We start from the raw sequence: 56,806 nt of genomic DNA, 5'->3' as shown, positions 1-56,806 counted from the left end.
GACATGACTTATCCAAAAAAATTATATTCATGTTTATTCCCAATGTATTTATATGAGATATAAATAAGATGAAATGGTGAGTCTCATGCCATATAACAAACATGATAGGCACTTATACATGATAAGTAGGTTGAACAAGTAACATTTATGACAAGCACGTGGAGTTTACTCTTGTCAATGCATTGTAATAAATCATATCAGTGCATATAATCTTTAGACCTAAGATAGCACAGTTATCTTGTATATATGTAGTTTGAGTTTGATATTGCTTTCATACTTGTACTGTGTATGGGCATATAGGTATGTATTGGCTCCTACTAGTTATATATAGAGGTAGGTGTTGATTAAGATGGAATTTGTTACCCTAAGTAAATAGAGATAAAATCCTATGTTCATTTAATTGTTCTTGATGTTTCAAGTTCCTGGCCAGGACAGATAGATTTAATCAAAAAATAATTTCTGATGAGAAAAATCTTTTTAATCAAGAACTGAAATTAAAAGAGAACATAATATTCATAGCAAATAGAGTTTGACATAAACCATGACTCCAGCTCGATTTGGGATTTTGTAACAGAGAGATTCTAGTGCATGGTAACATATGATTATAAGTTCATTTAAGGTAAACTTTATTACTAGTTGGGTGGCTATGGCATGCTATGCTAGGTGTTAACTATAGTCTATGAGGTGCCTAAAATGATTTAGAGAAATCATTTATGGTAAGAAAGAGTTCTGATGATATTAAGAGTTGATATCATATTTCATTGCCAATTAGTGATAAGCCTAGTGAGTCACACACATACACAAGTAATCACCAAGTTAAATATGATTTAATTAATTAGTTAAAGAGTTTAATTGATTAATTAAATAGGTTTGATTTGTAATTAGATTACAAAGTCCCTAGCATGGCTTGAAACCAAATCTAAGTTATTGGATGTATAGTATAAGTTAAATTTATATTTAAAGTGTTTAAATATGAATTAAATTATGAGAAATTAATTAATATAAATTAATTAATTAATTTATATTTGATATAAATTGATTAGAAGAAGAGAAATAATTATTTTGGGTTAATAACTCAAAATTAAGACACAAGGATAATTTGGTCATTTTCACAGGGTGACATGTGGCATCATGAGATAGTAACACATATCACTACACATAAACTTGTCATTTGTCTTTTAATCATGTAAAATGATCAAGGTTAAGATTAAATCTAGATTGACACTTGGTACAATGTAATTGGATCAATTAAACTAAGAGCCAATCAGAATATGACATCTGGCAAGGGTTTTAAGTGATGACTTAGCTATATAAAAGAAATAATGAAAGAATAAGAGAATAATATGCTATTCTTTCATATGTGCCCCCACCCAAAGAAGCTCTTCCCTCTCTTCTTCTTCATCTCTCATTAATTCAAAGAGAATTTCCAATATTCTCTTGAATTAAAATTGGTAGAAATCGTTTCTAGTGTATTGTATACATCTATAACATCTCTAAAGGCAAAATCTTAATTTCTAATTGATTGGAAAGGCTTGAGAAGCTGTTAAGGGGCTGTCATTGGTGATCTTGGTGTGGACAAGCTAGAGGGACAACATCTGGTGTCATAGGTGCATCCTAATGGTACCAAACACAACAACAGTGCATCAAAAGGTTAGTGCACTTGTTATTGATTTAATATAGGGTTCTAATGAATTAATCTGTTAATTCTGAAATCTTAAATGGTAAATATAGATCTAAAAACATATTAAAAGTGTTTTAATATACTGCTTAACATTGAAATCAAATAGATAAATAATGAATCTTGCATGATGCATGAGACTCTAGAAGAAAAATTTTGAATTCAATGATCTAAACTTATATTTTTCATGCTTCCGTTCCTTCATAATTTATATTTTAAAATTTTAATAATTTCATAAAATATTTTAATTTTATTTTATATAAAGTAAAATGCATAAAAATTTATAAATAATGTTTTAATATATATATATATATATAATTAAATATTTAGAAAAACGGGTTTGCGTAACGGATACTCAATATGTAAAATTCAAATTTGATTGGATATTAAATTTCAAATTTGAGCCCTTTTTAAATCTGATTATATATTATTTAAATCAATTCTATTATAATTTGATCAAATCGAATACCTATAAAAATTCAACCGTTTGCATCCCTACTTGGTATTTTAAAAAGGAATTTTCTTTTGTAAATTTTTATTTTATATTTTAAAAAATAAATTATTTATTAAATTATTTTAATAATAATTAAATTAAATTAAATTAAATCATAATTAAAATATAAAAAAAAATAAATTAAAATTGTACAAATCGCACGACCGAAGACAAGCAAGTAAACATAAGTAGTATAATATGGCAAGTAGAGGGTTTTGAAAAATGGGAAGGCATGTGAGAGTTATAGCAGGGCAGAGGCAGAAATTTATTTTTGAGTGAACTAATATTATTAATTTAATATAATATTTAATTATATTTTTTGTATATATTCTTTATTTATTGAATATTTTAAAAGATTGATATTATATATTTAAAAATATTATAATAAAGTATAATTAAGTTATAATTTTTTAATAATATTAATATTTAAAAAAAAAATTTAAATGTATAATAAAAAATAAATAATTTTAATACTTTATATTATTTTCATTTTAATAAAATAATATAATTATTTTTTTAAAAGATTAATAATTAAAAAAATAATTTTATTTAAAATAAATTAATTTTTTCTATATATACGTACAAGAAAAATTAAAGAGGATTGGGGCCAAGGCTTCCCTTAGTCTTTCCTCCCTCCGCCCCTTGGTTACAGCTAATGAAATAAAGAAACTATACTGAAACTACGAGACGTGTGGATGTTAAGGAAGAATGAGAAAGATACGTGTCCAGCATCAACGACTTGGGAAAGCTATGGCATTTAGTGCTATGGACCCCACTTATTTTTCTCCGTCTTGAATCTTGTGGGTCCCCCATGGACCACTTAACTCACTCTTAAACTTTTCACGTTCCCTTTACCAACCGTGTTCAGGAAGTCAGGACTCTGACGGTGACTCACCATTTTTGTTTTGGAAATAATTGCTTGGATTGTACTTATTCATGAATCACAACTAACAGAGTAGTCGCGAAAAATAAATTGCCTAAATTCTAAATCAATTAATATTTATTTTATTTAAATATATTTTAAATTTAATTAAAATTTATTATTAATTATTTAAATTTAATTATTATTATTTAAATAATATTTTAATTTATTTAATTTTATATATTTTAATTAATAATATATATATATATTTAAAAATTAATAACTTTATGAAGTATTTAATTTTATTAGTTTAAAATATATATGACAAAAATATTTAATTTATATTTAATTAATTATTTATATAAATTAATTAAAATAATAGTATTCAATATATAAAATTTGAATTTAATTCGAATCAGTCATGTACGTAACTTCTTAAATTCGAACTCATTTTATTAGAATTGATCGAATACCCATAAATATTTAACCTGTTGTCATCTCCATATTTCCTTGCAAAAAAAAAATCTTTATATTTCCTCCTTTTTATTTGAAATGTTTTTCAAAGATTTTCATAAAAATTAAAAAAAATAATTGAATAATCTTATTTTTATAAAAGAAACTAATAATTGACTAAGTTATAGAAAAGTGATAAGAAAAAATAAATATATTAAACATAATAATAAATGATAGTAAAATTGAAAAAAAAATGCTTACAAATAAAATGGGACAAAAAAATTTTCCTAAAACAAAACTTACAATATGAGAGAGGTAGTTATATTTATATATTTACTAAATGAGTTTCATTATATATTTACATGTTAAATTTATACTGAATCAAGACAATTCAAATAAAATTATATAAATTTTTGAGAAAAATTATTATTTAGTAATTATATTTTGATAAAATTAACTATTTTATCTCTATATTTTAAAAAATATATTATTTAGTATTTATTTTTATTTTCATTAAATTATTTAGTCTGTTCATTAAATTTTTTATTAGTAAATACTAGTTAAACTATTATTTAATCATTTATTTTAATGAAACTAATTAGCTAATTTTAATATTTTAAAAAATACTACTATTTAATTTTTATATTTTAGTAAAACTAATTAGTTGGTCCCATATTTTAAAAAAATATATTCTTATATAAAATTAAAATTTTATTGTGGAAATAATAAATTTGAATTTACATTTTAAAAAAATTATTCAAGTATAATTCATTTAAAATTGTTCAAGTATAATTCATTTAACTTTCTGAGCCTATTTTTTGTATTTTTCTACTGCGAATCAATTTTTTTGTATTATCATCTTGGTTAATTGGAGATTTAAATTTATAAAGGATTGTTTTCTAATAGAGAAAATATGAAAATGATATATAGGGAATTAAATGAAAATATTTTAATAATTTTTAAAAAATAAATTCAGATTTAAAATTCATATAATAAAATTTCTATTTTTATATAGAAATACGTTATTCAAAATATAAAAACTAACTAATTAGTTTCACTAAAATAACTAAATAGTTACTTTTTTCAAAATACAAAGATGAGTTAATGAGTTTCACTAAAATAAAGATACTAAATAATAGTTTAATTGAATTAAAAGTTGTTGACTAATGAAAAGATTTAACAGTTTAATAGACTAAAAATAAGAGACTAAATAATATTTTTTTTAAAATAAATGAACTAAATAATTAATTTTCTTAAAAAGTATAAACTAAATAATAATTTTTTTAAAATTTTCCGGATAAATTTTCCTAATAACCGCTTAACTTTATTAATTATTTTATTTCAATCATTATACTTTAATTTTTTTTCATAAAATCATATTTTTTTTCACTAATTGTTACTCATATTAAAATCTAATAGAATTTTCGGTGAAATTCCTATACAGCGTGTCTTATGTAATTTTAAATCATAAAAAATTTATCTATTTGTCAATTCAAATTAAAAAAACTAAAGAAAGAAATAAATTTTAACTCATGCTATTTATCACATTTATTAATTTTAAATTTTAAAAAAAAAATCTAATTTGATAAATATATATATAATTTAAAGTCATATAAAATACGTCATATAAGAGATTTATTAAAAAATTATATTAAATTTTAGTCTAAGTAACCGTTAGTGAAAAAAAAAAGTAATTTTACTAAAATAAATTAAAATATGATAAATTAGTATTAAAAAATTAGTAAAGTTGGATGGGTGAAGCTAAAATTTATCCTAAATTTTCCTTAAAAGGAAAGGGAAAAAAAATCACAAAACACGTGTGTTGGGTGCGCGTGGGAACATTGTGCGGGTACCGAAACCATGAGAAAAAGGGAAGGAACAGGGGAGGGGCAACTGGGTCGGCTAAAATTGGAGCATTGATGCGGACACCTTAGCTACTGTCCCCTCACCCGCCCGCCCCGATCTTTCCTCCTCCCTCTACTGTCTTGGACTTTTTTTAATCTCTTGCACAATCCATTAAATAGTAATTGCCTTTCTTGCAACATATCTACAGATCAAATACCTCAATCTTTCAAACACCCATTTCTTGATCTTCTTCTTTTTGTTTATTTTATTGGGTAATTTCTTTGTTTTCTTCTTGTTGGATGATTTTTCGCTTTGCATCATGGAGCTTCAACTGGGTCTCGCTCTTCCAACCCATACTATCAAGGGGTTGGACCTAAATAACTATGGTTTCGAGCCTAATAAGGATGAGGGTGGCTCGAGCCAAGTGATGATGAATCGTCAGGCTAGGCTTCAATTGGGTGGTCCATTGCTCTCTACAGGAACAAGTTCTGATGATGATGGTTTTAGCAGCAATCAGCAGCAAAAACGTAGTTTTTATGATGCTTTCGAGGAGATTAGCAACGTGCCTCGAACGTTGCCTCTTTTGCTTTGGAATTACCAGCCTAACAAGGAAGATGATGATGATGAACATAAAGATCATGAGAAGAGCTTCACCTTAGCCTCGAACAAGTACTTTCTTTTTTTCTCTCTCTGTGTGCTTGTCTTCTTCTTTGTGTAGTGTGCCTCGCTGAAAGATCTATAGAAACTTTACTAGTACTTCGCTTAGCGCACTGAGGTGCAACTAAGAATTTTGCAGCCCTCGATCTCCCTCAACTGTTATATTGCATTCTTTTCTTTCTTTTTTTTTTTATTCCCCAATGGAATCAATTAGTTTCTTTGGTGCAATCTTGAAGATTGAGAGGTTGATATCAGATATTTTTATTTTGGTTGAGCAGCAGCGTTGATGGTGATAGTGACGGAATTGTAGGGTGGCCACCGATTAAGTTCAGGAGGAGGAAGATTAGCCACCGGAATAAACAAAATCGAGTGGAGAACAATCAGACGGTGGACAATGGGTGTCCAGATTGTCATGGCAGGCCATCAAATTCCATGTACGTTAAGGTGAAGTTAGAGGGAGTCGCCATAGGAAGGAAAATCGACCTAAGCCTTTATGATTCTTTCCAAGCTCTTAAACACACCTTGCTTGGCATGTTTGGGATATGTAAGTGTATATATGATATCTATAACTATAATTAATTAATTCCTTAATTAACTAAAAGGGTTTTAATTTCTTGAATTTAACCTTCAACATTATTAACTTTGTTCCTGTTTCAATTTTTGCCCTGTTCTTGGACAGGTCAAGAAAATTCCACCAGCTATAAACTTGCATTTCAGGATAGAGATGGTGACTGGCTACTTGCTGATGATGTATCATGGAGGTTAGTGTGTGAAATTTTTCAAATTTTCATAGGTTTTTAATTTCTGGGTTTGAGAGAATTCATAATTTTATAACGTTCTGATTTTGTAGAAGTTTCGTTTGGTCTGTCCAACGCCTCAAATTGATGAGGAGCAGCAGCATGTGACCTAACATCATGAACTGGGGATTTTCAAATTTTGTGTACTGTTAGCTACTTTAATATGACCCAGATCGTAAGGGTCCCTCGCACAAGCTTGATAGTTTGAATTTTGATTAATGACTGTATGTAATATGTGTTGGTAATGGAGAATAAGCTAGTTAACTATATAACAATTGGATAGTCTTAATCACTACTGAACACTGTTTGCTTGAAAAATAATCTGCTGGCTAGCAGCTTGATAATGTGGGCATCTCAAATCAAGTAAATGTGGAAACCGCTTACAGTGAAGGGAACTTGACTTTTAATGCAATGTAAATGTGTATAGGAATTAAAATTAAAAAGAAATATGTATTAAAATTGAATTGATTATTGAAAATAAACATAAGACTTTATAAAAATAAAAGACTGATGAAAAACTAAAATAGCTAGAAATTGAAATTGAAAGTAAAACAAAGGATAATTAACCGCTGAAATCTTGCATTGGTTGATTGCTTGTTTGAAACGGTGATGTTATTTGAACTTTTTTTTTTTTTTTATCAGAAAAATATTTTTTATTGATATTTTTTAAATATTAAAAAATATTTTATTTTCTATAAAATAAAGCAACCGAATTTTTATACTGAACATTAATAATTTTTTTAAATAAATTTCATCAAAAAAATAATAAAATCATAAATGAGAGGTAACATATGATGAGCTTTGATTTTTTGAGTACTTCATAGGATGATAAGCTAAATTAAAGCGCAACGCACGTCTAATTTCCCAGAAAAAAAAATCTGACTCCAAAATAATTTTCCTATAATCTTGATTTCAAGCATTAATGTTATTTTTATTACTATTCAAAAGGATTAGTTAAATTAATTTAGGGTTAAATTAAAAGAATAAAACAGCAATTTCAAAAAAAAAATCAGAATTTAAAATTTAAATTAACTCATTTTTAAACTTATTAAGTATAGGTAAATAAAGTAAAATAACTAACTTCTTAAAAAATTAACTCTATAATACAAGCTAAATAAAAGAATTATTTACATTTAAAAAAAAATTATATTTCTTTACATTAATTACTCCAACTAAACAAGCCCTAAAATAAAATTTACTTCATCCATATTACCACAACACATTGGACAAAGTGCATTTCTCTTTACCGCAGGCAGTGCATTTCTCTTTACTGCAGGCTTCCTAATAAGAAATTAGGACTTGATTAAGTGTCTAAAAATCTGTGCACAAAAATATAAAAATGAGAGTGATTTAGTAAATTTCGAGTACTTTTTAGATATACAATATCTATTTAACCTTTAATAAAATTTTCATATTTGAATTTCAAATTTTACAACTTCTTTCTATTTCATTATTGGCTATCCAATCAAATACCATCAACTCTCTAACCTATCATCTTCTACCAATCATTCAACCAATTAAAAACCATCAAACCATCCATTTAACCTATCAAAATACACTATTAATTTAACTAATAATGACTTATCTTCACCTTAACTCTATAACCTTCTCAAGTAGGAGATTCCACAATCCATCTTAAGCAATTTTTGGTTTAATTTTCTTCAAGTATCCATTTTCTGTTTTTTTTTGTTATTTTCGAATTAAATTTATATTTTTTTATCTCATACACCATTCAATCTCAAGTGACTCAATTTTTACTTAAGGAAAGAAAAAAGGAATTGTGCATAGGCTGTTTTTGGAAAGGTTAAACATGATTGATTGAGAGATTGGTGGGAGTTATTGGTTGATTGAAGGTTTGGTGAGATGTGATTGATTGAAAGATTGGTGAGAGCTGATTGATCAAATGAGAGGAGGGCTATGATTAATTGGTTGGTTCAAAAATAAAAATTAAATTGAATCAACTTTCTATAAAAATCGAATTGAATTTTTGAAATAATTTGATTTGATTGGTTATTTCAGTTTGAACTAAATAATGCTCAACTCTATTTTATTGATTAACTAATAAAATTAATTATGATGCAATTGATCATATATAGTTACTTAGATTTATGATATAATTGACTATAATATGCTTTATTAATTGATTAAAATACTTGATTGTAGATGATTATGATATAATTGATAATACTTAGTTGATTTATAACCTAATTGATTAAGATCTACTAGATTAATTAAAAAAAAACACTCCGATTATACTTGAATGTGATGTAATTGATTATAGTTACCTATTTTATGATCTAATTAATTATGATCTATTTGATTAATTGAAAAAAAAAAAACTTGATTGTAGTTGATTATGATCCAATTGATCATAATTAGATGATTTATAATCTAATTAATTAAGATCTACTAGATTAATTGAAAAAAAAAATCTGATTATATTTGATTGTAATGTACTTGATTATAGTTATTTAATTTATGATATAATTAATTATGATTTACTTGACTAATTAAAAAAAATACTCAATTATAGTTGCTTATGATCCAATTAATCATAATTAGTTAATTTATAATCTAATTGATTAAGATTTACTAGATTAATTGAAAAAATACCTGATTGTACCTGATTATATTATAATTGATTATATTTACTTGATTTATTGTCTAATTGCTTATGATCTACTTGATTAATTGATAAAATACCCTATTGTACTTGAATATGATCTAATTGATCATATTTACTTGATTTACGATCTAATTAATTATGATCTACTTGATTAATTGATAAAATACCAAATTATACTTGATTATGATGTAATTGATCATAGTTACTTGATTTATGATCTAATTGATTATGTTCTACTTGATTAATTGATAAAATACACGATTGTAGTTGATTATGATCTAATTAATTATAGTAAGTTGATTTATAACCCAATTGATTAATATCTATTAGACTAATGAAAAAAAAAATACTTGATTGTAATTAATTGTGATATAATTAATCATAGTTACTTAATTTATAATCTAATTGATTATGATCTACTTGATCAATTGATAAAATACCCTATCGTACTTGATTATAATCCAAGTGATTATAGTTACTTAATTTATAATTTAATTGATTATAATTTACTTCATTAATTTATAGATTACCCTATTATGCTTGATTATGATCTAGTTGATCATAGTTACTTGATTTATAATCTAATTGATTATGATCTATTTGATTAATTAAAAAAAACACCTGATTATACTTGATTTTAATGTAATTGATCATAATTAGTTGATTTATGATCTAATTAATTGTGATCTACTTGATTAATTTATAAAATACCCTATTATACTTGATCATGATCTAGTTTATCATAATTACTTGATTTATGATCTAATTAATTATGATCTACTTGATTAATTAATAAAATACCCATTGTACTTTATTATGATTTAATTAACCATAATTACTTGATTTATAACCTAATTGATTATGATCTACTTGTTTAATTGATAAAATACCTGATATACTTAATTATGATTCAATTGATAATAGTTACTAGGTTTATTTCTAATTGATTATGATCTACATGATTAATTGATAAAATACACTTGATTATTATTTAATTAATCATAGTTACTTGGTTTATTATCCAATTGATTATGATCTACTTGATTAATTGATAAATTATAAAATAGTACTTAATTGATATATAATTGATCATAGTTACCTAATTAGTTGATCTAATTAATTATGATCTAATTGATTATAATTACTTGATTAATTGATATAATTGATCAGTTACTTAATTTATGATCTAATTGGTTTACCTGTTACCTAGTCGGTTTAGATGGGTCAACTCTAGTTTGTTAAATGAAGGGTTTGAAGCTTGAACCAAACCAGTTAAAAAGAACAAATCGTTGGTCCCACTATAGCTTAAATCGAATTGACTAGCTGATACAGTTTGATTCTAACAACACTATATGAAATTAATTGTGATTGGTTGAATTTTTTATGTGGTTAGAAATGATTGGTTGAATTTTTAATTGGCTATGATTGATTGAGAGATTGATAGAAACTATTGATTAATTGAAATTTTGGTGAGTGATTGGTTAAAAAAAAGGATGGCTATGATTGGTTAAGAGAATGGTGAGAACTAATTGGTCAAATAAGTGGAGAGTTATGGTTGATTGAGAGACTGGTGAGAGCTGATTGGGCACAAAAGAGGATTATGATTGGTTATATTTTGGAGGGAAATGGTTTTAAAGGGAAAGCAAACTAATTTGGAGCCAAAATAGTTTAAGGGTAAAGTAGAAATCTCGCGTCATTTGTACATTTTTTGTAAACTCTTTTTTTGTGCACTAAGGGTTTTCCAAGAAGTTATTCAATATTTGATACTCTAGAAAATAGTACCTCATTTCTAAAATTTGATGTATAATATGCTGTTGAGCAGCTCATCAAATTGGATTGGGAAGCAAAGTTAAAATTTGTTCACAGGAAGCTAACCAAGCTGCGGACTGTTTAGCTTGAATTGCCGAGGATTTTCTTGCCTCCCCTGAAGCTCTTCCCTTGGCTAGTTTAATATATTATATAAATATATTTTCTGAAAAAAAAAAACACTCTCTTCGTCCTACAAAATAGGCACACATTATTTGGTACGGTAAAAATGAAAAAAAAAGGGTCTTTTTTACCCCACATTAATATGAATTCTTAATATTAATATGTTTCAATTTTCTAAATAGTGGACTGTTATACCAACAATGCATTAATTGTGATGTTTGATTGAATTTCTCTTTATAATAGAGAACATACCTACAGCATTATCCAACGAAATCACCATTACACTCAATATTTTTTTGTTTATTTCTTCTTTTTAGAGTTTGAGTGCAAATGAAGAAGGAAAAAAATTATTTCACCAAAGGATGATGAAAACAACATTTCTGCAAGTCAAGAATGGAAGATTTCAGATCCTTATGATTCAAAATTGAAGTACCCTTTGGATTTAAATAATCATGGACACATTTCTCCAAGTCAAGCAAAGCAACATATTGTTTCCAAAATGTTAAAAATTTATCTTCCTAAGTTCTTTTGAATTTCTTATTTGTACTCCATCAGTATATTTAATACAATTTCTGATTGAAGTTTATTCAATATATTTAAACAACTACATGTGAAGAAGTAGACGTGTAACTTTATAAGCCAAGGTTGGCCTTCGTTTGTCTCACCACTTCAAGGTCAACTTCAACGCAAATAGGGAGATTTCCATAATTCTATAATTTGTGTTTATTCATATGTGAAATCTTGTAGTTATTCCCACCAGAATTTTTCATGATCTCCACCATACATGATTGCATTGTCAAAAAAACATTGTTTAATTCTTAAGGTGGAAATAAATCGAATGCTTTTTTGATGGTATCAACAAAACTATCAATTGTATTCGAAGCCTCTTGGTGTTAAAGTGAATCAATGGCTTGAAAGAAATCGAGGTCCAATACATTATTGGGAGGTTGACAACACAGATGAGTGTCAAATCCATCTGTCCCTGTAGCCTACATGAACTCATGATCATAAACATCCAAATGAGGCTTGGCGTTATCTTGCTGAACATAAAGAGTCTTAAAACTGAAGAGTAGCCATTTTTCTTTAATTTATGGCAACAAATTGTTAATTTAACATGAACAAACAACATTTTCGTAATAGACAAAATTGGCTTGGTCTTTACAGTCCTTGCGAACAATTTTTACTGTTCCGCTTGGCTTTATCCTTAAATACAAATGACCAAATTCTAATTTTTCTATCAAATTCTGTATTGCCGGTGCCAAATTGTGGGCAAGCAACAGCAGCCAAGAACATAATCTTTGATATAAATCTGTTACTTTTGCAGGTTTGATAGGCTCCTCTTCATTAGGGTGGAGATAAAATTTTTGAGAAGTTTTAGAAATGTAAAACCACTAGTCATCAATGTGAATTCTATCATACATGTTAATGAAGAAGGGTTTAGAAACAAGTGTACCTTCATCAATCATTGAGTAACAAAACTCCAACCTGGCTCTCTTGTTTTCATCCTTCAAAAGTGGCTTAATAACATTTGAATAAGGTTAAATACTTCCATCTTTGATTCTTCAATGAATGGTTGATTTTGCCAAACCCAATGCATTTGCTAATGATCTTATATTTGTCTGATGACAAAAAGGAATTTCTTTAATTTTTTATAAATCAATGTCAATTATCTTGGGATCCTTTTTCCCTTGCTCGATAGATGGAATTCCTATCTCACCATTTGTACCAGAAAAATATTTTGCTTCATGCCAAATTTGATAAACTGATCATTTGGGTGTAGAAAAACGATTGCTGACCTTCAAAATTGTTCCATTTGGTAAATTCCCTATTGCATATGATGGGGAAGCATTCCTATGATAGCATTTTTTAGCTCCAAACTCATGTTCTTCTTGTTTGGGCAATGCAAATCATCAAGTCTAGTATCATTATTACAGTTGAAATTAACACAATTGCTGACCTTATTTAGTGGAGTCCAATTCAAATCTGGAAGGTAATTCATTTCTTCATTTGGATATGTGTCAAAAGGTGGATTGCAATTCAAATCAATGGAAACATGTGGTGAGCTATTCAAACCAAATGAAATTTCTAAAGGTGGATGCATGGTTGCAGTAGGTGGATTCTAATTAAGTAAATTTTCTAATGTTGAGATACTCATCTTTGTTTGTTTAATGTGAGTGAAATAGAAAAGATTCTAATTTATGTATATAGCATCAAATTTAGATTTTAGCTCCATAAGGGACTTAAAATTGACTCTAAAAGATTAATTAATTGATTAAATTGTGCCTTAAATTGCGGGACGGAGGGTGTAAATTTTTATGGGAATATGCTGCGTTGCTCTTTTCTAGTTTGATTACCGAACGTTGTGGCCGTTAGTTACAATTAGTAACCCACAATAGCATATTGCTGCGAACGGCCACGTCATTGTTCGTATCGGATTCAGCCGCTTTAGAGTTCATGGTCATTTTGTTTTCTTTAATCTTCAATCGCCACATCATCATTTAATTTCATCGCCTCGCCAGCTTTGCTCCTCTACATCCAAAGCCCAAAGATCTAATGTGGGAACAGGTAATGTTTCTCCTCGTAAACTTTCGCAGTCTAAAAGCTTTGTCTATTTGCAGTCTTGACTGTAGAGGATACTCTTCCACACGCTCTTCTCGGTCCTCCCTCCGTCATTGTCATCCCATGGCATGTGTCTCTTGTTTCACTTCCTTCCTTCTCTCGCCACAAAAGCGTTCTCAACTTCTCACTTCCTTCTCAAGCTCTAAGAATTAGAAATGGCGGAAGGGATTAAATTGTAATTTTAGATGAACTGGAGGGAAATCGGGAATTGTTTAAGAGGGGCTTTAGTAGTTCATTAAGGTATTGTATTTATATTTCATTATTATTTTTCCTTTTTTAATAAAAAAATCATTTTGTTCTTCTCGTTCTCTCTCTCTCTCTCTTTTTTTTTTTTTAAATTTCCCTTGCCCGCTATTTGAATTGAGTTTTTCGATTTCTCTTCCGCTTGATGGAATTCTCTTCCGTGTTTGGTTGGTTTCCTTGTTTGGCCTCTTGCCGTCTTATTCGTTTTCTTCTGTCGTTTTAATTGCTTTGAAATCAATTTGTGTTCTAGAAGTAACCCTTTTTTGCCGTAATTATGGGTGTTTTGAATTTTTGAGCTTAATTTCTTCTTTTTAAGGCAAGTAATCGGGGTTTGATCTTACATACGGAATTTCAGCTATGGAAGAAGAAAAGAAAGAAAATGGAATTCAAAAAATTTTTTCTTGTAAATGATTTGGAGTGATAAAGTTTTGTTCTTTTGCCTTTTCTTGGAAAGTAAAAAAAATAATACGGGTTGCTGTTTGTTTTAGTATTTAAATATTGACATTTATTTTCCACTTATTTTGAATTTTTAATGATATTGCTTCTTATGTATACTCTCAGTTGTAACTAATAGATTTCAATTAAATAGATTCCAACATTCTTTGTTAGCATTGTGAAGCTCCAATTAATGCATTTTTTATTTATTTATTTGAACTGCCAATTAATGTATCAGCTTCATAGTCAACTCCGTATTATTCTATCACACATGTTTCTTACCTATTCAAAGAAATTTTATATTACTATAGACACTAGGATCCATTATGAAATGGGCTTTTTTATTTGGCAAAATGTTCATTTATTTAAACATAGTTTCCTTATTCAACAAAATATTGTTGTCAATAGATTATTTCCTTCCCTTTGTTGACACCCATTTCAAGCATGTGCAAAGTTTTTCTTTCTTCTACTTATGAATTATTATCATTGTGATTGGTCTACCGAGATTCTTTTTCTTTTCAGGAATTATATTCTATTCGTTGGATCATTCCCTAGATTGTGAGAAGAGAATTTGGTTTACTTAGTGGTCATGAATCAAACTACATTCAGGTTGTTTGAACTTGATAGCCGTTAATACTTTATGTATAGGAACTGCTGGGATAACAGGAACCATGGGTCTATCAGCCAATGGTGACATAATTGGTTGTCCTCTAAGATTCCTGTATGTAGATTATCTATCACGAGGATAACCTTCTTTTGCTATCAGCTCTGAGCTGTTTTTTCATGACCAGGTTTATTTCAGTAACAAATTCTTCTCTGTTCCTGCTTGATGCATTTGTGCTTATTACATGTTTTTTATAGGACAATTCACATAGGTTGCTTAAGGATGCATGTTGACTACTGATTGATTGTAGCATTAATGACATTATGACAATGCATATATCATGCATAGCTTTTATACTTAGCAGCTTCTTGGTTGCTTAGCCTAAAACTTGAAAAACCAAGAGAGTTGGCCCCTTGCATAGCCGATTTTATTTTTTCACCAAATGGTGCTATGGATATTCAAATATAGTATTGAATATGTACATACCCAGGTCAAATGCAGTATTTCACATTCCCATTTTCTGTATGATTTATAAGTAACTGTTATATATTTATTATCTTAATCAATGTGTTTTTCTTTGGTGGAAGTAACATTATTCTTGAGATGTGTATGCTAGTTTCTGCTTCTGCACCAAATTATTTGAGGAAATGCACTTGCATGAATTGTGAAGTGTTTATCATTTGAATTGACTTAGTGATCATCTCCTTCTCACTATCATAAAGAGATATGATTGATTTCCTCAGAATTTTCATGTCTTTCTTCCACTTTACAGTTATTTGCTCACATATTAGTCCTTGCATCAGCCATTTGTTTCTTCCATTTTTTTTAATTAATTTTACAGGCCAATTTCCTTGACTTTCTATAGCATGCCCTGTAAAAATCCAAAGAAATTTCAAAGCTGTGGTGATTGTGTTTTCTTAGTGCCATACATTTGAGATCTTTTCTATGATGTCTAAGGCTAGATTATTTTCTGTGGAGCTTTTTAACTGGGATTTTGATGTTAGTTATGACCCTTCACGTTTAAGAAGGATCCTCGTGTGTGTTTGTTTATCAAATATTTCTAATTTCTATACATCTTGGCAATTCACTTGGAGTTCTTATGTTGTGCTGCTGAGCTTGCCTTTTTAGTTTGTAATTTTGTTTAGTTGTAGGCAGTTATGTACCATTCCTTGCTTGTCATTTAACTTTTTCTCTTTCCTCCTTGGGAATTATAGAAGTAGAATTTTTTTTTTCTCAACTTTTGATCCATTTGAACCTAAATATCGTTTAATTCCTCAGTAGGATATACTTAGCGACACATCTTGAAGCCCTTATATTCAATTTTTATGTTTTTCATAAAAAGACAACAGTTTTTGTAATTATTCTTGTCTTTGTTAACTACTGAATGTTTTGCAGGTGATTAGTACAAGTAGAGCCATGATTCTCGGGGTAATCATATTGGGACTAATATGTCAGTAACTCTACCTCAGGTTCCATCTACTTCAAAGCATGGCCCCTCGACCTCTCCGCTTAACCTCCAAAAGAGCACCTTGGAGGCTTCTTTTTATTATACTCCTGGTACTTTTTCCAATTTGTGTTATTGGAATCTTCACATATGCCCAGAAAATCTCCTATTTTTTGCGCCCACTTTGGGACAATCCCCCTCCTCCCTTCAAGCGCCTGCCTCACTATTATGCAGAGAATGTTTCAATGGAGCATCTTTGCAACCTTCATGGCTGGTCCCTCCGCACCGAACCTCGTCGTGTCTTCGATGGCATCATCTGCAGCAATGAGCTAGACATTCTTGAGATCAGATGGCGTAAGCTTCATCCCTACATCACTAAATTTGTAATCCTCGAGTCCAACGCCACTTTCACAGGCATTCCCAAACCCCTCTTCTTTGCCTCAAACCAGGGGCAGTTTGCCTTTGCTGAGGACAAGGTTATCCATGGTGTATTTCCAGGTCGTACTGCTATCCATCGGCCACATGAAGATCCCTTTGTACTTTAGTCAGAGCAGCGGACAGCAGTGAATAGTTTGCTTCTCCGTGCAGGGATCTCAAATGGTGACTTGCTTATTATGTCAGACACTGATAAGATTCCAAGCCCTCACACTGTGAAACTACTACAATGGTGTGATGGAATACCACCAGTCTTGCATCTAGAGCTAAGGCACTACATATACTCATTTGAATTGCCAGTAGATTGCAGCAGCTGGCATGCCACAGTCCATATTTATAGCCCTTGGACCAGATACCGGCATTCTCGTCAAACTGACCTTATCTTTTCTGATGCTGGATGGCATTGTAGCTTTTGCTTTCAACGACTTAAGGAAATTGTGTTTAAGATGACTGCTTATAGTCATGCATATAGAGTGAGAAGAAAAGATTATCTAAATTACTCTAGGATTCATAAACTCATTTGCAGCGGAGATGATCTGTTTGATATGCTCCCAGAGGAGTACACATTTCAGGAGTTGATTAAAAAGATGGGTTCACCACGTCATTCAGCTTCTGCAGTTCATCTTCCTGCATATCTGATAGAGAATGCTGATAAGTTTTGGTTTCTTCTTCCTGGGGGCTGTTTACGATCATCAGAATGAAGGTTTCTAACAACCCCAAATAATAAGCAGAAAATATTTAGATGTTAGTACTGGACCATGTCTTACTTTTATTTTCCATTTTAGGCTTAAGTGCATAATCTTATAGGGGATACAAAGGCTGTATCACCCACGCCGTGGTGTTGCAATTGTTACGTAGGCTTTTGAATTCATATGAAACATTTTTTTCTTTGCCCCATTCTCTTTACCCCTTGCCCCTTTAAATTCAAGCTGATCATAATTACGAACAAGAAAGCTCTTGAGTCTTTTAAAGAGGTTCGTTCCTGTGGTGGATTATTTTGGAAAATCACGTAGCATCTTATCTATTCCTGTGAGTACATCGCTCAGAACTATTTTATTGCTGCAATTTGAAGAGGCATTGATGTTCAGTTTTGGTCATGTCAGAAAGTCTCAGTATTTCTTCATTTCTTTTTGCTGATTTGAAAATCAAAGCAAATAAAAATTTGAAGTTGTAGGATACCATTTGTAACGATGCTTAATTCTTTATCAGCAATAAACGGATCCTGGAATAGCTTACAGAGATATGCATATCTGGTTAGCTTATCTATGTTGGGAGTCGTTCATCAGAAGATTGCTTTTTGAAAACTGAAGAAATTTGGAGAAAGATGTGTCATTCAACCCATATATTGATTTCTTTTGGAAATTCTTGTATTACAAGACACCCACTTTAATTACTAGATTACTAGTCCAATATGCCTACAAGTTTCCTAGTGCAAATGTCAACAGGTTGGTGGGCTAGCTCTATCTTAATCATGTTCAATAGTAGGAGATGGTTAGAGTCTAAAAAAAAAAGGTTATTCAATTCAAACCAAAGTATAAAATATAGAATGCTAAAACTTCTTCCATCTGATATATATTAGCAAGACATCTAATTAGAAGATTCAAGATTGTTCAGTTTAGCTGCAGGAGACGGCCTCCGCTGATGGTGGTCGCGGCTGTGAGTAGGAGAAGAAGTTGTTGAACAAGTCCTTTTGGGCCCATTGGTGAGCGACATATCTTCAGTCATCCGACAAAACCAATTTGTTCATATATGTATATGTATGGTTTGCATGCGGCAATAAAAGGCCAAATTAAGAGCTGAAAGTGCTTTTTGAACCGTCCATAGTTTTAAGGCCAATTGTATTTATTGTGGTCCGCCAAATTAAAATTTAATTTCAAAAATAAAATCCAAGTAAAGTGCTTCGCAATTTCCCAATCTTGTTTTTATCTTATCAATCATCTCTCCCTTCACTTTCTCACTCATTTTCATTTTGTTCTTTTTTAGAAATTCAACTTCTTGTTCTTAAAATTTTCAATAAATTATATTTTTTAAAATTTTATTTAACTGATTTCTCATTGAGTTTTTCCTATATAAATCTATTTGGTGATCATTTAAATTTTAAATAATCAAACCTTCTCTTAAGAAAATGATCAGACTTCACTTATCTCAAAAGTTAGCTTAAGAAGAAAAAAGTATCTAAGGTCAAATTCACGTGAGATCTTAACACCTTCTAAACTAACATAGTATATGATTATCATATCCTATGATTATGGATTAAATTAATAAATTAGTTTCAAATTATTTAAATTTATAGATAATTAAAATCTAAATTACAAATATAAAAAGGTAATTAAAAATTAAATTGTATATTTATATGCATTTGTATTGATATAAACCCTTTTTTTTTTTTTTTTGACATAGACCACATATATAATATATTTAAGAATCTTCCTAGCAAAAATTATACACATTCCATGACTGACTTAAAAAAAGGGGCAAACGTTGGACCCAAAAGAGACGTCTAATTAAAGCCCGTTTGACATTAAAATTAAACAACTAAAAAAGCAAAACTTTCAAATAAAATATTATTTTAAATATTATTAAAAAGCTGTTTAAAAAATATTTTGCTATTTTTATGATTAAAATATATAATTTTAACTTTAAATTAATTTTTAATATATTTTATCTAATATATTTGAAGATTTTTTTTAACAGTAACTAACAATAATGTAAAACAAATCTTAAGTACATTTGCGGTCTGATTTTAGCCAACTTCTATTAAGAATTGGTTGTTCTAAGGTATGGCTAGTGTAACGATCTACAAGAGTTATTATATAAATCATCACAAGGCCTCAAAAGTTTATAGTAAGCCTAACCATTTATTTCCTCACATAGGACCCATATGAATTTATAAAGTACTATGGTAAACATATAACAGAAATGAACATCTTTAAACTCATGTATTAACCATCATTCATAGCCATAACAGAACACATAAACATTTATTAGTGTGGATACCAGGTAGCATGTGGTCTAAACATTTAAAGCTCATAGCACTAATACTATGAATCCATTACATGAGTCCTGTTGGCAAAGCATAGTAATAACAATACATCAATAGAAAATAAATACATGTCCAATAGTTATATACCTTGACAATTTCACTACATTCTAGGCTCTTTCCCTATTCTAAGAGGGCACTATCTGCTTGTTAAGTCTTGTCCTAAAGGGGATAGAAGAGAAGGAGGGGAGTGAATTAGGAGGCCCATTAAGTAGAAGCATACTAAAGAATAAAATATATATAAAAATCTTCAGGCATTTTAATGCAACATATATATGAGTTTTTCACCACATAAATAATTCATACATAGAATTTATGTCACTAATGATTTCTTATAACTATAACATTTATTTCGCAATGTGCCAAGAGCGTCGTCAAGGCATCAACTTATCTTTCTCTTACATAGCATGAACATACATTATCCAATAGTACCAGGAGTGTAATCAAACACATCAATCGGTCTTTTCATAATATAACATACGTGAGTCATTATCTCGTACGAGAATCATTTTGTCATCCACAATTTATCATACAATACAAATAATATTTGCAACACCTTCACTATATATACACACACAGGGTCCAAGCAATACATGAGGGTATAATACACGAGTATAGATTGGTAGCCTAAACGTTGACCACTCAAGCATAGTAACGAGTAAGGTTGCTACAAAGGAGAATGAGCCTGCCATGGCTAGTTGCAGGGCTAATCAACCTCACTAGTCGTCCTATTAGTAACCGAGTAAGGCAAACCAACTAGGACTACTCAAAAGAGTAATATACCTATAAGAACGACCCTTACTACCTTATGAGCCATTTCTTGGATAAAAATGTATATTGAAGTAACAAGTATTTCTAGTATTCAGTTTTACCACTCACAAGACAAGACAAGACAATTAGGTAGCTTGACTTCCAAGCTAGTTGCACACTATTAATGCGAGAATAGTCTATTATATGGCTAGCACTCAAACCTATATTTGTTAGACTCACATAATCACAATTCAAATATTTCATAATCATAATTACCTTACTAGGGATATACTTAAACTTTGAAAGAATTATAGTTGAATAGAACAAACTCACTTGGCATAGGCGATCATATGGTAAATTATTATTAGTGCAATACAAATAAATATATGTATACTACAACAAATAAAACATTCTTGAATACCTTTAAACCTCATATTTCCTATATCTTAACTTTTCTCTCTATCTTTTTTTTTTTTTCCTTAAATTTTCCTACATCGTATTAACGTAATTATCGGAATGCCAAGCGAGAAACATTCATTGGCCATTTGACCCTTTATCATCTTGCAGAAGGAGAAGCTATGGCCTATTTTCAATTTATACTAGTACTCATAGGGAGTCTAAAATCATCATGAGTTTTGCATTTCATTTGCGTTCTATAAAAGCAGTCAGTTCAACTCATCTATACAAAGACATTGATATTTATAAGTCAATTGACTGAAACACATTGGAAAAAAAAAAAATTGACTGAAACACATAACAACTAAAAAGACAGAATAATAGTCCAGGAAAATTCTAAGATGGGAGATGCGATCGTTGTTGTGACAATTTTTTCCTTTTTTTTTTTTTTTTTTACTTTCTTAAAGTGCTTTAAAGCATAGTTATTGTATAATTGTTACAGTACGTAAAATTATCACCGATAACTATTTTACTTTTTTAAAGTTGAAAATTTATAAAAAAAAAAAATGGCAATTCCGTAATTTTACTAAAAAAAATTCCACTATAAATAAATAAATAATGGGCCTAACCTCTGATTTTTAATTCAATCTGATTCATGATGTTCATGATTAATTAAAAGGGAGTTAGAACTAATCTTTTTTTCTGATTCCTGATCTATTCAAAACTCTGAATTGATTAATATTCTTGGACCTAAATTTAATTGGTCCGATTTGAATCCGAATCTAATTCTAATATGCTCATGACTGTGTCTGTATGGAATACGATTTGCAGGAAATTAATTAAAAAAGTTTACGTACAGGAAAAGAAAGAATTTTTAAAATAATATTTAAAGAATAAAATTTTCAAGCATATAGATGGAAAAATAAATGCTAAAAAGTTGACAGAAATAGGGGCAATGGGGAGACGCTGACGACGTCAAAAGAAACAAACTCCATTGAAAGTGACGTTTGTTGTTGTTAGTGAAGATTTTCTTCTGATTTACTTTCGGCTGCCTCCCACTTCCCCATTGGATTTTCTAAATAGTTTTTCTTTCCATGCAAATTTCTATATATGAAAATGTAATTAATAATTAATTGATTTAATTCAAAATTATTGATTTTTATTGTTTGTTTTATTTTTTTATTATAAAAAGTTAGTATATTTGATTTTATTTTTTTTTAATTAGTTAAACAGAAATAAAATAAATAATTTATTTTTAATTAGTTATTATTAAATATTAAATTACAGTTAAAAATATAACTAAAATTGAATATGAATTAAGTTCAAAATAAATCTGAGAAAATAAGCTTAATCAAAATTAATAAATCAAATAATTTGATTTAATTTATAAAAAATTACTATTTAATTTTTATATTTAAATAAAATTAATTATTTAATTTTTATATTTTAAAAAATATGCTATTTAGTCCAGCATTTTATTTTTGTTAAACTCTTTAATTTTTTTTTTGTCAAATTTTATGCTAGTAAATAGATTTCAATACCAATCAAATTGTTACTTAATTTTTCTATTTTAATAAAATTAATTAATTAATTTTTATATTTTTTTAAAAAAAATTACTATTTAATTTATTTATTTTAGTATAACTAATTAGCTGATTTTTAAATTTTGAAAGCAAAATATTTCGAAAAAACATAGAAATTTTGTTATAAGGATACTAAATTTGAATTTATATTTTATTTTAAATTATTTAAATATTTTCATTAAAATCTCTTAACATCATTTTTATATTTTTTCTATTAGAAAATAATTTTTCTGGATTATTGCTTTGATCACTTGGAGAACTACCGAAATCGATTAACTTTTTTGCACAGATAGTTTATATCATTTTCTACCAAAATAAAAAATATAGAGAGAATGAGGGCTCGTAGTTTTTTGGTGCATAAAGAAAGAAACACAACAAGAGATAAAAAAAAAAAAAAAAAAAAGATAGAGTAAGAGAGAAAAAATGATAAATGTTTAAAGCAATTTGAGTATAAAAAATAATTACAGAGACTAAAAATTTAACGAAACAAAATTATAATGACTAATTTATATGTTTGTCAAAATTCAAAGGCTAATTAATTAATTTCACTAAAATAGAGAAAATAAAAAATAATTTGACTAACATTTATTAACAAAAAAAAATTAATAAAAAGACTAAACAACTTAATAGACTAAATATAGAAGAACTAACTAATTTTGTTAAAATTGTAATTTTTCCTTAATTTATTTTAATTTTCTTATTAATTCAATTTAATTTTACCTATTAAAAGTTCTGATTTATTATTATTTTTTTTTTCAAATTAAACCAAACCCATCAAATGTTGACTCTGCTTCCATGCTTGTCTTATAATATAAAACATTAAAAATTTAATTTATTTTTTTTAACAAAATTGAGCAACTTATGTATTTGAAAACTTGTTTTTAATAAACAATACTAAAATTTTGTGAATTATAACAGAATCCCCATCTAGAGGATTTATAAATAATGTTAAATTGATAATTAAATATTTATTCTATAATATAAGAGGTCAAATATATTATTTTTTAAATATTTACTTATCAGCTCATTTTTTTTAAAATATTAATAAATGAAAACTTAAATATGACTCCTCACTCTTCAATATTCACCCTTTTATATGATTTACCATTTTAAATCAATTTCCATGTCTCCCATCACTTGCATCAAAATGCTTTAATTTAGTGAAATTAATATCATTTTTAGAATAATGAGATTTTGAGTTCAAATTCTAATTAAAATTAATAATATTAAAAAATAAAAAAATAATTAAGTAAATATTAAAAAAATAATAATAAAATAAAAGAAATTCACCGTGATAAAAAAAATAAATATGAAAGGCAAAAATAAAAATAAAAATAAAAGAATTTGAAATTAAAAAAAAAATAATGAAAATGGTAGCCAATAAGATTTAAACACTTTGCGGCTACCCACTGGCATTATGGTCAATGGGTAATGAAGTTGGTAGGCTTTTTCCTTGGGAAATTATTGTCTACATTTGGATTTGGATTGATGACCCCATCTCATATATTAAATTAATTATTTCTTTTTCTGATTTCTATCAATTTTTTTATTTACCCTTTTAGATATGTCATTTTTTGTTGTTATTACGACTGTATTAGTTTTAATTATATTTTTATTCATATATTTTCTCAAATAAACTTAACAATGCATTTCATATTTAATTAATAATAAAATTATAATTTAAATTATTAACGTTAGAAAATTAATATAAAAATTTTATGTTTTAATACTTCAAACTAGTAATTAAAAGTTTATAAGTGATGTTCCCATGATTCTCCATATATATCTAGGTGATGAATATTAATCTTTGAGTGACCTAAAATAAAGAAAAGATAAGGTTGACGACTATTCTGCAGCTACTCTACTGTTCAAGTTAATTTTAATATTAATACAGTAATCCAATAATATTTCAGTTATAAGTTTAAAGGAACCTACTTAAGTAGATGTTTGGAAGCCCTTTTTATTTAGTGATGGACGATATTCTATAGTGATTCTCAGGATCTTATATTAATTTTAGACTCATCTACAGCCCTATGTCACGAAATAGTATTGTCAGTGTGATTTTCGATGAGGATCACGCTAACTAAATTTCAAGATAACTATCTTGTTTATAAAAATAATTAAGTAAATTTTTAAAAAATAATAATAAAATGAAAGAAATTCACCGTGATAAAAAAAATAAATATGAAAGGTAAAAATAAAAATAAAAATAAAAGAATTTGAAATTAAAAAAAATAATGAAAATGGTAGCCAATAAGATTTAAACACTTTGCGGCTACCCACTGGCATTATGGTCAATGGGTAATGAAGTTGGTAGGCTTTTTCCTTGGGAAATTATTGTCTACATTTGGATTTGGATTGATGACCCCATCTCATATATTAAATTAATTATTTCTTTTTCTAATTTCTATCAATTTTTTTTTATTTACCCTTTTAGATATGTCATTTTTTGTTGTTATTACGACTGTATTAGTTTTAATTATATTTTTATTTATATATTTTCTCAAATAAACTTAACAATGCATTTCATATTTAATTAATAATAAAATTATAATTTAAATTATTAACGTTAGAAAATTAATATAAAAATTTTATGTTTTAATACTTCAAACTAGTAATTAAAAGTTTATAAGTGATGTTCCCATGATTCTCCATATATCTAGGTGATGAATATTAATCTTTGAGTGACCTAAAACAAAGAAAAGATAAGGTTGTACTTCAAGTTAATTTTAATATTAATACAGTAATCCAATAATATTTCAGTTATAAGTTTAAAAGAACCTACTTAAATAAGTGTTTGGAAACCCTTTTTATTTGGTGATGGATGATATTCTATGGATATTTTTAGGATTTTATATTAATTTTAAACTCATCAACAACCCTATGTCACGAAATAGTATTGTCAGCGTGATTTTCGATGAGGATCACGCTAACTAAATTTCAAGACAACTGTCTTATTTATATTATTTCGATGAGGCATATTTGAAGGACTCTTTTGAAGTTGGGGCATTAAATATGGCCCCTATATATATGCCATTGAGAAAAAGATGTTCATTTTATATCATTTGGCACTGCATGTCCTCCTTCATCTCCCTTGTGCTTCCGAATGTCATACTCTAGCGAAACTCCGTTTAACTTCTTCAAAGGTAAACACCATTTGATTCATCTTTTAATTTTCGTTCTTATTGCTTGTTGTTTGGAGCCTAAAGATGAGTGAGAGGGATAGTCAAGAAACCGTCAATATTCCGTCAGTAGGCCATTCATGGAGCTCCAGTAAAGAATATGTTAAGGTGAATTTGAGCTCTCCCAGAACAGAATCGGATGTAAAGGTGATCAGAGAATGAAATTGTAAAAGTCCCTAGGGCTGTGAGAACGAGACACTTCAAGCCTATGAAAAAAAGTTTTTTATTCTTTATTTTTTAAGAAAAATATAAATTTTTTCACAAAAATAAAGAAAAATTTAAAAATGCGTTTATTTTTTATTAATAATTTCAAAATTAAAAAGTTCATATCATTCACAATTAAAAAAAATATTATAAAATATATTTTAAATTTATTTTTAAAAAAATAAAATTTAGTGATAATTTTAAATACTAAATTTAACAATAAATACCACTTCAATATAAATTTTAAATTATTTAAATATAACAATATGATGAAAAACTCATTTGTATATTCACAAATTATCTCTTATATACCGATTACATGAACTTATGAAAATAGACTTGGGGCAAACCTATGAATCACCTACTAAAGTAATCCCCATAATTGGGTTTTAATTATCATATTAAAAGAAAATTGAAAAATAGTTATGTTTTTATGATAAATAGTAAAAATTGACATGTGAAATCAATAAGTGAAATAGTTATGTTTTGATGCTACAATTTAAAATTGAAATGCCAAATCAATCCAATATGTAGCATTCAATTTTTGAGTTTTTCTCTTAACCTTTTATTATTAATGGTTAAAATTTTTAAAAAAAAAAAAAGTCAGTTAATTTAACCTAATTTACAGTAAAAGTTAAAAAAAAAAAAAAAATAATAAAAATACATTTTTTTTCTATGTTTCTTTTCTTCTTTTGTTTTTTTAAAATTTGATTATTATTTTTTTATATTTTTTAAAAAAAATTAAATTTTTTAAAATTTTTAAATATTATATTTTTAAAAAATACATAAATAATAAATTTTTACTCAAAATTATATAAATCATTTATGAGATCATAAAATATATTTAAATATATATATATATATATATATATATATATATATATATATATATATATATATATATATATATATATATATATATATATATATATATATTTTCTCAATGAAAAGTAATTTTAACAGTTGGGTATATGATTTTTCTTTTTGAATATTTGAATTTTTTTAGTAAAAAAAAATTCTATTTCTTTATCATATTCATTGATTGAAAAAAAAAAAAAAAAGAAATCAAGTAAAGAGCATGTGATTACAGACCACAAAAAGGAATATGCGCCCCACCGTAATAAAAAGGAGAGCGTTCACATGTGAGCAAAACTCCTCTCTCTTTCTTTATACAAAGCCATCTGATTAGAACCGTCTAAATTGTCTTGCGTCACATCGAGTTGACGTACTATACTATACAACGATAAAATGTATATTTTATCGACAATTACGATAATTTAAAAAGTACGATAAATTGAAACAATGCAGTACTTTTTATTTTTATCCATTTGACAGACGTCCTTCACACGCCTATAAATAAATAATTAAATAATAGTTCCAGCCAAGCCTAAGTATTATTCATCTCTACTCGCTACGGTACGGATTAATTTGTACTCGCTATTGATGACCTGTCTCTGGCCGTGTAGAAGATGTAGACCGAGTCCAAGACAAGGACCAAGTAGTTCAAATAAAAGAAAATGGGGACCAATTTTAGATTAAGATTTTTCCATTTTTGTAATAAATAATTTCATTTAAGTAATTTAAATAAATATTAATTATATAGTTTTTTATTTTCTTTTGGAAAATGGAAGGAATGCAAAGTGATATTAACCAGCTTGCTTTACAAACATTCCTAGCACTTATTAATAAAATAAAATACATATAGCGAGGTGATTAAGATTTTATTTTTTAAAAAATTATATTTTTAAAAAATAATTTAGAAAATAATATCTAATTATATGATGAATATATTATATAAAAAATGAATTGAACATAATTTCATTCTAAAAATTAACTTAATTAGAGATTATTTATCGAAATCTTATATATAATATAAAGACTTTATTCTAAATTAACGTGGGATAATATATTTTTTTCACATTTAAGTATGAATATCTAAAACGTAAAATTTACAAGTAAATATATTTATGAGTGACCTAATGTTGAAGTAGAATAAGTTTAATAAACCGGCTCAAACTCCATCAAAAAATTAATTATAAAATAAAAGATTTATCAAAATCTTATATGTATGATAGATATATTGAATTAATTATTTTCAAATTATCATTTATAAAAAAAATATATAAAATAACTATAAATAATGATGATGGGTTGCTTGAAATTATTCTAAATGATAATATTTTAACATAAATAAAGATTTTTTTATGTATAAAATTTTATAATTACAACTTAAATAAAGAATAATATATGGAAAAAAATTATTATTTTATGTTTATAAATAGATGTTATACATCAAAATAATCACAAGATATTCAAAATTAGTAAATTATAAATTAAGTAAAAATTTAATAAATACTAAATTGATATTTTTATCGATAAAACAAACAAAACATCTTTTCATTGGGTTGGTAATGTTTGTTAGCTGAGCATGAAAAAAAAAAAAAAAAAGAAAAAAGAAGAAGAAGAAAAAGGATATGTTCACATCTCAATATCTCATGTTCCTTTGTAATTTTCTAACCTTATCCTTACGTGCGTGGGCCACGGGAGTCCAAACTGAAAATTAATAAATCATATAGTTTTATATATATATAATAATCCGTACACTTTTTATTAAAATTTTTACACAATAATTAAGTGAACTATTAAATTATATAATTATAATTAAATATTTTTAAAATTAATTGAATTATTTTTTATCACATGTATTTAAGAAAATTGATAAGAATATATAGAGATAAGAATAAAAATAAAAAAAAAATTAATTAATAATTTTTAGTCTTTATAAAATAATAAATAATTTTAAATAAAATAATTTTTAAAAAATAACATATAAAAATAGATAGATGAAATATTATTATATATTTTAAAGCAATTTATGGAAAAGGGTTTGTTTTGCATTCTCACCAACACCCAAATGATTGTGCAATCTTTCCTAAGATTAATTATAACTTTGGATAATAATTCATTTACTCTCCCATCCCAAATTAAGACATAATTATTTCAATAATTTCTATCAAAGAAAAATAATTTTTATTTTTAAATATGTATGGAAGACTTTTTTAAAGAATAATAAACAAAATTTTCATATAAGTAGTGTGATAAACATAATATTTATTATTATATTGTGTAATATCATATTTATGTTTTCTTTGTGGAAAAAAATGAAGATGGCATTTATTTACTTATTATTAAGTATGGATTCAAATCTCCAACTTTGACTTTTATTTAATTATTTCTTTTGCAATTTTGTAATTTTAAAAAATTAATATAAAAAGACAACTAAAATTGAAAACTCATTTAGGATATAAATTTCTTTGCCAAGAAACCAAAGTAAATATGAGTATGCTTTGATGAATTTTAATTTAGTAATATTTAAATTAATTTTAAAATTATGAGGTTTTGATTATTAAATAATAATAATAATAATAATTTTTAGGTGTAAGATGATAATTCTTTGTTGGTCAAAGATGTCATTCAGATGATCATATCACAACATGTGATGCATGTATCTCTAATTAATATATATATATATATATATATATATATATATATATATATATATATATATATATATATATATATATATTACTACTAATTTGTAACATTATCAAAGTGATTTACAAATGGTAAATTTTGTTTTTTTTTAACCCTCCACCTCTCTATTTTTTAAACCAACAATTGATTCCTTATTATATATGACTTATTTTGGTTGAACTCCCCTTTTATTGGACTTGAGATTATTTATTATTTTATTTTAATATTATATTATTTATTTTTTATATTTTATTTTTTAAAATCAAATTATAAAATTTTATTAATGGTAAAATTTTTAATTAATTATTTAAGTGTAATTTGAATTTATATTAAAATTTTGAATATTTATATATTTATCATTAATTATTTTTCTTTAAATAGTTCTTAATAAGAATGTAACTATTTCATCATAATTGCAACTAAAAAATGATTAAAAAATATATGTATATTATAGCAAATATAATGATAAGCTTTTAAATATTATGCATCATAATCATTTGTAATCTTATTTTAATTTTTTTCTTATGCATTTTCATTTTGCTTTTTTGATTGAAATTTTGATAAGTGAAAAATAGAAAGATTTTTAATAATCCTTATAGCCAGTTTCTAAGAAAAGCAATGAATTTAATTTGAAGTGTTAATGAGTAAATTTTTTATAATATTGTATTTGATTAAAAAAAAATGTAAAGTTATATACTATTTAATTTATATTTCGAAATAATTTGGTTAATACATCATTATTATTTTCTAAATTATTTTTTTATATGCAATATAGTCATATTTTAAATATTTTTATTAAATTAGACGGCACACTTTTCTAAATTTTAATATGTCACATGATGACTTTTTTAAATATCCTTAATTGGTTTGCTGGGAAAGACATTCAATATTTTTATTTGAAATTAATTTTCAGTAAAGTTTATTCTTTAGGAGAGATTTTAAGAAAATGTAATTTTTTTAAGTATATAATTACTCTCCATATATATATAAAATGGAACTTATTATAATCGCAAATTTAGGGTTAATTATTTAAATAATGTAATTTTAAAAACTATTTATCATTATAATGTAATATTTAAACTATTTACCAAAATAATGTGATGTAACAAAATCGTCAATTGAAATAGCAATTTTATAACCTATCACATCAAGTATTAATTAAGTACAGTTTAAGTACATTAAAAATATCATCTTAGTTAACGGTTTCAAGAGTAACGTTTATAACTGATCACATCAATTGATCAACTCAGTTTATGTACACCAAAAATACCATTTGAGTTGATGATTTCAAGAATAATACCACTACAATATTATAAAAGGTAGATTGTAAGGATGTTGATAATTTATTTCCTCTAATCACGCATGCCCAATGCAAATACTGTCCATCCCCATGGCTTACTTGCTAACTTTAAAAGTCAGTTATAAATACATAAAAATTGAGACAAAAAATTTTTTAATCGTTGGCACATAAAATCATAAATACAAAATTCTAATTAGAATGTATATGCTATATTTATTAAATTGTTGTATATAAATTTATATTATGTGAAAATTTTTCATTAATTTAAAAAGGAGTAAGAATTCTCTACTAAGATAAAATTATTACATTTTATAAAATAAAAATTATAATATTATAAATAAGTTTAAAGCACAATAAAAAAAATAATTACACATTATAAAAATGTAAATAAAAAGGGTGTTTGCCATTCTCCTAATTTTGACTTTCCAAAATTTTTTAAAAAAATTGATATAATATATCACAAAAATTATCATAAAAAAGTAAAATATATATCAACTATAATTTATTTTTAACTATTTATTCAATATACTAATTTATTTTTAACCAATTATCACATCTTACACGCATATTATTAAATTTATCACTTAATTTAATATATATATTAATAAAACTATAAAAAATAAAATATTACACAATATATCACACTAATAATTTATATTAAAGTTTAAAATTTTACCTTAGTTGTAAAAAAACTTCTTAGTGTGAAAAATCAATTGCTGTAAAACTTCAAAATCTTATGTATAATATAAAAATAGGTTAAATTAAGAAAAAAAAAATTTACAGTATAAGAGAAGAAAAAACATGTATGCAAGAAAAGCAAAACTCTAATTTGATATAGAGAGTTGCTTTTTTTAAAACTAGCTAAGACTGTTTAAATTATTTATGGCCATGCATATTGTAAGAAATGAATAAATTTTCTGCCAATTTTGTCATTTCCAATGATTTTAGGTAACTTTGGTGTTACTTTTGAAACCACTAATTCAAGTGGTAATTTTTATGTATTCATCTTTTCAGTACTTTTCAGCATAATAACGTGACTTTTTTTGCTACTGAAATAGCCAATTTAAATTATGATTTCTATATTCTAAGATTGTCATAATTAGACATGACATTTTGCTTTTGAAATAATCAATTCAAGTGATAATCTTTATGTCCCAATGCTGCACTCTTTTCAATGTGTGACGTATTATAAAGGCGGTATTTTGCTTTTGAAACTATCATTTTAATTGGCAATTTCTTGTTAACTTTCTATACTTTGAAAACACATTTTCAATTGGCATTTTTTTTAAGCAAATATTAGAATTATAAATAGTTTGAATTTCACACTATAATGATAAATTATTTTTAAAAACACATTATTTAAATAATTAATTCATGAATTTATAATTTTTCCAATAATTGAATTTTAAAAAACCATAAATTTGTCTTTCTATACTTTTAAATTGAAAGAGTGAAAAGGTCATGTGTTTCTAATAGTATTTATTCTTATAGCTAAAAATAGAAATGACTATCTTACGATTGCATATTTATCAATTATTATATAGACTAATAATTTTTACTTACACTTAGATATATACATCTAATTAACTAATCATTAATTGTCATTTTAATTAAAATTATATTGAATCTCATATAAAAATACATATACGTGATTTTTGAATATTTATAGATCTTGATATAGGTAAGAAATTTCCTACTCCCTCCATCTCATTTAAGTAATAAGAAATTTCCTACTCCCTCCGTCTCATTTAAGTAATATTTTAAATTTTTGTTGGTCCCACTTTCATTTATGTATTTTTTTAAAAAAATTAAGGAACATTAATTATTTTTATTTCCAAATTTACCCTCGTCTATCATTATCCTCAATGTCCTCAATGTATTTAGGTAAGTTTGATATATTATAATTAAAGTTATAATGTAATTATTATTATATTATATATTTAGTTATGTTGTTTGATAATATTAAGATTATATTTGATATGACATAATAAAAGTTATAATATAATTATGATTAATTATATATTTAATTATATTATTTGATAAAAAAATAAATTTGATATAATAAAATGATAATTACATAATGTAGTTAATTATATCTAAAATAATAATAATTATATATAAAAATAAATATAATTACAATTATTTATTTTTATTTTTTTATTCATTTTATTATCAAAACTATCATTGGCACTACCATCAATACCATCAATTATTTATTTCTTATTATATTTCTCTGTCTTCATTATATAAAATAATATTTTAATTAATTATTAGCAATTTTTTTTTATAAAAATGAGCTATTCAATTATTTCCTTAATATTTGTACAAAAACCTTAAAAAACACTTGAAATTGGACTAAAGAAGTGCTAAATATTATAAAAAAAATTCAAAAGTTTATGGTTTTTTTTTTTCAATTATAGTTTTTTTTTTTAAATTTTAATCTAATTTGAAACTTTAATATTTATTGTGACTTGATCAGAAGTAGAGAATTGAGGATGTTGATATAATATTTGAGATGATAAAAATATTATTTTTTAATATATTTCATTGACATAACATATGACAATACATGAATTAAAATATTATTATTTTATATATTATTACTAACGTAACATGAATTTAATAATAAAATTTTTTTGACATTTATTAATTATATCTAATTTTATAAATTTATTTTATTTATAGCTATTTAACAAATATCAAAAAGCTTTTTTATTATTACAGTTGCGTAATATCAATTACAATATCAATTTTTTATCACATCAGCGATAACGAAAAAATTTATGCAACGTCATCTGTTACATCAACAGTAATATATTAAAAATAATAATATTTTTACTATATTAAGCCTCAAGTCTTCAACTTTTTATTTTTGATTAGATTATAATAAATATTAAAATTTTAAATTAAATAAAAATTAATAAATAGATTGACTCTAATTATAAAAATGCATAAAATTTTATATTTTTTTAAACATAATGACTATTAAATAAAATAAACCCGCAAATCCAGCCGAAAATAATTCGACTATTCAGCGTGTTAATAACGACGATAATCCTTCTAAAAACAGCCTATAATCTGTTAAAAAAAATGGCCTGGACTTATCACTCAACCACTGTACCTATCACCATTATAGGTGCACTAACTTATCAAAAATCTTGGCACTTATCACACGCATCCATCTCTCATATCGTGTCGCTCACGGTATTAAATTTGTCTGATGCCTTCTGTCTCTCTCTTCCAAATCCCTAGCCTTTTTCTTTGTATAAATACCTACCAGAAGTGCTAAGGGAGAGACGAAAAATAACTGGAGAGAGAAAGTAGAAGAACAAGTAGAGAGATAGAGGAGGGGGAGGAGAAAGGTAGAATAGAGAAAGCGCACTTAGACCGACCTCTCGTTCTCTTCGCTTTCTCCAAAAATTCTCCGATCGGTGCATAGGTACCGTATCATTCTGTTCTCATTCTCTGATTTTTTTACTAGTTTTGTTTTTTACTATTTTGTCGTCGTTTGAAATATTTTGAATTCTTCCTTTTTTTTTTATAGTTTGTAATTTTGATTTTCTTCAATTGTTATTTTTTCCGGGGGTGTGATTTTAGGGGTTTTAGTCGGTTTAGGAAGTGTTGATCTGTGAGGGTTTTTGGATCTCTGAGTTGGTTGTTGTTTGAATTTTGTGCAGATATATTAAAGCAAAGGAAGGAAATAAATCATGTCTTCGCTTAGCAGAGAGCTTGTATTTCTCATACTTCAGTTTCTTGATGAAGAGAAGTTTAAAGAGACTGTTCACAAGTAGCCTTCTAATTCTCTGCACTATTATTTTTTTTTCCCATTTATTACCGGCTATTATTTATTTTGTTGGAATTTAGTGAAATTGCCTGTGTTAAGGATTATTGTTTTGCTTTAATTGTGGGTGTGGAGATTGGAGCAAGAGTCAGGGTTTTTCTTCAACATGAGGTATTTTGAAGATACGGTGACAAATGGGGAGTGGGATGAGGTAGAGAAGTACCTGTCAGGGTTCACAAAGGTTGATGATAACAGATACTCCATGAAGATTTTCTTTGAGATTCGAAAACAGAAGTACCTTGAAGCTCTAGACAAGTGGGTGCTTTTAAAGTTCATTCAAATTGATTTTTTTTGCATTTTTTATATCTTTGATATTGATGTGGATTCGGAAACGGAACCCACCTATGAAAATTTCTCCTTTTTCTTAAAAGTGAAAACTAAATTATAGGCGTGATCGGGCAAAAGGGGTGGATATTTTAGTGAAGGACCTGAAAGTGTTTGCTGCATTCAATGAGGAACTTTTTAAAGAAATTACACAACTACTGACATTGGAAAACTTTAGGTAATTATATTTTTATGGTTTTTGCTTGGTTCATGCTTATATGTTGATGACATTTGAATTATAAATATGGTATATTGTAGTGGCAGTGGGACCTTATGGTTTTACTTTAATTGCAGAGATAATGAACAGCTATCTAAATATGGAGATACTAAGTCTGCTAGAGGTATAATGCTTGCTGAACTAAAAAAATTGATAGAGGCTAACCCTCTTTTCCGTGATAAGCTTCAGTTTCCTACATTGAAGAATTCAAGATTGCGGACGCTTATTAATCAGAGGTCCTTCAGAAATTCTTGTCTTTTCTGTATTGCTAGATGCTTTTTTTTTTGTCGTTTTAGTCACTTTTGTTGGCAATAAATTGCAGTTTAAATTGGCAACATCAGCTTTGTAAGAATCCAAGGCCTAACCCTGATATAAAGACCCTATTTGTGGATCACAGTTGTGGACAACCGAATGGCGCACGTGCCCCATCCCCTGTCACTAATCCTTTAATGGGTGCTGTGCCTAAGGCAGTGGCTTTTCCACCGCTGAGCGTTCATGGTGTAAGTGAGAGAAGTATAAAGGAGTTAGTCTATTTTCTGGGCAATTATACCACTTTGAAGTCTGACAGTTACGAAACTTTGGTCACGTGTTTGCATGTTTGCAGCCATTTCAACCCGGCCCTGCCGCTCTTCCAACATCTCTTACTGGATGGATGGCAAATCCAGCTCCTGTCCCTCACCCATCTGCTTCTGCTGGTCCAATTGGTTTATCTGCTCCTAACAATGCAGGTAGATAACACGAGTCCTTTCAAACCAGCTGTCCAGTGAGTTATAGATGAACTATATGTCCAAATCTATCAATTAGATAAACATCCAATGAATAAACCTAAGAATGATATAAAAAAGGTGAGATAAAAAAGGAAAGAGAAGAAGTTACAAGAATTAAAATTTAAAGAATTTGTTTTTTGTAATGTATGTAAAAATGACTAAATTTATTGCGAAAGGCTTGTTAGCTTGGTATAGGGGAACCAAAGGTCAAAGCTTGTCTTCTTGGCTAACCCCCAAGTTAACCAACTAAAGATAATTCTTTTAATTTCACTAGGAGAGAATATGCTGTTGATCTCCTAGTAAGGTAACAAATTTAGAGAAGGATGGATATTTTTGTAGTATGATCTTGCTCAAATAGTCATTTATAATTTGTTGAGCATAATTTATGATTTTGCTCCTATCGTGCGAATACTTTGCATTCTTTTATCAATTCCATTGATTTCTGAATTTTCTCATGTGCTAAATTGTGATTTCCCCCCATGTTTGTGTCTTAATGATGGCAGCAATCCTAAAACGTCCTAGGACTCCTACAAATAATCCAGCAATGGATTATCAAACAGCAGATTCTGAACATATATTGAAGAGAACAAGACCGTTTGGAATATCAGATGAGGTAACCCACTATTTCCATAATTTCCCATGTAATTTTATAGTTAAATTATATGATATAGTAACTGTAATGTGAAGCTTTGGCCAATTGAATTTTATTCTAGCATGATTTTGAGATGCTGAGATTGGTGTACTATTCATGGGTTGATGGCTTAGGCTGATTTAGATTTGCTTATTTGGACCATGGCGGGGGAACTTGCTAAGTTTGATTCTATTTGATTGAGGGGTAAAGCCTACCATCTCTGTTTTGTTTCATATGATTTAGGAGTTGGGCTTATGTGGTTATGCATACATGACTTTGTAGGTTGTTTAACATCGTAATGAAGGATTAATTTTCCCATTTTAGAGTTGAGATTTTGCTCACATCTAATTTCAAATGGCAAGTTCTCCTAATTCCTCCTTTTTGCCCCTGCCTTCAATATTCAATCAGGTCAATAATCTACAAGTTAATATTCTGCCTGTTACATACGCTAGTCAGACCCATGGACAAAGTTCTTATTCTTCTGATGACTTGCCCAAAACTCCTGTTATGGCATTAAATCAAGGCTCTGCAGTCAAGAGCATGGATTTCCATCCAGCGCAACAAATTCTACTTCTTGGTGAGCCCCTGTGGGCATGAGAATTTTTGCTTCCACCCTTAGCGTTATGAACATATGCAACTCTGGTTAGTTTTTGATGCTTGACTGCGCCTGGTTTTATTATTCCAGTTGGAACAAACATGGGTGATGTCATGGTATGGGAGTTGGGTAGCAGGGAGAGGATTGCTATCAGGAATTTTACAGTTTGGGAACTTGGCGCACGCTCAATGGGTTTGCAGGTTTGGGCTTTATTCTAAGCAAGTTTATTTAACATTGTGTAATTATTTGAGATTTATTGAGGTTTATAGGCTAAACCTTTCTCATATTTGTATAGGCATCTCTCACCAATGACTGTACGGCATCAGTTAACCGTGTCGTGTGGAGTCCTGATGGATCTCTTTTTGGTATTGTACAAATCTACAAGCATCTAAGAATTTGCTATTCAGCTTAAATAAAATTCTATGAACTTGTTGCTGGATATGTTATTTTTTTCTTCCTGTTTCAGGTGTTGCATACTCGAAGCACATAGTGCACCTATATTCCTACCATGGCAGTGATGATGTAAAAAACTACCGTGAGGTTTGTGTTTATAGTTGATCCTGTTCAAGTTCACTATCATCCTGTTCCTAGTCAATGTCATATATATTTAGTATGTATGGATTTTTTTCCTATGGAAGAATATGGATTTTATTTTTATTTGTATGTCTTGTAATAATAACTCATTTTTCCAGTAAATTTTTTTGTTAATTTTTTTTTAGATTGAAGCTCATGTTGGGAGTGTTAACGATCTTGCCTTTTCTTATCCGAATGACCGACTAAGTGTTGTCACTTGTGGCGAGGACAGGGTTATTAAGGTTTGTTTTATTTTGCTAATTTGATGAGTTTGTGTAAGTGGGATGCCACTGCTTATAAGAGTTTTCAATTTCAAAGGTTTGGGAACCAGTTACAGGAAATCTAAAATTTACTTTTGAGGGTCATGAAGCGGCTGTATACTCTGTATGTCCACATCACAAGGAAAATATTCAGGTAATTGATTATTTTGATGTTAAATGAATGGCATTATTTTCTATTATTTCTCTTAATTCACACAAAAGGAAAGTGGATTAACTAGTGTAAACTGATTCAACTCAACTCAACTTAATTCAACTCAACTAAGCCTTTATCCCAAAAATTTGGAGCCGGCTATATGGATTCGCTTTCTCCACACTCTAAACGATTTTGGGTTAAATCCTCAGAAATATGTAATGCTTCTAGGTCATGTTGTACTACTCTCCTCCACGTCAATTTAGGTCTACCCTTTTTTTTTCTTTCTATCCTCTAACCTAATTTGCTCTATTTGTCTAACTGGAGCTTCCATATGTCTACGCTTCACATGACCAAAACACCTCAATCTTCCTTCTCTCAACTTATCTTCAATTGGCACAACTCCTACCTTTTCTCTAATACTCTCATTACGGACTTTATCTAGTCTAGTATGGCCACTCATCCACCTTAACATTCTCATCTCTGCAACTCTTATCTTAGACGCATACGACTCTTTCAGTGCCCGAAACTCAATAACATATAACATAGCCGGTCGTATGGCTGTACGGTAAAATTTTCCTTTGAACTTATTGGGAATCTTACGATCACATAAAACTCCCGTGGCACGTCTCTACTTCAACCATCCGGCTTTAATCCTATGACTAACATCCTCCTCACATCCCCCATCTACTTGAAGTACTGAGCCTAGATATTTAAAGTGATTACTTTGGGACAGTACAACTCCATTCAAACTAACTCATTCCCTATCATCAGTTTGGCCTTCACTGAACTTGCAATGCATGTATTCTGTCTTCGTTCTACTTAACTTAAAAACCTTTGACTCTAGAGTACTTCTCCAAAGCTCTAGCTTTCTATTGACTCCTTCTCGTGTCTCATCTATCAGAACAATATCATCCGCAAACATCAAGCACCAAGGAATACTCTATTCTATATGTTTCGTCAATTCATCTAAAACTAATGTAAAAAGATAAGGGCTTATGGCTGATTCTTGGTGTAATCCAATTGAGATCGGAAAATCTCTTGTGTCCCCTTCCATTGTACGCACGATAGTAGTTATTCCTTCATACATATCTTTCAACGCTTATATGTACCTAATAGATACCCTCTTTTGTTCTAACACATTCCAGAAGACATCTCTTGGAACACTATCATAAGCCTTCTCCAAATCAATAAAAACCATGTGTAGATCTTTCTTCACATCTCTATATTTCTCTATCAAGCTTCTAATGAGAAAGATCGCTTCCATAGTTGAACGACCGGGCATGAAACTAAATTGATTGAGAGAGATAGAAGTATCATGACGTAGTCGATGCTCCACAACTCTCTCCCACAACTTCATAGTATGACTCATGAGTTTAATTCCCCTATAGTTTGAGTAACTCTGTATGTCTCCCTTATTTTTAAAAATAGGTACTAAAATACTCCTCCTCTATTCATCAAGCATTTTCTTTGAGTTTAGAATCTTATTAAATAATTTAGTTAACCATGCCACTCCCATATCTCCCAAATACTTTCACACTTCAATTGGTATTTCATCGGGTTCACAGGCTTTACTCACTTTCATTCTCTTAAGTGCTTCCTTTACTTCTAAAGATCTAATCCTTCTAGTATAATTCACATTCTTTTTTACTATTCTATAGTCTATATTCATGCTATTACTATTTTGACTATTATTAAAGATATCATTAAAATAATTTCTCTATCCTTCTTTAATGTCCTCATCTTTTACCAACACTTTTCCTTCTTTATCTTTAATGCACCTAACTTGAGTAAGATCTTGACATTTCCTTTCTCTCCTCCTTGCTAATCTATAAATATCTTTTTCTTCTTCTTTAGCTCCAAGTTTCTCATATAACTTTTCAAAGGCCTGTGCTCTTGCTTGACTAACTGCCTTTTTTGCCTCTTTCTTTGCTATCTTGTACTGTTCATATGCCTCATTATTATCACATTTAGGTAATTTCTTATACTATTCCCTTTTTCTCTTCACTGCCTTTTGTACTTCCTCATTCCACCACCATCTCTCTTTTGAGGGTGGTCCATGTCCTTCAGACTCTCAAAGTACTTTTCTAGCTACTTCTCTAATCTTTGATGCCATCTGTATCCACATATCATTAGCCTCCATACCCAGCTTCCATACTTCGGACTCGAGAAGCTCATTTTTGAACTTTACTTGCTTTACTCCTTTGAACTCCCACCACTTTGTTCGAGCTACACTATTTCTTCTGACTTTACTTGAATTGTTCCTAAACTTGACATCCAAGACCACCAACCGATGTTGACTTGTTAAAGCCTCTCCTGGAATGACCTTGCAATCCTTGCATAGAGCTCTATTTGTCTTCCTGGTTAAGAGGAAGTCGATTTGGCTTCTATGTTGCCCACTTTTGAAAGTCACTAGATTTGACTCTCTTTTTATAAAGTAGGTATTTGCTATTATTAGGTCGTATGCCATAGCAAAATCCATAATGCTTTTTCCCCCCTCATTTCTACTGCCAAAACCAAAATCTCCATGAACATTCTCATAACCTTGTCTATTACTTCCTACATGTCTATTCAAATCTCCACCAATGAAAATTTTCTCTTCATTCGGTATGCTTTGCATTAAATCATCCATATCTTTCCAAAACTTTTGTTTACCCTCACTGTCTAGTCCTATTTGTGGTGCATAAGCACTAACTATATTTATTGTTTATCCTTCTAGTACTAGCTTTACTAGTATAATTCTATCTCCTACTCTTTTTACAGCTATTACTGCGTCTTTCAATGTTCTGTCTATGATTATGTCTACTCCGTTCTTGTTTCTCTCCTTTCCGGTAAACCACAGTTTGTACCCTGAATTACCTACTTTCTTACATTTCTCTCATACCCATTTAGTGTAAACTGATTAAAGACCGATTTTTTTTTTTTGGGAATTGTGTATTTTTTATGATAAAAATGATATACAAGGCTCCTAGTTATATACAAAGAATCGAATTTAAATAGGAAAATACAATTAATGCTTAATAATCTGTATTCCTAAAATCAAGGGATTCCAGCACTCCCCTCAAGTTGGTTCATGGATGTTACACATGCCCAACTTGCAAACTAAAATGTGGAATACTTTGTTGCTTAGATCCTTTGTAAATACATCAGCCAATTGCTCCTTTGAAGCCACATAAGTCACCATCAATGAACGATCTACAATCTCCTCTTTTATGAAGTGCAGACCAATCTCTGTGTGCTTGGTCCTATCTTATTAAATTGGATTGTGGATAATATTAATAGTAGTTTTGTTGGTTGACAGCCTTAACTCCTCCAACTTCCACAACCATAACAACTCATAGATGCCTTGTGTCGTAGCCTTATATTCTGCTTATACACTTGATTTAACTGCCACATTTTGTTTCTTGTTTCTCCAAGTAATTAGGTTGCCATCAACAAAGGTGCAATAACTTGATATAGACCTCCTATCATCAAGAAATCTTACCCAATCTGCGTATGTAAAGGTTTTTAGCTGGAGACGACCGTGCTTTGAAAAAGAGGTCTTTTTCCAGATTTTAGATATCTTAAAATGCGGAAAACAACTTATAAGTGAAGTACTTGAGAATGATGCATATATTGATTCACTAGACTCATTGCATAAGTTATGTCTGGTCTAATGTACAAGAGAGATATTAATCTCCCAATCAACCTCTGATGTTTTCCTAAGTCAACCGATTTCCCAATTCTCGCTTGTCTATGACTGGTTTCGATGAAAGATTCTGCAGGTTTGTAGCTTCACATGCCTATTTCTTCTAAGAGGTCTAAAATATGCTTTGAGTCTTCTGTCTGATCTGGCAACCTCTATCCTAAGGAAGTACCTTAATCTACTTAAGTCTTTAATCTTAAACTCCGGGGCTAAGAGTTCTTTCAGATGAGCAATCTCCTATTTATCATCTCCTGTCACAACTATGTCATCAATAAGTAACGTGATCTTACTTTTACGGTGTTTCATAAATAGAGAATAATCTCCATTGTTTTGATAGTATCCAAAGGAGACTGGCCTTATTAAATTTGTCAAACCATGCTCTAGGTGACTGCAGTAGACTATAGAAAGCCTTCTTTAGCCTGCAAATTTTCGCTTTGGTTCTATCATCATCAAACCTTGGGGGAATTTCCATGTACACCTCTTCCTCCAAGTCTCCATGCAGGAAAGTATTCTTTACGTCAAATTGTTGCAAGTCCCATTCGAGATTTGCTGCACATAACAATAAGATTCTGATGGTATTTATCTTTGCAACAGGGGTAAAAGTCTCCTGATAATCTAACCCTGTATGTCTGATTGAAGCCTTTAGTCACTAACTTGCCTTGTACCTTTCAATGGAACCTTCTGCATTATATTTTACTATGAACTTCCACTTGCATCCCATCGGTCTCTTTCCTAACGGAACAAGATCCCATGTCTCATTTTTTGACAAAGCTCTCATCTCCTCTACCATTGCTACCTTCCATTACATCTTTTTTCCAAGCTTGTAGAATAGAAATAAAAGAAACAGACAAGACAAAGTCTCTAGACAAGGAGTCAAGGAAATAAAATTAGAAATGAGATGCTTAGTGTTAGCCCTAACTCATTTTCTGAGAGCAATGGAAATATCAGGATCATCAATAGTAGAATTAGAATTAAACTCTGAAGCATAATTAGGATCGTAAGGAGTTAAAAGAATTTAGGATTTGATTCTAGGGGTGCGGGTTGATTAGGTGTATCAAGTTCAATGGCTATATTTGTCTTATTTTGATCTCCCTGGGGTTTGAGAAGGTGGTTAGTCCTGGTTAGGTGGCTCATTACTATGGTTTGACTCAAGCCTAATAGTCTTCCCCTACAGCCTAATAGCTTGGTTATAGAAAAGGACCTTTTTCTTTTTTTTCCTTTTGCTCCCTTTGAAGAGGTGACTTGACAGAGAAATAAGGCTCAAATTCTCTAAGTTGGTATTCATACTAACAAAATATTTTATAGTAGGAGGATGATAAATCTTATAGCCCTTTTGAGTACTACAATATCCTACAAACATGCATTTAAGACGCATCCAAAAATCTTTGGAGGAATAATATGAGAATTATGACCTTATAAAAACTCTAAAGGGCTCTTAAAGTTCAGTGTTCTCGGAATTCTATTGATAAGATATGTTCTAGCAAGAATTGCATTCTCCTAATAAGTTGTAGGAAGATTCACAGTAAATATAAGAGATTGAGTCAACTCCAATAAATTTCTATTTTCCCCCCTTTTATTCACTAGGATTGACACAACTAATTTGATGCATTATACCATTTGAATCCAAAAAAGCACGAAAAATACCATTAACATATGCTGTGCCATTACCGGTTCTTAAGGTTCTAACCTTAGCATCAAACTGTGTGCAAATCATTTTGTGACACTGCTGAAATCACTTTTTGCTTTCATCAAATAAACTCATGTCAACCTAGTGCAACAGTTTGGGATTAAAGCTTAGTTGTTGTTGTTTAATTGTATATGTAACAAGGAATAAACTAATCAAATCGTTTTTGCTGTAAACTTGCCATCCTTGAAGGGATATAATTTCTTTCTGGTTTCCTATTTGCTATCTTGGTTTTCGTATAAAGATAAGACTTTGGGAGCATATAATCAGTAAATTTGAGATGTTTTCTACATAGAAAAGTGTTTTTTAGTCCTGAAAGGATTGCTCTTATAAATGCACTATGTCAAAGTTTTCCATGCATTTGATGTCTTTTTTCCTATTCTTAGCTAGTTGGCAAGAAGACCATATTTAAAGCACTTTTCTATGGAAAGTTGAGGGGATAAATTAAAAGATCATCCAGTGTCATGGGGACTGTTTGTAATGAAGGATTAAGTTTTAACATTTTTCGATAGAACTCTCATAGAAAAATTGTCTTGCAATTCATTGGAGAGGAGGATTTTATGAGGATTGACAACGGGCTATATGTGGTGGAGAGAAAATGGTTGGGTTTCTGGAGGTGGTAGACTTTCACATGAAGTTGGATTTTGAATCAGATGAGTGTTTATAAAGGGAGCCCCCTTAAAAACCAATTCTTAGTGCTTTTCTCATTAATTTTTGGTGGTGATGTTGGTGTTCTAAGAAATGCTGTTGTAGGAGAGAACAAGTGGTTTGGAACCAAATAATTAAGGTGAAGCTTTTTGATTGGGAAATTGTTTATGAATTTAGTGAAAAAAGCTTTATGAGTAATAGGGGACTGGATGCTAAAACTAAATGGTTGTTGAGGAAAATGTAGGATTATCATGAAATTGGTGAGGTGCTGAGTGTGAAGGATCTGGTAATTGGACAATTCACCCAGAAATAAAGAGTTACAAACTCCTCAATTTCAAGGGTTACACACTCAGTATTTTGGTAAAAAAAGCTTAGTTTTCATTCATTCCTTGGCAAATAAATATTGCGGCTGATTGTTTTTCCTTGAATGAATAACTGACTAACAATTAAAAAAAAAACCTATCCACTAAAGAAGGAACCACTTCTACTTCTACAGTATACATGGAAGTTTAGAAGACTTGAGTTTAAATAACTGCTTACATTGGATAAAATGAATTAACTAATTACAGCAGCAAGCAACAACTTCAGCAGCAACTTGTGTTTGTAATAGAAATCTTATAAGCCCTTTGGTGTATGTAACCAATGAATCAATGCAGAGAATGTGGAGATGTAATGAGAAATACTAGGAAGGTTGTCATTGTGGAGCCAAATGGAAAAGAAATATGGGATGCCATTCCATTGCCTATTTTTTTTTATGACTTCTTTTTGGATAACAGAATTTGTGGACTTTTGAAATCATAGAATCTTCATTGGATAAGTGTAAAGACAGATCATTTCATTTTCATATTCTGGTGACTCGGTCATTTGCTGTGGATTCTGATCCTTTTGTTTTTGTAAATTGGGGATTGCAATTTCTATTCTGTTCTTGAAGGTGCATTCTCCCACTATATATGGGTAGTGCAAATTGTGTGCGCGTATATGTTATAACTATGTATATATGTTTTGTGCACAGTGCACTATTATTTTCTTTTTCCTTCCTTTCTCCTTTTTGGTGGATCAAACTTATTTATATATAAATAACACAAGTTTGAATAAAATGTGTACTATACATGCGAGTCCCCTACATGTTATGATATGACTTTGAGATCTTAACATAAGCAGGTGAATTGTTGTATCATAGAATTACTTGAAGTTGTATGCTAGTTTTATTTTATTTTTTCGTTCTCCTCTTTTGCTTGCGGATCTTTGATGTCCCAAATTTATCTCATTACTTCCACTGTGTTTCAAGAGTTCCTTATTCGCCTCTTTTTCTTTTTCTTCTTTTTTTGTTTTCAGTTTATCTTTTCAACAGCTACTGATGGAAAGATAAAGGCATGGTTGTATGATAACCTGGGTTCTAGAGTTGACTATGATGCACCAGGCCGCTCACCCACCACAATGGCATACAGTGCTGATGGAACAAGGTTCGTATGTGAATCATACTTAATACCATTCTGGTATTGTCATTTTTTAGCGTCAACTCAAATATTTGTTCCTTGATTTTTACCCCTCTTGAAGGTTATTTTCATGTGGGACAAACAAAGAAGGAGAATCACACTTGGTGGAGTGGAATGAAAGTGAAGGAACTGTTAAGCTTGCTTATGTTGGTCTTGGGAAACGATCTGTGGGGGTTGTGCAATTTGATACTACTAAGAATCGCTTCTTGGCTGCTGGTGATGAGTTCATGGTAAAATTCTGGGACATGGACAATGTCAACCTCTTGACAAGCATTGATGCAGAGGGTGGATTGACGGTAATTTTTAGGGACCTTGTTTCTTTTTATATCTGTCTGTTGCAGCCTTCTCTCTAGCTAACTATTTGATTCTCATAAATCTGCAGGCTGCTCCTTGTATCAGATTCAACAAGGATGGAGCATTGTTAGCTGTCTCAACAAATGACAATAGCGTTAAAATTCTAGCAAACTCGGATGGTATTAGGCTTCTACGGACGGTAGAGAATCGTACATTTGATGCTTCTAGAGTTGCTTCAGCAGCTGTTGTGAAGGTAAAAGTTTAATAGTTTTCAAAATTTAGTTGATTTTCTTGAACATGGAAAATTTTATGCAAGTGTGTTTCTTAAAACATGATTTACATGTAGGCACCGGGAATAGGCAATTATGCTTCCGTCAATGCTACTGTTGGACCCAGCATTGGGGATAGAGCTGCTCCTGTGGCACCTTTTGTTGGAATAACGAGTGTTGATATCTCTGCTCTGTCTAATGTCTTGAATCTTTTGATTATCTTCATATTATTAACATAATTGTTGCATTTTTCTTTTGAGTTTTTGCAGAACAGTGATAATCGAACTTTGGTTGATGTGAAACCTAGAATTGCAGATGAACCAGTTGAAGCTGCTAGGACCTGGAAATTGACAGAAATAAGTGAGCCATCACAGTGCCGCTCTCTGAGGCTCCCTGATAATTCGACTGCCATGAGGGTATGGTCCATTCTCTGCAATTTTATTAGAATGATGTCAGCTTCTAGTCACATTCTGTGTAGTATATATCGTATCCAGCTAGCATGTTATTGCTTAAGCTTTTCCAAAGCCAAGACAAAGCCAGCTATGGTCTAGGATGCAGTATTTTTAACTGGGACTAAATCTAAATTACATCAATTAATAGATTTCAATGCTTGGAATCTTAATTTGTAAATTATTTTCTTTTGACATTGACTTGCATTTGGTGTTATTGAAGTTAATATCACAGTTCTTTGTTTGGTGACGATTTTTCTCAGGTTTCTAGATTGATTTATACAAATTCAGGACTTGCTATATTGGCATTAGCATCAAATGCAGTGCACAAACTCTGGAAATGGCAGAGAAATGATCGAAATCTAAATGGGAAGGTATTATTGTTACTATTATTATATAGGAATTTTGAGGGGTTTTGTGAAGGCACTTTTATGCAATAGAAGAGTGGCATTTGTTGTCTTTCTAAGCTTGTCATTAATTATGTTTTCCTTGTGTAGGCCACTGCTAGTGTAGTACCACAATTATGGCAACCCTCTAGTGGAATATTGATGACTAATGATATGAGTGAAACAAACCCTGAAGATGCTGTTCCATGTTTTGCACTTTCGAAGAATGACTCTTATGTTATGTCAGCTTCAGGGGGAAAAATCTCTCTTTTCAACATGATGACATTTAAGGTAAATGGCCTTGCCCCTTCTCTTTGAACTCATTTTGCTTTTGCAAGTGATTAACTTATTATGGAACTACATGGAAGGCTGTGCATGGGGGACTTTAACAATTGAGTCTAGCAAACTTGGCAGTATTTCAGCCTTTTTTTTGGACTAAATATCTGCCCTTAACATTGTGAATCAACATTTTTGTCATATCATTTATTGAGAAATGAGAAAATCCAAAATGGATGCCCTTAACGTTTCGAATCAGTTTCAAACAACCTTATTGTGGTGTCATCTATTGTGAAATTCAAAATGTATACAAGAGAAGTAAACATTTTTGAAAGAGAAATATTTGGGGGACAGTAGTAGTTTTGGATTATTTTCTGGCTGGTATCAGCATGTCTTTCTGCTCTTGTTATATATTTATTGTCTTGCTTTCTTTAATTGCAGACAATGACTACATTCATGCCCCCACCACCAGCCGCCACATTCCTGGCGTTTCATCCTCAGGACAATAATATCATTGCCATTGGAATGGAGGACTCTTCTATCCAAATTTATAATGTCCGCATTGATGAGGTGTCAAATAATACAATCGAATCTTAAATTTTTGTTGAAAGTGGAAAAACAGAACCATTGATAATCTGCAAGCTTCATTTTTCAGGTTAAAACAAAATTAAAAGGCCATCAGAAAAGAATTACGGGCCTCGCTTTCTCTCACTCACTAAATGTGCTCGTCTCTTCTGGAGCTGATGCCCAGGTAAGAATTACTAGTAATGTTTTTACCATCAGGAGTAATTAATCTGCAAAAATTATGAGCAACTCATTGCCAAAAGATCTGCACTGATATAGCAGGTGACAGTTCTTGTGTATCAAGTCTATTTTCCTTTGCATTTGTTAGCAGCAAAGAAAATTTTCACCTCTCAGTTCTCGCTCCCACATCAAGATCATTTGATTTGGGGGTACAATTTATCTGGATAGTGATTTTATACCATGAATCTCTAGAAGATTTCAAAAAAAAAAAAAAAAAAAGACAAAAAGAATCTGTAGAAGTATGTACTTGGCTTGCATCATGATTTCTCAATAATATTTTTATGTAGCTTTCCTACCGGATAGTGTTTATCTTATTTTCTCTTATGCCATTGCATGCTTCATATGATGAGGCAGCTTTGTAAAATGCATGTGTCACATGTTTGAATTACTCAGTTCTGCTTATGTTCTTCTCTATCCAGTTGTGTGTTTGGAGCACGGATGGGTGGGAGAAGCAGACTAGTAAATTCTTGGAAGTTCCACCTGGACGAGGTTCAGCTTCTCTTGCAGATACGCGGGTTCAATTTCACCTTGACCAGACGCATCTGCTGGCAGTTCACGAATCGCAAATAGCTATATATGAAGCACCAAAATTCGAACGCCTTAAACAGGTTTGCAAAAAGAATATAATGTTTTAGAAATTTTAGATTTTTCACATTTCATTGGTTGGTTATCTCAAATCTACTGAGACATGGGAATTAAATCATATAGACTAATAATTGGTCATACTTGAGTTAGTTTACACAAATGGTTAAGAGCAAATGCCATATTGTTTGAGGAACATTTTTGCAAGTTTTATTTGTTTTCTATAGACCTATTATGGATCAATCTTGAGTCCCAACTTCTTAAATAAATTCATTGGCTTTCAGGCTGGGTCCCTTTAAGGTTTGACAAAACCTTTAGATCAAACCCTGGCCATTATCAGGTCTAGTTTTCTTGTTTTATCAACACAGTTCAAGTTAATGCTGCTGACATTATGAAAATATATTCTCTCTAACAGTGGTTTCTTCCTCGAGAAGCAACTGGTCCAATTACGCATGCTACATTTTCTTGTGATAGCCAGTCCATATATGTTAGCTTCGAAGATGGTAGCGTTGGTGTTCTTACTGCTTCAACACTAAGTTTGAGATGCAGAATAAATGCTACTGCTTATTTACCCCCCAATCCTAGGTGAGCTCACATATTTTTTTTTTTTAAACTCTCCGATATGTTTTTGTTTGAAGTATGACAAGGTATTTTTTTACAGCATGAGGGTATATCCTCTTGTCATTGCTGCACATCCATCTGAGCCCAATCAGTTTGCATTAGGACTAACGGATGGGGGAGTCCATGTGCTTGAACCATTGGAGATGGAAGGAAAATGGGGCACCTCCCCTCCAGTTGAAAATGGTGCTGGTCCTAGCACCACTTCTGTTGCAGCTGGTTCAGAACAAGCTCAAAGGTGACTATTATATGTGCATGACTTTCACCAAGGACCTTGAGCGTATGTATCCGTTCCTTCTGATCCCGCTCCCTGGGCCCACCACAATGTGATTTTCGAGGGGAAGCTGCGGAAATTAGGTGGTGGTAGTTTTAGTATACTTCAGCTGTGTCTTCAGCTCAACCTGACAGATGGTTATATCATAACTATAGCGTCACAAAGCATGATGATATCTTTGGTTCCCCACATTTGAGAATGATCAGAGAAAGAAAGAATGTTTATGGTGTAAATTCAGAAGTTGAATGCGTCAAAAACTAAAATGAAGGTTGTGAGGTTAATGAGTTGGTTGGGGTAGGAGAAGTGGCTGTGTCATATGTTCATTTTTTATGTTAGTTTCAAGGATATAGTGATCTAATCAATTAGGTGTAGTGAATGTTTGTTACCCTTTTCTGTCGGTCTCTCAATTATCTTCCCAATTTATCATATACAAATACAATGTCAATACCATCTCTTTTTCCAATTGGTGACTTTAATAACTGGGCCTTTTCTTTTGCCTCAGACGCTTGACTGAGACATTGTTGGGGTTGGAGCTTGGAGGTGTATGGGGCTTAAGGAGAATGGTGTCAAATTGTTTATAGTCTTTCTATAACTCGAATCATGCAAAAAAGTGACTTGATTTGAATAACTTTCTATGCTTACATAGTTTGTCAAGAGTGAATAGAGTCACTGGTGAATTTTTTCAATAGAAATCTGCATTAATTCTCTACTTAGTTGCTTGAATTGTTCAATAATATATATATTTCAAATTCATAGATTATATATATCTTTTGAATTGAATACCTAATGGTTTCCTAATAATATTTTTAAATAAAAAAAAAATAATACCATTCTTCTCTTTTATTTATTTATATAGATTATTTTTTTAACGTGCATTGTTATATAAATTTTTATACATCATGTTAAATTACTACTTGAGTTTAAACGTTACAATATTTTAAAATATTAAATTTTAAAATTAAAAAGTATTTTTTTAAAAAAAATTTAAGTTCTCATAATAATAAAAAAATAATTATTACCTTTACATTTTTTTTTTATAAAAAGCATCGTGGATGATGATCATAATTCTTATATATAATATATATTAATTATAATAAAATTTTAACAATTTTGAAAAACATATCAAATAACCTTTGTACATTCAATCAAGTGCTAAATAAATTTAAAATAAAATTTTAGATCAAATAAATCCTGTACTTTTTAATTAAGGTTAAATATATTTTTATTTAATAAAATATTATTTTTTTAACAATAAAATATTTTTTTCTCTATTTTAATAATTACATATTAAAAATAACAATTTTAATATGAAATAATGTTTGTCTATCATGTTCTTTAATTATTTTTAAATTTTATGTTAATTAAAAATAATAAATAACTTTTAATATTTAAAATTAGAAAAAAATAATATTTATTTATTAAAAAATATTTTAATAGATAAGAATTTATTAAGCCTTAATTTGAAAGTATAAGGACTTATTTGGCCCAAACTTAATTTTAGACTTATTTAAAACTTAATTGAATATATAATTGTCACAATTCAGTTTTATGGGCCAGATCGACACTAAGACCTGAGCCAGTGTAAAGTCTTCGAGGTTCGTAGTAAGCTTCACTATTTTCAAAGCCATAACCAGGACTAAAATCAAGGCCTAACATGCGAACAAAAATAAAATAAAATGTTATAAATTTATTTTAGGCCAACTCAACTTGATTTTTGTCAGGAAATCAAAATTAGGGGAGTCCAGCTCAACCTTGATACCCATCATGTACAAACTATTTAATATCATAAAATTTTAATTAATTAACACAATATATACATAAACCAATATCACACCGGAGTTTTAGATATTAAATAAATAAATAGTTAAATATACACAATAAACTATTAAACTATGAAGTACTACCTGCGAAGAAAAATACAGGTGAGACTCAAAGAAATAAACTCGTTTCCCCTACAATCTGGAAAAAATATTTGAACAGGAATGGGTATTTGACTCAAATAGTTCAGATGTTGATTGTAAGTGTAATTTCTAGAACTATCTAAAATTAGTGCAATCCTACCATGAAATGTACTTCCATCACATATAACAATAATTCATCCAATATTCGCACGAAAAGTTAATTTAGAGCTACTCACACACTCAATATGTCACATTAATACATATATTGAACCTGATTCTCTATACAACTCTCTTAATCTAATACTTGCCAGCAAGGTTAACTCAAGCCGAACTTTTGCTTAAGAATCAAAGTGCGGGGGTCAGCGAGATCAACTCAAAGTCATACTCACTCTGACTTATCCATATATAAGGATTGGGTCCCAGCGAGTCAAGCTCTGGCCGCGACTACCTACCTATCCACATTTATATCTGCACCATACTCACGCCAACATATACACACAGCTCCAAATTATTCTCAGGGAGGTAATCACAATAAATAATAATAATTAAATATGCAATAACTAAAAATGTCCCTAATATATTAACTATTTATGTGTATAATTAATTATTTATAGTATGCATCAGCATGCCAAATATATAATTAATATTAAAATTACAAAAATAATTAATATTCAAATCACAGATTGGTTGACCTGATTGCAGCTGGTCCGGCTGGAAGGAGAAGAAAAGCTAGCCAGCACTGATTACCTAGACAGACACATTGACCTCTATTAAATTTATTGAAAGAATTAATTAATTTAATCAAAGAAAGAAGAATAATTTCCTAAAGTCTTATCGAAATTTCGACAGAACCTCCCTTATAACTGGACCTAACCCCATTGTAAGAAAAACACAATAACAGCAACACACAGGGCCTCAAGCCTATAATAACAATTACAATGCCCATCCAGAGACTACATGAATCTTAATCTAGGCCCAATTCTCCAAACTCCAGCTCGATTTTCCAACTCTTTTACAATCTAAATAATTATTTTCAGCACTTTAAAAATTATAAAAATATTCATGGAGGTCCTCTACATCGCTCTTGTAGTGATTAAATTTATTTCACTCAATTTAACTAAGTTAGAAATATTTTACAAATTTATCAGTTAGCTTAATTAAGGTCAAAATTACACAACTTAAGTTTAGAACTATCTTTACAAATTATGCTACCTGGAATGCATTTGGGACGTCTGAAAATGTTAGGATCAACTGTAATATTGACTATATTCCGGAATGGGTCGTCGGGCAGCCGAATTAGGCCGAAAACTCGGTCTCGGGCATCAGTGAGCAATCATCAATCTGAGTGCATATCCGGGATGCCCATGAGCTGCTGGTGACGGGTCCATTGACGGTTCATCAAAGCTATGCTCTGATCGCTCGATATCAGTCGATTTAGTTTAGGCCGTTCGATAAGCATTTTCTCCGTTTGACCTCTGATCAAGACATAATTGGTTTCAAAACGAAGCTTGGAGAGTGTAGATTATGATTCCCGGGTCCAATCGTCCAAACTAGCCACCGGTTAGCTGGGATCTAGTCGGAAAGTCACAAACTAAATTTCTCTCCTCCTTATCCCACTCATCCGAACATTAAATGCTACAAAATTTGTATCAAAAGAAAGCTCATCGAATAAGCTTTCCAATGCCACAAAAATGTCTTGATCGGACGTCGGATGAAGCCAGAATCGCGCTTGAAAGTTATTGCCTTATGCACGTGTTTAAGGAGGAAATTCCTTAATTTGCGCTACTGTTGGCGCTGCTCCGGCTGGCTAGTGGCTTGCTGGTATCGTGGGTGGTGGAGATCCCTTGCCAGCGGCCATTGGTGGTTGGAGTTTTGCTGGCAGCTACAAAAATGGTTGTGTGCCGAGGGGGAAGAGAGTGACGAGAGGAGAGGGAAAAATGAGAGAGAGAGAAAGCAGCTAGATTTGTTTTTTTTTTTCATCTTTTAAATTTACTTTCAATCCTTAACCTTTTTGGGTATATTCAAATGGGTCCCCAAAATATAAATATGTAAATTAATAAGAAAGAAAATACAAATAATAATAATAATAATAATAATAATAATAATAATAATAATAATAATAATAATAATAATAACAATTAAAATTAAATCTTAGAATCAAGGTTAATAATAATGTAATAATATATCTTGTTAATTAATTTAATATTACTATTTAAAACTAATTATTTCAATTAAAATTGGATTATTAAATAATTTATAAAATATGTTTAAAAATAATATTAAATATATAAATGAAATTTTTATAAAAATTATAAATTAGTCGGATACTGTTAAAATAATATTTAAAGACCATATAAAAATATAAAATTTATACTTTTAAAATTCAAGTTATTAATTACAATAAGAACTTATTTAATCTTTTTTTCCAACAATTTTATCTTTACATATTTTTTTTCTTACAAAAAAATATTAACGTAATTTATTAGATAATCTATATCAATTACTTTTTAACTTTTCACATTAATCTTAAATATAAAAAATATAAATCAACTTTAATTATTATAAAATTTAGCCCTCCCCAACTTATTAATATATACATATATATATATATATATATATATATATATATATATATATATATATATAGAAAATTTTATAAGTTTTAATAAGAATAATTAAACTTAGAATACAATACTAATATCAAAAACATTTTAAAAATTAAGAATATTTTTATTCATTAAATTTGCCCTCCTATTTTAACTTTTATAATTTTAAATAAAATTTTACACAGAATATTTAACTAATTAAATTGTTATCATTTCATAGCTAGGTTATCAACAAAATATAGAGTTTTTTGTTTTTCTTTTTTTTTTTCCCTGAAACAAACCAACTAAAAGATTTAATTACTGGAATCAAACAACAATGCATCATGGACAATAGATGGGGGAGAACCACCCCAAATAACCTCATCGAAGGACCGACTGCCCTGGCCAACATATGAGCAGGCTGATTTCTTCACAAACCTACAGCTAATAGAAGCAAAAGAGGGCTTTACAATCATAACTATTTCACCAAAATAAGAATGATTCGCTGCTGAACTTTGCAAAGCTTGAACTAAAATAAGTGAATCTGATTCGATAATAACATCTTGGTACCCAGAAGCTTTGAGCCAGCTGAGAGCTTCTCTAAATGATAGAGCTTCAGCAACTTCTACTGACACAGTAGCTGGATATAAGCCATTGGAGTTACGGAGCAACCAACCAAATCCTACTCTACCCGAGTTGTCCACTCCACATTACATTTGAGAGTGTAAATTGATGGAGGCTGCCATTTCACATCATACGTAGGACAAGTGGTAGGATTAACTAGATTAGGGAAAAGCCGAGAATGACGTCATTCCTGATGAACATTCTTAGCCATTTTGCACATCAGTACCATATTTCCTTTGCCAAAGTACTGAATTTTTATTTTCCCACGACATTGTCCAAAGCAACCAAAATAGCTAATTCAAGCAGCTCAGAATCTCACAAACACTTATTAATCACGTCTTTTTTCTTTCATCCAATTAGTTACAGACTTCATAAGATTATATAAATAAATAAAAATAATAAACTTATTTATAGAAAATTAATACAAATAATGCTATTAAATAGTACATTCAATCAATATTCAATGGCAACTGAGTTGTACAGGAAGTTAAATGATATATATTTCAATAAGCTTGCTTGACGAGATTACCCATTTTATATTAAAATAATTGATAGTGGTAATTTAAATAATAAAAAAGTATATATAAAAATTATTAATTTACCAAGAATAAAGATGCAAGATTCTTATTTTTGGTTTTGCTAAAAAGTTTTTTCTTTTAATTTAATTAAAATCTTTTTAAACTTTTACTTTTTTTTTTTTTAAAGCTAACTAATATGTATGAGAGAAAATGTATGATATAAATATAGAAGCAATCTTATAATAAGATTGCCCTAATTTATTTTGTTTTATTTATTTATAAATAAATAATATTTAAGGGTGTTTTAATCCCTTTCTATTATAGTTGTGCCTTATAATAATAATAATAATAATAATAATAATAATGATGGAATGACTTGGATGATTAAAAGTGAAAGTCAAAAGATTTAATTGCACAAATTGAAAATTTAAAAATACTATAAATTTGATATTTAAATTGACATACTCGTTTGGCCTTCATTGAGATTTCAAAATTCTGCTTCATAAGAAAACAGAACATAATGATTAGTCTTCTTTTCTCTCCTTCTCGTTTTTTTAGCAGCTAGGATTCTAAACTTTTGGTACTGCCGTTTAGAGACTCTTTCTGCCCCCAAGGGTAGGGGTAGCTCCCCACAACAACCACCTTCTCTCTCCCCCCAACCCCACCAGCTTGGAAGTGGGTTTCGCCCTCCCCTTTCTGGGCTGGGTTGTAGATAGGTGGATTTTGATAGCAGGTCTTGTGGTTCACAGAGAGGGCTTTCTTTGACCTGTTATGGTTCTAGGTTAGATGCTTTTGTGGGTTGTGTTTTCTTGCTTGCAAGGAGGTTGCTTCAGTTGTAGTGGTAAGAGGAGAAGGTTATCAAGAGGGTTCAAGAGTTCGGCCTAGTGAGTGCCGCTAGGGATGATAACGGGTCGAATTTTTACAGGTATCGATCTGACTGAATTCTAATTAGAAGGGCTTGGGTATTATATAATAGGGTTCAGAACGAGTTCAAGTTTGAAAAATAATACCCGTGGCGGGTTCAGATTTTACATGTTAGGTATATATTACCCGAACCTGTTTAGATAAATACTTAATTATATATAAAATATATATTTTTATAATTATATTTATAAAATTTTATATATTTTATTTTATATAAAATAGAATTTAAATATTTTATGAAATTATTAAAATTTTAAAATATAAATTATTAATTAAAATAATTTTTTTTTATACAAAATAATAATTAAAATATATAAAATT

At 29.3% G+C, this 56,806-nt stretch overlaps 2 protein-coding genes and 1 pseudogene across 3 annotated transcripts; all 3 read left to right on the top strand.

The window, feature by feature from the left end:
- The first annotated feature begins 5,411 nt into the window (after positions 1–5,411).
- Positions 5,412–7,060, top strand: LOC110652883 (auxin-responsive protein IAA28). The gene is made up of 4 exons (XM_021808497.2): positions 5,412–6,000; positions 6,267–6,532; positions 6,668–6,749; positions 6,839–7,060. The coding sequence occupies exons 1-4, from the start codon at positions 5,651–5,653 to the stop codon at positions 6,891–6,893; spliced, it is 753 nt and encodes a 250-aa protein (XP_021664189.2). The 5' UTR covers positions 5,412–5,650; the 3' UTR covers positions 6,894–7,060.
- A 6,698-nt stretch (positions 7,061–13,758) lies between these two features.
- On the top strand, positions 13,759–18,017 carry LOC110635743 (uncharacterized; annotated as a pseudogene).
- A 16,350-nt stretch (positions 18,018–34,367) lies between these two features.
- On the top strand, positions 34,368–50,587 carry LOC110635752 (topless-related protein 4). Of its 2 annotated transcripts, XM_058140309.1 has the most exons (26): positions 34,370–34,548; positions 34,787–34,896; positions 35,026–35,205; positions 35,339–35,452; positions 35,569–35,727; positions 35,814–35,991; positions 36,096–36,219; positions 36,762–36,871; positions 37,298–37,466; positions 37,575–37,684; positions 37,780–37,849; positions 37,951–38,024; positions 38,204–38,299; positions 38,376–38,471; positions 45,821–45,948; positions 46,043–46,277; positions 46,364–46,528; positions 46,622–46,720; positions 46,814–46,960; positions 47,257–47,367; positions 47,491–47,670; positions 48,097–48,225; positions 48,311–48,406; positions 48,879–49,067; positions 49,457–49,626; positions 49,703–50,587. In XM_058140309.1, exons 2-26 carry the CDS (start codon positions 34,817–34,819, stop codon positions 49,899–49,901), a joined length of 3,408 nt encoding a protein of 1,135 aa, XP_057996292.1. In that variant the 5' UTR covers positions 34,370–34,548; positions 34,787–34,816; the 3' UTR covers positions 49,902–50,587. The 2 variants fall into 2 exon arrangements, with proteins under 2 accessions (XP_057996293.1, XP_057996292.1); XM_058140310.1 differs by lacking the exon at positions 46,622–46,720 and having other exon boundaries at positions 34,368–34,548.
- Positions 50,588–56,806: the final 6,219 nt, after the last annotated feature.

Source organism: Hevea brasiliensis, chromosome 17 (genome assembly GCF_030052815.1).
Source record: "Hevea brasiliensis isolate MT/VB/25A 57/8 chromosome 17, ASM3005281v1, whole genome shotgun sequence".
NCBI lineage: Eukaryota > Viridiplantae > Streptophyta > Magnoliopsida > Malpighiales > Euphorbiaceae > Hevea > Hevea brasiliensis.
The sequence above is the reverse complement of the archived record's forward strand: the minus strand, read 5'-3'. Positions and strand labels throughout refer to the sequence as shown.

Coding starts and splice junctions, on each gene's coding strand:
- LOC110652883 (XM_021808497.2), top strand. CDS start 5,651: ATGGAGCTTCAACTGGGTCTCGCTCTTCCAACCCATACTATCAAGGGG. Junction 6,001..6,266: donor TTCACCTTAGCCTCGAACAA/GTACTTTCTTTT, acceptor TTGGTTGAGCAG/CAGCGTTGATGGTGATAGTG. Junction 6,533..6,667: donor GCTTGGCATGTTTGGGATAT/GTAAGTGTATAT, acceptor GTTCTTGGACAG/GTCAAGAAAATTCCACCAGC.
- LOC110635752 (XM_058140309.1), top strand. CDS start 34,817: ATGTCTTCGCTTAGCAGAGAGCTTGTATTTCTCATACTTCAGTTTCTT. Junction 35,728..35,813: donor CGGACGCTTATTAATCAGAG/GTCCTTCAGAAA, acceptor AATAAATTGCAG/TTTAAATTGGCAACATCAGC. Junction 46,278..46,363: donor ATGCAGAGGGTGGATTGACG/GTAATTTTTAGG, acceptor ATAAATCTGCAG/GCTGCTCCTTGTATCAGATT.